This window comes from Quercus robur, chromosome 4, assembly GCF_932294415.1.
Source record: "Quercus robur chromosome 4, dhQueRobu3.1, whole genome shotgun sequence".
Taxonomy (NCBI): Eukaryota; Viridiplantae; Streptophyta; class Magnoliopsida; order Fagales; family Fagaceae; genus Quercus; species Quercus robur.
Window position 1 is genome coordinate 71,479,806 of NC_065537.1, and position 72,089 is coordinate 71,551,894.

A 72,089-nucleotide genomic window follows, 5' to 3' on the forward strand; every position below is an offset into this window, starting at 1 on the left:
AGAATGAAATTATTACTTACCAAGAGTTAAAAGGTTAAGAGGTTTAAAGCATGTACTGTGTATCCAAGAATTATGCCTTTTTGGATATACACTACTGTAAGTTTTTTTAAAAAACATTCTCCCATTTCCTCGTGTGTCGTGTGTATGTGTTAAAAATACTTAGTATTTTCAAAAAAAAAAAAAAACATATGGCACCATAACCCCAAGATAAAACAAAAGCTCAAAAATAAATGGCATTAAAGAGGACAAAGAGCAATAAGACAAATTGATTCAATCAAACAATACCATGGACAAAGCAAACGTTAAAATTAATTCTCACAAGAAAAACATTGAGCAGAGTGAAATTAAAAAAATGAGGAGTCAGTATCATAGCCTTTAGTTCATCATGAGAATTGTTTACTAATTCTTCTGTTTCCTTCTTTCTGAGAGGGGGGAAGGGTGCGATAAAGCAGGATAATGCACAATGTATATAAACAGAAGAAAAGCAATAAAGCCACCGAGAATTGATTGGATCTGAAATTTCTCATGCCCAATGACTTTAATGGGACAAGGCAACAAGAGTACGTCAAAACTGGAGTACAACACCCAGGTACAACCATTCCATCCCTTGTTTTATAGACCAATTTAAACTGATTGCTTTTGATATGCCAGCTTATGGTACTCCGAGCTGTTCCTAAAAAGATAACATCAGACTTTGGATGAATTGCATAGGGTTGAAACAAGAAAACTTCATCTTGTAATCGAAATTGATCCACCACCAGACACTCCCACAAGTCATCGTAGCTAATGCTGTATTTCAAAATCCACCCATCAGCTTGGTTGTGGTCTTCAAGCAACAAATTGTGAAATCTGAGTATTCACACTGAGCAAAACAAAGATGTCCCATCGATACCCCAATACCTGATGATAAACTTGCTCTTTTGATCTTTGGTAGATCAATGGCATGGGCGCTAAATAGATTGAGGTCGATGCAAAAAAGCTTTTTTGAGAATAACACCGAGTATAACATGCCATCCAAGTAAACAGACTCCTTAATTATGTTGGACCCATCAACATGAACGGGATCAAAATGTAGAGTGTGTCGAACCCACTTTTCAGTTTCCGAAGAAAACATGTCCAATCAATCAAGATGAAAATAAGGAATGCAAATAACTTTGAAATGAATGGATTTGCAAGGGTCAAAAGCCAATGCAACATTGCAGCAATTTTTATCACAGGAGTAGGGAATTGTCAGAGACTCTTTAGTGGTAGGATTGAAGACATCGTACTGGCGTGTGGAGGGCTTCCTAAATAAAAGAAGGCCATTGCAGCTATTAAGGAGGTTCTTAGCATGCTTATCAATCTCGACTTCACCAATTTCATCCCCGCCGGATTCTAAGGAGACATATTCTAAAACTTGTCTATCACCAGATTTTGACAATTCAGCATAAAAACGAAGGTTTGCATTGGAATTTGAGTAACTCCGAACCCGAGACATGTCATCAGAAAGAGTTGGTATGGAAATAAATTCCACAAAGAGAAGTATTTACAGAGACAGTTGGAACACAAGTCTCCGAAATAAGAAAGTACCAATCTTTGGATACACATTTTTATCGAATTAGATCTTTCTCAGGCAATCTACATAGTATCTGAACTAACACATCTGGGCATAACTTAGGAACAAAGCACACATCTTTCTGAATTGAATTCGAACCCATAATTATTTATAAGAAATACTCCACAACTCTTACTAAGAGAAATATATAATAAGACACAATACTTATATATATATATATATATATATTATAAGAAATACTCCACAACTATTACTAAGAGAAATATAGAATAAGACACGATACTTATATATATATATATATATATATTTAGATAAAGGTTATAACTTATATATAAATATGATGAAGAAAACTAAGGATACCCGGAAAAATTAGAAGCCGAGAACACTTCTTGTTCTTCGGCAATATGCAGATGGCAATCTTGGCGTACCCTCTAGACTCTTTGTGCTGAATTTGTCTTTTTTCCAGGGACTATCAATAGCTGTGAAACCCTAAATCAATTTCTCATATCTATATTATTATTTAAAGAGCTTCTCTTGTTTGGACCGGATTTTTTTTTTGTTCAAAATACCTTTATTTTCCTAAGTTTAAATACACAACAAAGTAAAAATATATTTTTAACTCCCACTAAAACATTGTTTACAAAATATAATTATTCTCCCACTAATTTACTTATTCAAAAACGAACTTCAAGTATAAACTTTTCTCTTTCTTTATTTTTTTAATTGGCCGAAATTTTTTTTTTTTAAACCACATTAAAAAGTTATTTTTATTTTTATTTTTATTTTTATTTTTTATTTTAGAAACCCATGTTAAAAAATTACTATTTCTTTGGATAAAATTTAATAATTTGCATCAGTTATAATTTGGGATTACTATATTTTATAATCACAAAAAAAGCCTAGGGTGCGATAAGTGTTATGCGTTTGTACCAAATATTAAAATTATAATTGATGCAAATTATTAAATTTTACCCCATAAATAGAAGAGTCTCTGAACATGTGTGTGAACGTGTGATTAGAAGCTAGTGTAGGGGTAAAGTATTTACGGGTCTTATTTCTCAGTTGGGCCCCCATAGATGATAATTGGGGTGGAGCTGGGCCTTCAAGAGCCCACATTCAAATGAATAAAAGGTTAAAAAAATGCTTATATTTTGTAATTTGATAGGTTCGGTGGGTGCAGGAGAATTTGAATTTGAGAGTGCGGGAATATTGATTGGTAGATTTTTTTTTTTTTTTGGGTGCAAGTGGATTTGTATTTTTCTATTTTTGGTGTGAATGGTAGGTTTTGTTTTCTTCATACAAATGAATTGGACTTATTTATTTATTTTTTCTTTTTTGGTTTTTATGTAATTATACTTCATTTCTTTGAAATTTGGAATTTGAGAGAATGATACTTTATTTCAAATTTGAAATAAATTTTTTTTTTTAAATATTTTAGTTGACATCTAATTTGACTAACTATGTTATATATTAGTTGCAAAGTGTAATAAAGAGTATAGTTTAGGATAATAAAGTGTAATTTTTTTAAGGAATTGAGAAGAGGGGGTAATTGCGTCTTTTTACAAGATGTTTTACTTTTTTATCCAAGTTAACCTCAAACTTAACGTTAAGATGCTAAGTGTGTCAAATGTCATAGTTTGTCATAGTTTAGGATGCAAAATATGTATTCGAAAAGTTTATGGTGAAAAGTATAATTTAGGGTGATAGAATGTAATTTTCCATATAAATTTTAGAAAAAAAAAAAAAAAAAAAGATCTCTCTTAATGGCATTGAACACATACATAAGTTCCAAAGCATTGTATTTACCATTTAGTCAGTTGGTATACTTCTATAGTTAAACTCTCTCACTAGACTCTTTGACTTGATTGTGATCACAACAATGATAATGTTGCAACTGCCAACGGAGATGTGAGGCTATAGAACTTTCTATAAATATAATTTGAAGGAGACTCTAGCATACCTGGTTATTGCTTGTGTAAGAGCACTAGCATCTGGCGAGGCCAAAAAAACCTAATTTATATTTTCAAACACTATTTTATCTATTTTACCAACCTATTTTACAATTCACCCTATATCCTAGTCTTTATTTTTACATACAACCCAATAAAATAATATAAACTACCTAATAGAATAATAAAACGTATTATTCTCTCTTTTTCCCCCACTCAACCTTTCTCTTCACACACAATCACATATTAAAATAATATTTTTTTTGCAACCTATGAATAGTAAGGTTGCATATTCGCAACCTTACTATTCATAGGTTGCAAATTTACTATTCATATGTTACAATTTTTTTTTAAGTTTACAAACCCGAATGGAGGGGGTTTGGGTGGCTTAGGTTGTAAAATAGCAACTGGGGGGGGTGTTTACACCCCCCAATGCTAGTGCTCTAATCATCTAGTTCATTCTAAACACAAGTTACAGAGCATGGTTATTAAATTAGGCCATTGATTCGGTCTATTAGCCGGGTTATTAAATCACTGATCGAATCGCATGGTCAAATTAAAAAAAAAAATATATATATATATATATATAGAGAGAGAGAGAGAGAGAGAGAGAGAGAGAGCACTATGTGGGGCCAAAAATAGTCATAAAGGCACAAGAGTTGAGGCCTGGGCTTTGGAAGCAAGCCCACTACAACTAATTGTTTTAAGATAGGTATAGCGAACCAACCCGTGGGTTCCTTAACCTACGGGTTAAAGTTGGAAAAGAAGATCTAGACAACATATAAAGTGAACCAAGGTGAGAAGAAAATCTTGAAATATGCATTAATGTTTCCTCAGTTTACCGAGGAGGCTTGATACACCTTAAAACAGTAAAAGTTTGAGTAATTTCTCCTTAATTCTTAGTCCTGATCCCTATTCAATGGGTTTTCCCCTCCTTTTATAGTAACTTTTCTTTCATCCTAACCTTCCACCTAGAGAGTGGAGGATTTTCCCTAGATACTTGTCACATCCCTAATTTGAGGGAAGTGTAGGGTGAGCTATAGGCTGTCCGAGCACTGTTCAAGTATCATTTTCATCATAAATGCGACTGTCCTAGTTAGTATAATGCATTCAATGTGAAAGTGATGGGTGCTTCCTCAACATGCTTCTCGTCCTCTTTCCTCCAGTACCTACCATGGTTGCCCACCTCAAACGCCTCAAATAGGGACAGGGTTCCTCTCTCCTACCTCGGGGCATGAGAGGCTCTCATTTGACCCCCTTCTTTCGGTTAGGCCAAGATTTTCTTCGTTTGCCCACTTGGCCCATACTATCCTTGGGCGTGGCCCAGTAGTGTTGTTGTCCTCGAACCCCCCCACAATAGCTTTAAAAACATGTTTTAATAAAATTTATGTTGATTTTGTTTTTTTTTTAGACAAATTTATGTTTTATTAAAATTTATGTTTTGATAAAATTTATGATGAATGTGAAAAGGGATTAGGTTAGGAGAAAAAAAAATGATGCACATAAACTGATAATAACATAGTAGTCTTTTGATGGGATGAACATAGCCATGCATTTTTTTTTTTTAATCCTTTAGGTTTCTCATCTTTAAATTATTATATTATCACATATTAAAAAGTAAAGAAGTCAACAAAATGAACTTGTAGATGTAATTTTACACATTTTACAAACCCAGCCAGGTGATAAAAACTCATTCGAGTTACACAGGTCACCACAAACTCGCCAAGTTTGACTGAGCCTTGTGCAAAATCAGTGTAATTAAACATTCGGACTGGTTTAAGTGTTGGATCACTAGGTTTTGGTCCAATTGGTTAGGTCGGCATGGGTTTAATAACTATATTATAGAACATTGATTGAATTGCAAATGTTATCACATATATGCTAGTTTGTATCTAATAGAGAATTGGTTTCTCTTCTTTGTTGGTGTTGTTTCTTTGAAAGTTTGACTGTAGATTGATATATTATATTGTCAACATCGTTGCTTTGATTATGCTTACAAAAGTAAAGAAAGGATATGCAACCAGCTCTGTTTGGCAATTATATCAATATTTAATTATACAATTACCACTTAGTTGTCACTTGTCACTAACCTCTTTGGAGCAATTGCCTCCAGTTAGCTTTGTATGAGGAAAAGGACCTAAGAGCATTCCCATCAAAAGTTCTAAAAAATTTAGTATTTAGCATCTCAAAAACTAAATTTATAACATTTAAAACATTACTCTACAATACAACCTATATCAAAACTCTATTTTTTTTACCACTTCATATAAATATTGTATCTTTATTATTTTTCCTCTCTCTCCTTGTCTCTCTCTCCTCTGTTTCTCTCTTTCTCAATCCAACTATTCTTAGCATCACCGGCACCACACTACCAACAGTCACCACAAAACCCACCACCCACCAAAAACCCACCACTCATACCACAACCACCACTAACAAAAAAAGAAAAAAAAAATCACAACAGAAAGAAACCTCCACATCCACATCTACCCACAACCACCACATCCACTCACCACCACAAACCACAGCACACACAAAAAAAAAAAAAAAACCCTCCGCCGTTGCCGCCACCAGAAAACCCAAAAACCCATAGGACATGGACACCACTTCCCTCCCCGTTGTCATCTTCTTCCACGACGCGGCTCGACGTCCTCCTTCACACTATAAATCAAATCAAGACCCACCCTAACCAAATCAAGACCCAAAATCCCAAAACCAAATCAAGACCCAAAGAAAAAGAAGAACCATAGCCATCAGACCCACGCAAAAAAAGATGAACCACAGCCATCGGACCCACGCAGCCATCAGACCCAAGAAAACCCATGAAGAAAAAAAAAAAAAAAAAAAAGAGAGAGAGAAAAAGAAAAAGAAATAGAAGAAACCTCCATTGCCGCCACCGGACCACAGCCATCAGACCCACGATCCATGACCACAATCACCGAACCACAACCATCGGCAGCCCACAATTGGCCGAGCAAACTCATCAGCGAACCACAGAGAGAGAGAGAAGAGAGAAGAGAGAAAAGAGAAGAAAGAAGAGAGAGAGGAAAGAGAAAGAAAAGAGAGAGAGAGTCATGGAGGTGAATAAAAAAGAATTTTTCTTTTACAATCCAGCTATAGTGCAGTCTCAAATATGAGATTGTATTGTAGCTGAATCTTAAAATTCTTAAGATTTAGCAACTTTAATGTAGAGGTGTTTTTATCATTTGAGGTGCTAAAAATGCTAAAAAATAGCATTTTTAGCATTTGAGAGCTTTAATGTGAATGCTCTTAAGGGGGGATTAGCCATGCTTCCGTTGAAGCATGTCTAATTGATATAAAGTATTCCATTATATCATTCCAACAATTTCATATTCTGCATGTACAGGCATTAGTAAGATCTAGAGGAGATCAAATTTAAAAAAGAAAAAAATCTAGAAAAGATGAATGGTAGACAACTTTATCCCCAATACTTTTCTAATAAAAAAAATACAATAGCCACAATGACAAAAAGCATTTACCGTATTGCTAATGATAATTGAAAGGAAGCCTAAAGACTTTCACAAAATGAAAATTCTTAGGATTGATCACAAAAGAATACAAAATTCAACACAAAATGATATTAAGAAGAGTTGAATTACACGGGAATCATTATTAAAACCATTGAAAGCACAAAAAGATGATAAGACTAATAAATACCAATTCAAATAATTATATTACACTCCAAATATGTAACAACAAAAATCAAGCCTTGGTTCCAAAAAATTTTGGGATTAGCTATGGACCCTTAATATACAAGGTCAGCTACATGTATTCTTTTTCGTCCATCCCCTTGAATTTGAGACACGTGTATTCTTCTTTGTCCTAAAATTGCTATACCTGATCTTCAAACAGCATTTCCAGGCTCAAAAACCCTTATGACCCCAGAATTCATTGCACCATTCAATTTAAAACGGAAAAAGAAACAGAGGTCAAAGATGAAAGCTAAGATATTTAATCTAGGTTTATTGAATAATCGAGTCTAAACTTAAACTTGAGTTTAGCTCATTACTAATAAGTAATAACAAACTTAAACTTACTGAACATTAACTATTTATTATCAGATTGATTCATTTACAGCCCTACACCTAGTAGGTCTAAAACCAAAAACCCTATTTACCCTCCACTATTTTTAAGGGAGGAAATTCTATTCCATCTAATCGTCTTAAAAATCCTCTATTGTTTCAACAGATCTCACAACAGGATTAAAGCTTTGGATGAATGTGATTCCCTGAGTACGCATTCTTGTTGTATGTAACATTACTACTACTAGAACGAAAAATATAAAAACAAAAACATTCTTATAAAACTCAAAATATAAAACGAAGATGATTGACTAAACAGAGGGTTTTAACATTCTTATAAATTATTTTGATAGTAACGTAAGATTAATCTATCCAAAAAAAAAAAAAAAAAAAAAAAAAAAAAAAAGAGGAATAGAATACATATGGCTTCCCCTAACATATGCCCTAGAGTTTTTTTAGATCATAATAGGATTGGATGATTGCTTTAGCCTTTAGGTAGCATACAGGGCTCCCCCATTGATCTCCATAATTTCAAAAATTAACTTTGGAGATCCCATTGTACCACATTTCTGTTTAAATGAAATTCTTACTTAAACATAAATTGCCAACATAGCTAGAGAGAGAGAGAGAGAAAAAAAAAAAAAAAAAAATATATATATATATATATACACACACACAAAAAGCAAATGAACGAAGGGCATCAAAAAGCAACAAGGAAAAGTTATTAAAGAAAGCAATACAATGGGCAAAACATATATCATTAAAAAAACAGTTCAAATTAATTCTCAAGAAAAACATTTAGCAGAATAAAAATAAGAAATCAAGGAAATGAGGTTTCAGTATCATAGTTTTAAATCATGAAACTTTTTTTCCATTTTTTATTATGCATATATGTGTGTGTGTGTGTGTGTGTGTGTGTGTGTTAACGGAAGGGGATAGCTGATGAAGACATAAAGTATAATGTATATAAGAAAGAAGAAAAATATAGCCACTTACAAGTGATTTGATCTGAAATTTCTCATGCCCAATGACTTTAATGGGACAAGGCAACGAGAGTACGTCAAAACTGGAGTAAAACACCCAGGTACAACCATTCCTTCCCTTGTTTTAGAGACCAATTTAAAATTATTGCTTTTGAAATGCCAGCTTATGATGCTCCGAGCTGTTCCTGGAAAGATAACATCAGACTTTGGATGAATTGCATAGGGTTGAAACCAGAAAATTTCATCAAGTAATCGAAATTGAGCCACCATCAGACTATCCAACAAGTAATCCAAGCGGATGCTGTATTTTAAAATCCATCCATCAGCTTGGTTGTTGTCCTCAAGCAACCAAATTGAGATATTTGAGCGTTCGCATTGAGCAAAACAAAGATGTCCCATTGATACCCCAATACTTGATGATAAACTTGATCTTTCAATCTTCGGTAGGTCAATGGCATGGGCGCTAACTAGATTGAGGTCGATGCAAAAAAGGTTTTTTGAAGCTAACACCCAGTATAACATGCCATCCAAGTAAACAAACTCCTTAATTATATTGGAACCATCAATATGAACGAAATCAAGATGTAGATTGTGTCGAACCCACTTTTCAATTTCTGAAGAAAACATGTCCAACCAATTTGGTGCATCAAGATGAAAATAAGGAATGCAAATAACTTTGAAATGAATGGATTTGCAAGGGTCAAAAGCTAGTGCAGCATCTCAATATGAATCACAGGAGTAGGGAATCGTCACAGACTCTTTAGTGGTAGGATTGCAGACATCGTACTGGCGTGTGGAGGGCTTCCTAAATAAAAGAAGGCCATTGCAGCTATCAAGGAGGTTCTTAGCATGTTTGTCAATCTCGACTTCACCAATTTCATCGCCGCCAGATTCTAAGGAGACATATTCTAAAACTTGTCTATCACCAGATTTTGACAATTCAGCATAAAAACGATTTTTGGCATCGTAATTTGAGTAACTCCAAACCTGAGACATGTCGTCGGAAAGAGCCAAAGTATGGAAATAAAGTCCACAAAGAGAAGCATTTGCAGAGACAATTGGAACCAAAGTCTCCGAAATAAGAAAGTACCTATCTTTGGATACACATTTGTATTGAATTAGATCTTTCTCCGGCAGTCTACATAGTATCTGAACTAACACATCTGGGCATAACTTAGGAACAAAGCACACATCTTTCTGAATTGAATTCGAACCCATAATTATTTATAAGACAAATACTCCACAACTCTTACTAGGAGAAATATATAATATGATATGACACAATACTTGTATATATAGATAAAGGTTATATAAAAATATGATGAAGAAAACTAAGGATAGCCGGAAAAATTAGAAGCCAAAACACCTGCTGTTCTTCAGCAATATGCAGATCGGGAGTTGCGATCTTGGCGCACCCTGTAGACTCTTTGTGCTGAATTTGTGTTTTTCCAGGGACTATCGGTAGCTGTGAAACACTGAAACCCTAAATCAGTTTCCCATATATAGGGGTAAAGGAATTACGGGTCTTATTTCTCAGTTGGGCCGGCATGGACAATTATTGGGGTGGAGCTGGGCCTTCAAGAGCCCACATTCTATTTGATCTGTGGATGCGGGAGATTTTGAATTTGAGAGTGCCGGGAAATTTGAATGGTATATATATATATATATATATATATATATATATATTTTTGGTGGGGTGAATGGTAGGTATGGTTTTCTTGATACGAATGGATTGGAGTTTTTGACTTTTGCTTCTTTTTTTTTTTTTTGGTTTTCATGTAATTATACTCAATTTTCTTGAAATTTGGAATTTGGGTGAATGACACTTTTATCTCAAGTTTGAAAGATTTTTTTTTAATAATTTTTTTAGTTGACATCTAATTTGACCAAACTAGGTTAAATTGATATTAAAAATATTGTGTATTGACTTGTTTGCTTTTTGGTTAATGATATATTTCTATGATTACTCTTCCCATTAGAGTTACAATTTCTAACATATATATATATATATATATATAATAATAATAGGTGAAACTGAGAAAAACTCAAATTAGAATTCTAATTTTGCGTCATGTGTCCTAAATTATTTATTCTTAAACAGTTTTATTTCTTAATTTTAGAATCAAATGTAGGATCATATCATAAATATTCATTAAGTGAGTTATTAAATACAAAAACCAAAAAGTCTAAAACAAATGAATTGTAAAAAAAAAAAAAAGTGGTTCACAATAATTAAAAAAAAGGGACAATTTTCATTTTTTAAAGAGTTAACAAAATATAAAAATAACTATTAATAGTATTTAAATTATGTATATATATGAATTATAGTATGCATTTTATTGTATATTTTTAAGTGTATCCATGCATATGCATAAGGTTACAAGCTAGAATTAATATAATGCAAAGCATTATTAAATTAGTATCTTGTAATAGAATGAAGTGAAAGATAATAGGGGTGTTTATTTTTGTCTTCATATACTCGCTATGGTATGAGAATAGTGTCAAAATGTACCATTAATGAATTTTCAATAGTTGATAGATTTGAATCCTTACCTTGTTGAAATGGCTACCATTATTACTATTAAACCAGTAATGACTCATACAATATTTACAAAATTAGATATGTGGTATGATAATGGAGAATATATTATCTTTTTTGTTTCAAAAAAAACAAAATGATCTTGTAGATTGTATAATACTTTCTCATAAACTAAATTGTTTTGTTTATTATCCCCATCAGTTAAAATTGAAGGTTATCTAAAAGAACTAATCAAAGAATTTCATTATATTCCCTCTGATTTTGTTTTCTATTTCATCTAGTAGGCCCCACTCTATCTACACTAGAATTGTTCCTGGAAGTACCCTAAATTAAGGGGAAAAAAAAAACCATTTCCAACATATTTGCCCTTTAGTGAGGTTCAACTAAAAAATCAAGACTCATCATTGTTTTTTTCCTTTTTAATTGTAGTTCATGTATGTGTTTTGGAGAGAGAGGATTGTTAAAATATATATAGTTTGAATTTGGTAAGGATGTGATGTAAAACCCTTATTTTATTATACACCCAATCTTAGTGTGCCAGATTAGCATTGTACATATTAACGAATAAAAGGTGCTACACAATCAATCACCGTCAAACACTAGCTCTTCCATCGCAGTTTGCTATCTCTCCCTCTCAGATCTAATCGGCACAATGCATCACCATCATTGGTTGTCGTCGTTGTCCCTAGCAATGGCAGCCATACTCACCTCCTTTCTTTCTCTCTCTAATTTTTCACTCCTGAACCCTTTGATCTAAACCTCCTTGGCTGACCATGAAAGCTGCCACTCACTACCACCATCGTGGGGGTCCCTAGGTTTAAACCATTAACGTTTTGGGAAGCATTTTCCCAAAGTGGTCATGTCTTTTGCATTTGGGTCAAAACCAAGTTTCAACATTTTGGCTCAAAACTATGTATAGCACCCCCATTATATTCTCTCATGGTTTGAGCTTGGGGACCAACGGGATGGTGACAGTGGACAATAGCTTTTGTGGTCAGCCATAAAGGTTTAGATTAGAGGCTTGGGGGGGGGGGGGGGGGGAGAGAGAGAGAGAGAGAGCAAATCTATGGTGGATGAAACTTGATGGCTTGATGAGGTTTAGTTAGATGTGTCACACTCTATTTATTAATGTGTACTTTTGACATGGCATGCTGGGATTGTTGATGTGGTATGTTGAGATCGAAGGGAGTAAAACAAGAATTTTACGCTACATCCATATTGAATTTATACTCATTTATATGTATATTTGTATGTATATGCATATATGAAAAAAATAATGTTTTACTTAATATGGTTAATAAGCAACAAAAGCTTAGTATATTGAGATAGTAAGCACTTATGCTTTACAATTCAAATTTGATTAATATTAGTTGACTATATAACTCAATCTTCAATTTAAGTTGATACCCTTCCTAAAGTTTCAAGAAATGGCAGTTCTTTTGGAAGATTGTATAAATATAGTAAACAAGATCATGCCCCCTCACACTATGAGTCTGACTTTTCTAACAGATATTTCATTTTGACAAAAATCATTACCCAAACTATGTTAGAAATGATACTCTCCCCTAAGGTTTTGGGGTGCATTACAAGTTTATCGGACCCAGACTGGATCGAGTTAACCGGGAATCGAACTGAAATATGATTTTATAAACATAGAGAACTAGATTTATTGTTAATTTCGTGAACCGTGTGATCCAACCCTAGGTCAAGCATGCCTATTAATTAAGGAAAAAAAACATCAGAAATGTGCACTTACCAGGTTTAGAACCTAGGCATGGTTAGAGTTGGTGCTAGAGCCCAAGCACATAGCTAAGCTTTCAAGTTGATGCTCAATGTTGAGGGGGAAATTTTCTGATGTTCCCAAATAGAATATGAGGTAGCCAAGCCGAAACTCGACGATGAGTCCTTGAAATAAAGCCCAAAAGCTATCGGTATGGTGTAAGTCCGCCCAAGCAAGAGAATGAGACTACACCTTAACAAGAAGACAATAATAAAGCATAATAAACACGTTAGTGTTGTTAATTTGTTATATTATTAGTCTTTTTACGGTGTCATAGTTCAAATCAGTCCTTTAGCGGTACGGTATTATCTCCAGTGGTATGGGTGAAATTATACTTAGAGTCTAGCAGTCAATGATCAAATGAATTTAGGAAAGTGTTCACTCCTAGGGATCCTTGTGTGTCTTGTTCAAGGGAAATTATAGTACTTTCAACCATCATTACATCAATGTGAGGGAAAAATTACATTGTTACAAATACATTATATCATTTATCATAATAATAATAAACAACGATTAAAGGCTCCATAGTTACAAATAAAAGAGGAAAAATAGGATGGAATGAAGGGAAAGAAAGATCCCCAGCTCAGTGCAACAGGCATCAGACTAAGATTTTAGTGAGTGTGTGTTCATAAGACATGAATGAGACAATATGGGCTATTTTGAGTGAGTGGGATGACGTTAACTCTGAGGTTAAGGCTTTTTGTGAGTAGTGGTATGTTTGTGACTAGTTGAGAGACATTTATGAGCTGTGATTGTGTGAAAGGGGGAGAGAACATCTGAGATTAGATGAGTGTGGGCTAAGGATGATGCGTGATGAGCTTGAGGGAGGCTAAATCACGAGCAAGATAGCAAACAAACCCAAAATTTCAGAGAGGGTCGCTGTCCTTTGGTCAGTTATGGGACTTTTATGGAGTAGGAAGGAGTAAGCAAGGTGGTGAATGTTGGTGTTATGGTGACTATAGGCTGAGAAAGGTTGTAAGTGAGCTCTAGAGCTTGGGGAAGCTTAAGGGAAGCTTAATAGGGGCTGAATTTCTGCAAAATGTAGTCAGTGACAGAAATCTTTAAAGAGGCCTCCCTCCTCCTATGGGCTGAGGTGTGCATGTTTTTATAATAGGGTTTTAGAGAAGCATTGATTGACAAGAATCCAAAAATGCATGACTCATCAAGGGTGACGAAATCAAGGTTTAAATTTCCTGAGATTTTGATCAAAAGTAGGAAAGTCCACTTTGAGGGGTTGTCTTGCTTCTTTGGGTAATGATGGGATTTTAGAGTTTTTTGCATTAAGTGCCAAGATTTTCGGGGCTGAGATTAATTATTGTATATCAAGAATGAATCCTAATGCTGCAAACAGAGATTTGGTCCCCCAATAAGTAAGATTTCAACACCCCAAGCCAGGTGCCAAGTTCTAGTCTTCTTCAGGGGGTTCCACTGGAGATCCCTTTATGCCCTTCAAACCACATGTTTCCAAATTTTCCCCTCTAGGATTCATGGGCTTGGTACATGAATCATGTCTTGATCATTTTTAACATTTATAGTATCAATTTATTGAAGTTTGGACAATTTGGTTTCAGCTCTCCTTCCGCTGGAGGTGTAGTCTTGAGGAAGATCATGGAGCTTCTTCATCCTTTTGACTTCAGTTGATATGACAGCTCTTGGGCACTGTTCACGTCAGGTAGAGGGTGGCAGAAAATTGATGAGACAGTCCTTAGTCCATTCTCAAAGGCTTGGTTCTCTTGTATGAGTCTTTAGTTGCCTTTTGGTTAGTTGCTTGTGTTTTTTTGCTTGGGCTTGCACACATGGGCTGGGTTGTGTGCACATGTTGCAATGGGCTTTCATTCCTCATGGATTTTATTAGTAAATATTTTTGGGTTTTTCATAAATACTTGCAATGGGCCTTTGAGCAATTAGTTGTGATGTTTGAAATAATAGGACAAGTTTCAAAATACTTTTGTAAATACTATCTAGTTTGATGAATTCCATATTGCAATAATGTTCATGGTTTCTAATAATCGCATCATAACTTAAATGATGAGCTTGTGGGTTTGAATGTTTACCGTGAGTGTCGAAGGCATATATTATGGATGTTGCGATGCAAATGATGTCCAGGTATTTCATGGATTTATAACAATAAATATATGTCATGGATCTAACAATCATAACTTTTCATGGGCTTTTACAAGATGATTGCCATGGGTTTTGAGAATAGATAATTCATAAATTCCATGAGCTTGTAACATTGTAATAATATGTTTAAGAATAATCATGATATAGTATTTTGCCGAGTATTTGATAACCTTGGGCTTTTGATAGAATAGTGCCAAGTAGTTAGCTTGGGCTTTTAATAGTGCCAACGCAAGTTGGGCTTTTGATATTGCCAATGAAAATTAGGTTTTGATATTGCCAATGAGAATTGGGTTTTAAATAGTGCCAACATAAGTTGGGCTTTTGATGTTGCCAATGAGAATTGGGATTTGATATTACCAATGAAAATTAGGCTTTAAATAGTGCCAACGTAAGTTGGGCTTTTAATATTGCCAATAAGAATTGGGCTTTTGATATTGCCAATGAGAATTGGGTTTTGGATAAATAAATTGCCATGTGTTTAAATCGTGGGCTTTGATCACGGATTTGAATTCTATAGATAAAATTGTTTTGCCATGGACTTGAATCATGGGCTTCTTAAATATTGCCAAGCATAAGTATTCTTGGACTTTAAATAGAATATGATAATAAAATTGGATAAATTATGAGTTTTGGGGTTTTTCGTGATAATTTATATCATAACCCAATTTAGATAATGAGATATGAGACATTTGTGATTAACATAATAATAGAGCAAAAAAAATATTTGGGAAAACTCCAATAACTTATTAGTGGTGTTTGAAAATAAATAAGTGGTACCTAAATAAAATTAGGTGTAAAAAAAAAAAGTACTCTAACACTCAACAATTACCAAAAATAAAAAATAAATAATAATAATACTTGAAGTAAACTTAACGCAATTTTTTTCTTTTTTTTTAAAATGAAGGCAACTTAACACAATTCTATTTTACTTAATTAAATTATCCATCTCTTATGAGGAATATAAAAAAAATTATAATTAAAATCCTTCAAAGATATTCAACTTTACTTCAAAAATTAATTATAAATTTTAATGTTTTCATGGTTATTATTTTATTTTATTAACTTTCTTATTTAATTATTAAATATATGCTAAAAAATCATTAAATTTCCCTCACATATGTAGATATATTAGTCAATTTTGCTAGTTTTATAAATTTAATATCTATATTTAGGCTTTAATTAATTATTAAAGTAATTATGACGTTATCGTGGTTCGACCATTGGTTCGACTTTAAAAACCTTGAACCTCTCCCATTACCGATTCTTTAAATGGTCTGGGTTTGAAAACCATGGTGCATTACACAATGACAGAAAGCATTTACAATATGCTAAAGATAGTCCCAGAGAAGCTTGAAAACTTTCCCAAAATTAAAATTCTTATGATTGATTACAAAAGGAGACAAAATTCAGCACATAATGATACTAAGAAGAGTTGAATAATAAGGGGATCATTAAAAACCACTGAAAGCACGAAAAGATGATAAGATTAAATAAATGTCAATTCAAACAATTATATTACACTTCAATAATACCCAAAAAAAAAGAAATCCTTACTCCCAAAATTTTTTGGGACTAGTTATGAATCCTTAATATACAAGGTCAACCACATATATTATTTTTTGTCCATCCCCTTGAATTTGAGACATTCATCGTTGATTAGATCGCCATTGACTATATTAAAACCTAAAATTGCTTTATCAGTTCTTCAAACAGCATTTCTCGACCCAGACTTTTGTGCCCCTGGAATTCATGTATTGTTCGATTTAAAAAGAAAACAAAGGTCAAAGATGAAAGCTAAGAGCAGAAGTTAAGAGAACAATACACCTAAAGAGGATTCAACATGTTCAAGTACGACAAAAGAACTTGTTCCCGAGATTCAAACTGGTGCAGGACCATTTCATAGCTAGAATAAGTATAATAATTTTCTTTTCTTTGATAATTATACAAGTCAATTATTAAATATTTTGGATTGTTTATTTGATAAGCTCATGTTCATCAATAAACTAAATTACATTTTCAAGCTTTCTTCATTTTCTTATCAAACAAGCTCAAGCTTTTTCACAAGTTATAGAAGAAAATGGGGTCCCAACTCCAACATTTTGGCAAAACCATTGCATATTTACCCATGAGACACCTCAGAAACCCTATGTACAGTTAGTATGGTGGAAGAAACTTGGGATCTCCAAGTTTACAGCGTGACCTTCAAGTCCATTTAGCCCACTAACTAGATGTCCCTAAAGGGATAATAACTATAATAAAGGCCCAAGAGAGAGAGAGAGCTATATGGGGCCAAAAATAGTCATAAAGGCCCAAGAGTTGAGGCTTGGGATTTGGAAGCAAGTCCACTATAATTAATTGTTTTAAGGTGAGAAAAAAATTTGAAATATGCATTAATGTTTCCTCAGTTTACCGAGGAGGCTTGATACACCTTAAACAATACAAGTTTGAGTAATTTCTCCTTAACTCTTAGTCCTGATCCTTATTCAGTGGGTTTTCCCCTCCTTTTATGGTAACTTTCCTTTCATCCTGACCCCTCCACCTGGAGAGTGGAAGATTTCCCCTAGATATTTGTCACATGCCCCATTTGAGGGAAGTGTAGGGTGAGCTATAGGCTGTTCGGGCATTGTTCAAATATCATTTCCGTCATAAATGTGGCTGTCTTAGTTGGTATAATGCATTCAATATAGAGGTGATGGGTTCTTCCTCAACATGCTTTTCGTCCTCTTTCCTCTAGTACCTACCATGGCTACTAGCCTCGTCCAAACCCCCTAAAAAGCGATGGGGTTCCTCCCTCCTACCTCGGGGATTGAGAGGCTCTTGTCTGACCCCCTTCTTTCAGTTAGGTCAAGATTTTCTTTGTTTGCCCACTAGGCCCGTACTATCCTTGGGCATGGCCCAGTAGTGTTGCTGTCCTCGGACCCCTCATAATAGCTTTTAAAATATGTTTTAATAAAATTTATGATGATTTTTTTTTTTTTGAGAAGAATTTATGTTTTATTAAAATTTATGATGAATTAAAGATATAATTAAACCAATTATGAATTTTTAATAAGATTAATTAAAACAAATACACGAAATAATATAGTATACACCATAAAAAAATTCGTGTAGGTTGCAATAAGTAACGATTACAATTATTAATTTTATTCATAGAAAGGCTAAAATAACACCAGAATGCATATAGTTTTATTTTATACATAGAAAGCACAAAGCAGCAAAGGTAAATAAGATCAGCTTAAGGAACAAACAAATAAAACAACAAAATTTCAAACGAAGAAAGAAGAGAAACAAGGGTCACACTTACACTACATGACAAAGATATTAAACAAGACAAAAGTAAAGGCCCAGGCCTTAAACCTTAAATATGTACCAATTGCAACAGGGCCAGGGTACGGCTGAATGTGAAAAGGGATCAGGTCAGGAGAAAAAATAAAATGATGCACATAAACTGATAATAACATAGTAGTCTCTTGTTTAGCCAAAAAAAAAAAAAAAACCATAGTAGTCTCTTGATGGGATGAACAGAGCAATGCTTTTTTTTTTTTTTTTTTTTTTTTTTTTTTTTTTTTTTTTTATAAATTCTTTAGGTTTCTCATCTTTAAATTATTATATTATCACATATTAAAAAGTAAAGAAGTCAACAAAATGAACTTATAAATGTAATTTTACAAATTTTACAAACCCAGCCAAGTGATAAAAACTCATCCAAGTTACACGGGTCACCACAAACATGCCAAGTTTGACTGAGCCTTGTGCAAAAACAGTGTAATTAAACATCCGGACTGGTTTATGTGCTGGATCACTAGGTTTTCGGTCTAATTGGTTAGGTCGGCATGGGTTTAATAACTATATTACAGAAAATTGATTGAATTGAAAATGTTATCACATATATGCTAGTTTGCATCTAAAAGAGTATTGGTTTCTCTTCTTTGTTGGTGCTGTTTCTTTGAAAGTTTGACTATAGATTGAGATATTATATTGTCAACATTGTTGCTTTGATTATGCTAACAAAAGTAAAGAAAGGATATGCAACCAGCTCCGTTTGGCAAGTATATCAATATTTAATTGTACAATTACCACTTAGTTGTCACTTGTCACTGACCTCTTGGGAGCCATTGCCTCCAGTCAGCTTTTTATGAGGAAAAGGACCTAAGGGGGGATTAGCCATGCTTCCGTTGAAGCATGTCTAATTGAAATAAAGTATCCCACTATATCATTCCAACAATTTCATATTCTGCGTGTACAGGCATTAGTAAGATCAAGAGGAGATCATATTTAAAAAAGAAAAAATCTAGAAAAGATGAATGGTAGACAACTTTATATCCAATATTTTTGTAATAAAAAAAATACAATAGCCACAATGACAAAAAGCATTTACCGTATTGCTAATGATAATTGAAAGGAAGCCTAAAGACTTTCACAAAATGAAAATTCTTAGGATTGATCACAAAAGAAGACAAAATTCAACACAAAATGATATTAAGAAGAGTTGAATTACACGGGAATCATTATTAAAACCATTGAAAGCACAAAAAGATGATAAGACTAATAAATGCCAATTCAAACAATTATAATACACTCCAAATATATGACAACAAAAATCAAGCCTCAGTTCCAAAAAATTTTGGGACTAGCTATGGATCCTTAATATACAAGGTCAGCCACATGTATTCTTCTTTGTCCATCCCCTTGAATTTGAGACACGTGTATTCTTCTTTGTCCTAAAATTGCTATACCTGATCTTCAAACAGCATTTCCAGGCTCAAAAACTTTTGTGTCCCCAGAATTCATTGCACTGTTCAATTTAAAACAGAAAAAGAAACAGAGGTCAAAGATGAAAGCTAAGATATTTAATCTAGGTTTATTGAATAATCGAGTCTAAACTTGAACTTGAGTTTAGCTCATTACTAATAAGTAATAACAAACTTAAACTTACCGAACATGAACTATTTATTATCAAATTTATTCATTTACAGCCCTACACCTAGTAGGTCTAAAACCCAAAACCCTATTTACCCTCCACTATTTTTAAGGGAGGAAATTCTATTCCATCTAATCGTCTTAAAAATCCTCTATTGTTTCAAAAGATCTCACAACAGGATTAAAGCTTTGGACGAATGTGATACCTGAGTACGCATTATTGTTGTATGTAACATTACTACTATAACTAGAACGAAAAATATAAAAACAAAAACATTCTTATAAAACTCAAAATATAAAACAAAGATGATTGACTAAACAGAGGGTTTTAACATTCTTATAAATTATTTTGATAGTAATGTAAGATATTATCTATCAAAAATAAAAATACAAAAGAGGAACAGAATACATATGGCTTCCCCTAACATATTCCCTAAAGTTTTTTTAGATCATAATAGGATTGGATGATTGCTTTAGCCTTTAGGTAGCATACAGGGCTCCCCTATTGATCTCCATAATTTCAAAAATTAACTTTGGAGATCCCATTGTACCATATTTCTGTTTTAATGAAATTCTTACTTAAACATAAATTGCCAACATAGCTAGAGAAAGAAAAAAAAAATTGATAAGTAAGAGAAAGATCAAATATTTGAATGTAGCCGAGGGTTCAGAATGGTCCAAAACAAAAGCCTTTTGGGCATTCTACAATTCGGCATATAACTGTGCAAAGGAAAAATATATATACAAAAAGCAAATGAACGAAGGGCATCAATGGGCAAAACATATCTCATTAAAAAAACAGTTCAAATTAATTCTCAAGAAAAACATTTAGCAGAATAAAAATAAGAAATCAAGGAAATGAGGTTTCAGTATCATAGTGTTAAATCATGAAACTTTTTTTCCATTCTTTATTATGCATATATGTGTGTGTGTGTGTGTGTGTGTTAACGGAAGGGGACAGCTGATGAAGACATAAAGTATAATGTATATAAAAAAGAAGAAAAATATAGCCACTTACAATTGATTTGATCTGAAATTTCTCATGCCCAATGACTTTAATGGGACAAGGCAACGAGAGTACGTAAAAACTGGAGTAAAACACCCAGGTACAACCATTCCTTCCCTTGTTTTAGAGACCAATTTAAACTTATTGCTTTTGATATGCCAGCTTATGATGCTCCGAGCTGTTCCTAGAAAGATAACATCAGACTTTGGATGAATTGCATAGGGTTGAAACCAGAAAATTTCATCAAGTAATCGAAATTGAGCCACCATCAGACTATCCAACAAGTAATCCAAGCGGATGCTGTGTTTTAAAATCCATCCATCAGCTTGTTTGTTGTCCTCAAGCAACCAAATTGAGACATTTGAGCGTTCACATTGAGCAAAACAAAGATGTCCCACTGATACCCCAATACTTGATGATAAACTTGATCTTTCAATCTTCGGTAGGTCAATGGCATGGGCGCTAACTAGATTGAGGTCAATGCAAAAAAGGTTTTCTGAAGCTAACACCCAGTACAACATGCCATCCAAGTAAACAAACTCCTTAATTATATGGGATCCATCAATGTAAACGGGATCGAAATGCAGAGTGTGTCGAACCCACTTTTCAGTTTCTGAAGAAAACATGTCCAACCATTTTGGTGCATCAAGGTGAAAATAAGGAATGCAAATAACTTTGAAATGAATGGATTTGCAAGGGTCAAAAGCAAGTGCAGCATCACAATATGAATCACAGGAGTAGGGAATTTGCACAGACTCTTTAGTGGTAGGATTGGAGACATCGTACTGGCGTGTGGAGGGCTTCCTTAATAAAAGAAGGCCATTGCAGCTATCAAGGAGGTTCTTAGCATGCTTATCAATCTCGACTTCACCAATTTCATCCCCGCCGGATTCTAAGGAGACATATTCTAAAACTTGTCTATCACCAGATTTTGACAATTCAGCAAAATAGCGATTTTTCGCATCGTATGATGAGTTACGATGAAGACGAGACATGTCGTCGGAAAGAGCCAAAGTATGGAAATAAAGTCCACAAAGAGAAGTCTTTGCAGAGACAATTGGAACACAAGTCTCTGAAATAAGAAAGTACCAATCTTTGGATACACATTTGTATTGAATTAGATCTTTCTCAGGCAGTCTACATAGTATCTGAACTAACACATCTGGGCATAACTTAGGAACAAAGCACACATCTTTCTGAATTGAAATCGGACCCATAATTATTTAAGAACAGATACTCCACAACTCTTACTAAGAGAAATATATAAAAAGATACAACACTTATATATATATATATATATATATAGATAAAGGTTATAACTTATATAAAAATATGAAGAAGAAAACTAAGGATAGCCCGAAAACTAAGGAAGCCGAAAACACCTGTCGTTCTTCAGCAATATGCAGATGGGGACTTAAAGTTGCGATCTTGGCGTACCCTGTAGACTCTTTGTGCTGAATTTGTGTTTTTCCAGGGACTATCGATAGCTGTGAAACACTGAAACCCTAAATCAATTTCCCATGTATAGGGTAAAGGAATTACGGGTCTTATTTCTGAGTTGGGCCGGCATGGACAATTTTGGGTTGAAGCTGGGCCTTCAAGAGCCCATATTCTATTTGATCGGTGGGTGCGGGAGAATTTGAATTTGAGAGTGCGGGAAAATTTGAACGGTAGTTTTTTTTTTTTTTTTGGGTGTGAATGGTTGGTATGGTTTTCTTGATGCGAATGGATTGGAGTTTTTGATTTTTGGTTTTTTTGGTTTTCATGTAATTATACTCAATTTTCTTGAAATTTGTAATTTGGGTGAATGACACTTTCATCTCAAGTTTGAAAGATTTTCCTTTCTTTTAATAATTTTTTTAGTTGACATCTAATTTGACCAAACTAGGTTAAATTGATATTAAAAATATTGTGTACTGACTTGTTTGCTTTTTGGTTAAGGATAGATTTTTGTAATTACTCTTCCCATTGGAGTTACCATTTCTTACATATATATATATATATATATAAAATAATAGGTAAAACTGAGAGAAATTCAAATTAGAATTCTAAATTAGAGTCCCAATTTTGCGTCATGTATCATAAATTATTTATTCTTAAAGAGTTTTTTTTTTTTTAGAGAGTTTCAACTTATGGCGTCCGCTCTTGATGATTGCTCTTTATCATCAGACGAAGACATCAATCAGTTTTTGATGTAGGCAGGGATTGAACCCTAGATCTCTTATACAACCATTAGACACTTCACCAATTGAGCTAACTGGAACCCACATTCTTAAAGAGTTTTATTTCTTAATTTTAGAATCAAATGTAGGACCACATCATAAATATTCATTAAGTGAGTTATTAAGTACAAAAACCAAAAAGTTTAAAACAAATGAATTGTAAAAAAAAAAAAAAAAAGTGCTTCACAATAATTTTTTTAAAAAAAAGACAATTTTCATTTTATACCTAATAATATCCATATAAATTTTTTTAAAGAGTTAACAAAATATAAAAATAACTATTAATAGTATTTAAATTATATATATATGAATTATATTATGCATTTTATTGTATATTTTTAAGTGTATTCATGCATATGCATGAGGTTACAAGCTAGTATTAATATAATACAAAGCATCATTAAATTAGTATCTTGTAATAGAATGAAGTGAAAAATAATAGGGGTGTTTATTTTTGTCTTCATATACTCGCTATGGTATGAGAATAGTGTCAAAATGTACCATTAATGAATTTTCAATAGTTGATAGATTTGAATCCTTACCTTGTTGAAATGGCTACCATTATTACTATTAAACCAGTAATGACTCATACAATATTTACAAAATTAGATATGTGGTATGATAATGGAGAATATATTATCTTTTTTGTTTCCAAAAAAAAAAAAAAAAAAGATCTTGTAGATTGTATAATACTTTCTCATAAACTAAATTGTTTTGTTTATTATCCCCATCAATTAAAATTGAAGGTTATCTAAAAGAACTAATCAAAGAATTTCATTATATTCCCTCTGAATTTGTTTTCTATTTCATCTAGTAGGCCCCACTCTATCTACACTAGAATTGTTCCTAGAAGTGCCCTAAATTAAGGGGGGAAAAAAAAAACCATTTCCAACATATTTGCCCTTTATTGAGGTTCAACTAAAAAATCAAGACTCATCATTGTTTTTTTTCCTTTTAAATTGTAATTCATGTATGTGTTTTGGAGAGGGAGGATTGTTAAAATATATATAGTTTGAATTTGGTAAGGATGTGATGTAAAACCCTTATTTTATTATACACCTAATCTCAGTGTGCCAGATTAGCATTGTATACATTAATGAATAAAAGGTGCTACACAATCAATCACCGTCAAACACTAGCTCTTCCATCATAGTTTGCTATCTCTCCCTCTTAGATCTAATCGGCACAATGCATCGCCATCATTGGTTGTCGTCGTTGTCTCTAGCAATGGCAGCCATACTCATCTCCTCTCTTTCTCTCTCTCATTTTTCACTCCAGAACCCTTTGATCTAAACCTCCATGGCTGACCATGAAAGCTGCCACTCACTACCACCATCATGGGGGTCCCTATGTTTAAACCATTAACGTTTTGAGAAGCATTTTCCCAAAGTGGTCATGTCTTTTGCATTTTGGCTCAAAACCAAGTTTCAACATTTTGGCTCAAAACAAACCCAAGGGGTTGGCCGAGTTGGTTGGGCTCTCGGTCTCAAGATGCTCGTACTGGGCTCGATTAGGTGTGCTTCCCAGTTTAAGTCCTGCTACCTGCACTTTGAAAAGAATTTCTTGGGCCAGTGCTTTACCCCTTCGTGGACCCACCCTGCGTGAACAGTGATTAGTCTCTGGTTGAAAGCCTTAAGAAAACACTGTGCGAGAGCAAAAAAAAAAAAAAAACATTTTGGCTCAAAACTATGTATAGCACCCCCATTATATTCTCTCATGGTTTGGGCTTTGGGATCAACGAGATGGTGGCAGTGGACAGTAGCTCTTGTGGTCAGCCATGAAGGTTTAGATTAGAGGCTTTGGAGAGAGAGAGAGAGAGAGAGAGAGAGAGAGAGAGAGAGAGAGAGAGAGAGAGAGAGAGAGAGAGAGAGAGAGAGAGAGAGAGAGAGAGAGAGAGAGAGCTTGATGGCTTGATGAGTTTTAATTAGATGTGTCACACTCTATTTATTAGTGTGTAATTTTGACATGGCATGCTGGGATTATTGATGTGGTATGTTGAGATCGAAGGGAGTAAAACAAGAATTTTACACTACATCCATATTGAATTTAAACTCATTTATATGTATATATGTATGTATATGCATATATGAAAAAAATAATGTTTTACTTAGAATGGTTAATAAGCAACAAAAGCTTAGTATATTGAGATAGTAAGCACTTATGCTTTACCATTCAAATTTGATTAATATTAGTTGACTATATAACTCAATCTTCCATTTAAGTTGATACCCTTCCTAAAGTTTCAAGAAATGGCAGTTCTTTTGAAAGATTGTATAAATACAATAAACAAGATCATGCCCCCTCACACTATGAGTCTGACTTTTCTAATAGATATTTCATTTTGACAAAAATCATTACCCAAACTATGTTAGAAATGATACTCTCCCCTAAGGTTTTGGGGTGCATTACACAATGACAGAAAGTATTTGCAATATGCTAAAGATAGTCCTAGAGAAGCCTGAAAACTTTCCCAAAATTAAAATTCTTATGATTGATTACAAAATGAGACAAAATTCAGCACATAATGATACTAAGAAGAGTTGGATAATAAGGGCATCATTAAAAACCATTGAAAGCACAAAAAGATGATAAGATTAAATAAATGTCAATTCAAACAATTATATTACACTTCAATAACACAACAACAACAACAAAAAAATCCCTAGTCCCGAAATTTTTTGGGAATAGCTACGGATCCTTAATATAAAAGGTCAACCACATGTATTTGTCCATCCCCTTGAATTTGAGACATTCACTGTTGATCTAGTCGCCATTGACTATATTAAAACCTAAAATTGCTTTATCAGTTCTTCAAACAACATTTCTAGACTCGAACTTTTGTGCCCCTGGAATTCATTATACTATTTGATTTAAAAAGAAAACAAAGGTCAAAGATGAAATCTGAGAGCAGAAGTTAAGAGAACAATACACTTAAAGAGGGTTCAACATGTTCAAGTACAACAAAAGAACTTGTTCCTGAGATTCAAACTAGTGTAGAACCATCTCATAGCTAGAATAAGTACAATAATTTTCTTTTCATTGACAATTATACAATTCAAGTATTAAATATTTTGGATTATTTATTTGATTTTATTTCAAACATGATTGAAGCTCAAGTTCATCAATATGCTAAATTACATTTTCAAGCTTTCTTAATTTTCTTATCAAACAAGTTCAAGCTTTTTCACAAGTTATAGAAGGAAATGGTGTCCCAACTCCAACATTTTGGCAAAACCATTGCATCTTTACCCATGAGACACCTCAAAAACCCTATGTACAGTTAGTATGGTGGAAGAAACTTGGGATCTCCCTGTTTACAATGTTCCTTCAAGTCCATTTAGCCCACCAACGAGGTGCCCCTAAAGGGATAATATCTATAATAATTAAAACTATATTACTATTATTTTTTTGAGAAACAAAACTATATTATTTGAGTTAATTGCATATAATGATTTTTATTTATGAATTTCTCAAAACTAAAATCACCAATCTTGTATCATTAAATTTATTTAAGAATCTTGTATGGTTAAAATTTATATATAATTTTTGTTGTATAAAATAAAATGAAATTTATTATAATTTTTACAACACAATTGACTATTTATATTATCTAAAAATTACAAATAATATTTTGATGCCTTATAATAATTTATAAATTTACATAATCCAATATCAAGTTTATATAAAAATATAGAAATTTAAATTGAGTTCAACTTGATTCATTTATAGCCCTACATCTAGTAGGTCTAAAACCCAAAAGTTATTTACCCTCCACTATTTTAAAGGGAGGAAGTACAATTCCATCTAAAGTTAGTTGTCTTAAAAATCCTCTGCTATTTCAACAGATCTTATAAAAGGGTTAAAGCTTTGAACAAATGTGATTACTTGAGGATGCATTATTGGCGTATGTCACATTACTACTATAAATAGAACAATAAATAAAATAAACTAAGAAGTTCTTATAAACTCAAAATATAAAACAAAGAAGATTGACTAAAAAGAGTCTTAAAAAACCGACTAATTACAAAAACCGTAAACTTCTCCTACTTAAAAAATACAACAAAGAAAACCTTAACTCAATTTTGAGAATTGGCTATGGATCCTCAACGGATTAGTTAGTGTCAACTATATGTATTCTTTTCCTTCATTCTATTTTATCTATAATCATATTCCTTGCGACTCCCTCAATTGACTTGTAATTTTAATTACTTCTACTAATGTGATTTAAATCTTGATCTATTATAAGAGGCATACTATTGCTAAGATCTTTTAAACTTTAAAGCATTTCAGCTTCTATAACTTTGGAAAGAAATGCTGAATTATGTAGTGTATGCATTTTTGCCAAGAAGCATACAAAAAAAACTATTACTATTATATTGAGAAAACAGAATGATCATACGTATTGAGCTTCCTCTTACTTTCCTAAAGTCCTATAAAAAAACATGAAATTATTACTTACCAAAATATGCCACCATATCCCCAAAGAAAAAACAAAACGATCAAAAAGAAATGGCATTAAAGAGGACAAAGAACAATAACACTAATTAACACAAATTTTTTCAATCAAGCAATACTATGGGCAAAGGGAAACATTTCCCATGAAACACAAACGTTAAAATTAGTTCTCTCAATAAACAAATTTAGCAGAATGAGAAAAAAAAAAAAAATGGTGTCAGTATCATAGCCTTTTGTGAGAGGGAAGGGTGCGATAAAGCAGTACAACGCACAACGTCTATAAACGAAAGAAAAGCAATAAAGCCACTTACAATTGATTTGATCTGAAATTTCACATGCCCAACGACTTTAATGGGACAAGGCAACGAGAGTACGTCTTCCTAAATAAAAGAAGGCCATTGCAGCTATTAAGGAGATTCTTAGCACTTAGGTGGGTTGGATTTTACCTATAATAATTAAAATCTAGCAGAGCTATTGAAATCAGCCAATTCATATTCTTGATTTAGTTTGGTCCAATTTATATTCTTCTATTTTTTTTAGGTAAATGTTAATAATTTGCATCTATTATAATTTTAAAATATATATTTTTTATTTTTCAAACAAATAAAAAAGATAAACTATAAAGATAAACTGTAATTTCTTTTTTGAATGTGAAGGGAAAAAAATCCTAAATTTTAGAAATTTTCATTTTGAATTCAAAATAAAATTTGTAATTTGACATTTATGACCTTCTTTCTAAATAAAGTTACATTTCATGGGTATTTTTGAACAACACAAAAGTTCAGTTGAAATAGGAAAATCCTCTTATATATATACTAGTATATAGCATAGATATTGAAATTTTAATTTTTAATCCTTGGTGTAAATAATTTTTGTACCTATTTCTCACAAACCCTAGCCTATCTCATTAAGACTGGACACGCACACGGAAATAAGGCCCATGACATAGCCCATTCCCGATCCAAATTCTTTTTTCCTTTCTTTTTGAACAACCTCTTTTAATTTAATTTTTTTTTCCTACTATTTATAATTCCTACACATTCCCGCTCAAAGCCAAATCATTTTTCACTCTTCCATTTCTCGGAGTTTCTCTCTTCTCTCTTTTGCTCGTTCTCTCTCTCACCCTATATTGCTATCTCATTGACATCGTTTGCTCCTCTCCGATCGCACGTTTGTTCATCTCCGATCGCACCGATCAGGTGAGTTCTCTCTGCTCTCTCTCTTTTGCGCTCTCTCTCTCGCTACTCTTTCTCACTCTATTTTGCTCTCTCAGTGTCTTCTCCGATCGCACGTTTGTTCGTTCATCTCCGATCGCACCGATCAGGTGAGTTCTCCCTGCTCTCTCTCTTTTGCGCTATCTCTCTCGCTACTCTTTCTCACTCTATTTTGCTCTCTCAGTGTCTTCTCCGGTCGTACTGACTTCTCCGATGGCACAAATCAGATCCGGTGAGTTTTCTCCGCTCTCTGTTTTGCTCTCTCTACTCTCTCTTACTCTGTTTTCTCCCGCATTGATTGTAATTTGTGTAAATTCCTTTTTAGACATTATTGATTAAAACTTGTTTTATATATATATTTTTTCTTTTTATGGAAGATCATGGCAATTTTTTCTCTGCGGCTACTGAGTATGAGATATTGAGAGGGATAGGTAATGCAAATTTTATAGTGTTTTATATATAGATGCTATTAATAGTTTATTTTGTAACATTGTATTAAATGTTTGCAGCTGAAGGTAGTTCTGGCCAAGTCTTTTTATGCAAGAATATGTTAGATCAACATGAATATGCATTAAAGAAGATTTTTATTGAAGAGGATGATGATGATGAAAAAATCCTTGAGTAAGTTTATTAGGACATAAGTTTGTAGCACATAAACTCTATTGTTTGATGTTTTGTTTGTTTTAATTTTTAATGAATTTTTAGTGATGAATTTGTATTCTACAATGTGTTTGTCAGGGAGGCTAGGATTATGGCTAGCTTGGATCACCCACACGTCGTTCGCTACTATCAGGTATTGAAAAATATAACCATGTGATAACATAGATTCTGCATAAGATACTACAAAAGAGATATAAATCTATTAGTTTATTAGTTTCTTACAAGCAAATGGAGAAATTGGAATCTCCTTCCATGATCTTTATTGTATTACTCATTTATTTTAAAGTTCTGATTTAGCTTTACAATCAAAACAATGGCTAATGTGTCTAACTGATTTTTGAAGACTTTCCTAGAGTGGATGAAAGCTTCGGGGATTTTTTTCATTTCAAACTTCTCTGAGCTTATTGATCTTTGTAATTTTAGAACTGTAATTTAACTTTCAGCTAGTATACTCCCAGTGTAATTGATGAATTTGCTAATAAGATTTTATTACTAATCAAAAAATAAAAATAAATTTGCCTAACTGATTTTGGTGTTTTTAATGCCCTAAATTGTGTAATTAGTTTTCTCATGGTGTTTCTGTCTGAAGAGTGTTATGTGTGGCAAATATCTTTATTGGGGGATTTGTCTTGTTAATTTGTTTTGGCTATGTTAGGGGTTTATAATATTTGCTTGATGTGTTTTGAGGCTTGGTAAATGTTTGAGATGAGTACTGGCTGTGGCTTAAATTTAAAGAGAAAATAGCTTTTTTGAACTACTTTCAGGTTAGAGGAATTAGTTTGGTAAACTTCTTCCTTTGTTTGGAATCTAGCTCTTTTTTGCCAATTGTGGAGCCTATGGAGGGAATGGAATCATTGTACATTTGACAGTGTGGAAGTCTCTGTTGATTAGCTGAAATCAGTTTTTATAATGTAATTGTTTGAATGGTCTCATTTTCTAGGCTCTGTTTGAGATACATGGGATAGTTCTTCTACTTTAATAGAGATTTAGTACTTACAAAAAAATTACTAACACATGCTTTGCTTGTACAGGTTTGGCGAGGTGATAACAGTTACAATTTTGAGAAATTTGCTGGGGAATTTGATAGTTTGAGTGATGACTCAAGTGGGAAGAGAGATCCTTCCAGGTCTTGCATTTATATTTTGATGGAATACTGTCCGAAGACGCTGGAAACAGTATTCAGAGAGGGAATTAGCAAGGAGCTTGCTGTGAGATATTTTCGACAAATTGTCGAAGGCTTAGACTATATTCATAGTCAAGGCTTGATCCATCGAGACATATGCTCTCAGAATCTATTTTTAGATTCTGAGAAGCAAATGAAAATTGGAGATTTCGGACTAGGTATGAATTTTTATTTTAATTTATTTTTTATGAATAAATCTTAGTTCACCAATTTTTTTATTTCATGTTTCTAACTTGTTTGTATTATGCAGCAAAATTTATGGAAGTCAAAGATGGGGAGTTTGGGGTGCAAAGTTCAGATGATTACGGACACCACTTCTACAGAAGTCCAGAAGCGATGAAGAATTCCTGGATTACGCAGAAGTCTGATATCTACAGCCTTGGAGTCTTGCTATTTGGACTCCTGTATCCCAGTAAAACAGAAGTGATGAGGATTAAAAAGTTGAACGAGTTGCAAAAAACTCTTGACTTTCCTGACGATTGGAAGTATCCCGATCTTATCCCATTGATCTGGGTCTTGATGTCAAAAGATCCTTCTGTACGTCCATCTACAGCAGACATACTGGCTCGAGAACAACTGTGGGGTAAGTTAAATTCCGTTTTATTGGACTAGTGTTGACTTTAGTTTTGTTCACTTAGAGATTATTCTTTCATATCTAAAATGAATGCTTGTTTTTCTATGTTTGTATACTCACAGCAATAGTAGATGATGTTCAAGTTCAACAGCTTAAGGAAGAAAATTTACAACTCAAAGAACAATTGCAGCAGGTAGAGGCATTAAACTTGATAATTTTAAGGGAAGAAAAGAAAAATAATAAAAATAATTCATTGTTCATCTTCTTCCAGGTTGACATGGGTATGGATATGACAAGAACACACTTAAACAAAAGGCCCCACACTTTTTGAATGGTAAAATCGTACTCTTTTTTTTTTTTTTTTTTTTTTTTTTAATTTAATTTTATTTGTCATGCTCATGCTGTTCTGTTGCTTTTGGTATTTGCTTTTTAATTTTTCATGCTTCCTTTGTGGCAGTTTTATAGAGTTTTTTGGGTTGTAGGACTCTTGCTTTTCATAGTTTTCTTGAGAGGAAACAGCATTAACGACATCTAAGGTTCAATTGTAACTCACTTTTCTTTGGTTGTGTTAGCAAGCTTATATGGTTGTCTTAGTGAACCCTTAGAAGTTGGTTCTGTAGTTATGTTTGCTGGATGCTTTGTCTGAGATACTGGTAGTGCAGCTTCATGCTGCTAGCTTAGGTTGGTTGTTAGTTGCTGGTTGAGTCTCTGATGCTGGTTCAGCAATTTTTTTTTTCATTTGTGCTAAATGTAGATTTGTTTTATCAAATTTGTGTGGCTTGTTCTATTGGTGATTTGCTTTACCTATTATTTCTGTATGGAACATGTGTTGCATACTGTTGTTTGATTATTGCTCTGTATTTGGGATAAGCATCTCTGGTAGTATCAGTTGTTTTTTGCTAGTAGAATTTCTGAATCATCAAAAAATTGAGTTGGTCTTTGAGGAAGTTGCTACGTTTATGCTTTGCATCACGAATTATGATCTTTACTTGCCGGCCAGGACTGAAAAGTTTATTTGTTAGCCTGATAAATCATACAAGGTAAAGGTTCAATGATGGTGCTGCTCTCAAGTTCATATCTGGTGTAATCAACATTATCAAGTCAGAGCTTTGAAGAATTATGCCCTAGAGTTGTTTCTTGTGCTGATATTCTGGATTTGGCAGCCAAAGATATTGTTTTTGATAGGTCATAATACTTGTTCAGCCAATGACGGTTGAATGCACTATATTTTCATAGGCTACAATTGTACTCTCTAATGTCTGGATTGGTTTGAAACATTTGGATATTACTTTTTAGCATCAGAATCTTTCATTCCTATACACATGATTTGACAGCCAGAGAGAGTGATACTATGTGTAGTCATTGTACTTGGTTAGCCAATGACTGTTGTATGCGCTATATGGATTCTCTTTTCATCTGCTACAGGTGTACTCTCCAAAGTCCGGAGTGGTTTGAAATGTTTGGATATTACATTTTTAGCAGTAGATTTTTTCATTTTTATACACTAATGATGCTCATATGTATGAGATAACTTAAGCTCAGGAAAATAGCCATTAGATGAGACTTGAGAAACGTCTTAAATTTTTCAATGTTGCAACGTTAAAATCCTCCCATCAACCTCATACACAGATACACTTATGGAAAAATGAAATTTGTATGTTTTGAATAGATCTGGCAGGTGATTCCACCACTTTGCAAAACCAAGAGCATAAATAAACATGTCTACAGGATATAATACATGGTTATAGAATGCTTATGAGTAGGACTACTTGTTACAGGTTAGGTGCACTTGCAGCTTCAAAATTAGCATTTCACCATGCAACCTGCACAAGCACAAAAAAAGGGGGTGAATATCACCACTTTACATAACCAAGAGCATAAGTAAACATGCATAAAAATATAAAACATGGTAATACATGCTTATTTCAAGTGTAGACTTACTTGACTTGGGTTAGGTGCACTATCAGACGTGTATATCATTTACATTGCATAACCGAAAGCATAATAGTAATATTTCTATTTCTCCTCCTCCCTTGCCTTTGACTTTCCCTCTAAAGGATTGGTTCTGTTATAATGACTAGTCCTTCTACACTTAATATCCAGTATTAACAACCTCATTCCTATCAGGTATTTCATCAAACACCAAATCCTACACCTCATCCCCATCACTAGAATCATGCCCATTCATTCTCATCATCACTGTTAGCCCTCATTAGTATTTCTCTCAGTTGCCTCATGCATCAATGGTCCTAGTGGAGATGGTATAACTCCGACAATATAAATTGAAATATAAGTCTTCCCGTAATGACGCCTAATCATCTCCATAACATCAGCATCGCTACTTATTAAGCATATTATCTTGACTTACTCCCGGTTTAGCATTGGAGAAAAAATCACTTTTTTCATGCATACTCTTCTAATATACACTATTTCATAAGATGATAGACAATCGCCATCTACAGAAATAGGATAATGCAAAGCAGTTCGATTGCCAATAACTTATATGAGCCACATGCATGAAACAAGAACAAGGTATATAAACTTAAAAATCAAATGATGATAATAATAATCCATACAATAAAAAAGTACAAATAACGATAATAATAATCTATATAATAATATCTAAAAACTGAAGTACATATTTATTGTGTTGCACTCTTATTGAGCCTCATTAGTGTGTATCATTTTGGTCAATTTTTGATCTTCTTCGGTCCATTCAATCCATTTGGTCCATTCTGTCCATTAAAAGATCCACAAATGGGCAATAACACAAAGCATATAGTTAGAGAGGCTGAAGTATCTTAAAAAAGAGAGAGAGAAAGAGACTGAAGTAGATTTAGTATTCTTGTGGGAGAGAGAGAGAGAGAGAGATTACCAAAGCAACACTATCTGAGAGAGAGAGAGAGAGAGAGAGAGAGAGAGATTACCAAAGCAATACTATCTTGAAAATTAAAATTGTCTTAGTTTAATTGAGTCTAGTTTTTTCTAGAAATATATCTTAAGTTTTATTTTCTTTAATTTGAATCCAATAATCCAAGTTAGTTCAAAACGACCAAATTTAGAATTACCTCACGTTTTTTTTATTTATTTAATTTTTTAATTTATATATTATAATATTTCAATTTAACGGATAGTTCTAACAATGAATGGTGTAACTATGTTAGACTGATTTCGACTCCAAAGATTAATTTGTTAACTTTCAAGAGTTAAGGTAGCAATTGTCCTTGTGAAGATCAAGACTTCAGGAAGCAATGGTCCTTGTGAAGATAGTCTAACTCCGACAATATAGTTTCTCAAAAAAAAAAAAAAAAACTCCTACAATATAAATTGAAATATAAGTCTTCGCTTAATGACGCTTAATCATCTTCACTACATCAACATCGCTACTTATTGAGTGTAGGTCATTATCATGACTAACTCCTAATTTAGCATTGGAGAGAAAATCACCTTTTTCATAAACACTCTCTAATATACACTATTTCATAAGATGACAAACAATTGCCATCTACAAAGATAGGATGATGCAAAGCAATTCGATTGCCAATAACTGATATGAGCCACATATGCATGAAACAAGAACAAGGTAGATAAACTCAAAGTGCAAATTATGATAATAATAATAATGATTTATATAATATCTAAAAACTGAAGTGCAATATTTATTGTTACTATGTTCATGTTAAGCCACATAAGCATAGCATTTTAGTCCATTTGGTTCACTTTGATGCATTTAATCCATTTTGGTTTATTTGGTCCTCTCGATTCACTTGGTTCATTTGGTCCACTTCAGTATATTTTGGTGAGTTTACTTAAGAATGAAAAAAAAAAAAGGATTAAGTTGAAAGTAACTATTTTAAATATGAATTTATTAAAAATATAGATCTCAGTTGAGTGCCACTTGTGTGGAAAGTCTCTAGAATCTTTGGAGCATTTTTTTTTTTGCATTGTGACTGGGCAGCTCAAGTTTGGCTCCTAAGCCCATGGCCGTTGAGGCTAAATACTTTGGATTCTATATCCATAGTAGATTGGGTGAAGTTGATTATTAACCCAAAATCTTTTCTGGCTCTAGATGATGAAGCTTCTAAAGAGTTCCAATTATTTGCAGCAATTATGTGTGATCATTTTTGGATGTGCAGGAATAAAGGTCGGGTGGAGGGAATCAAAATGGCCCCTATTGAGCTTGCAAGGCAGGTGTGTGATTCCTCTGAGGATCATAAGCAAGCTTGGAAGTTGGAGTGTAAAAATTCCTCTAAGGATTATACTTGGTCATCGCCTCCACTGAGTTGGATAAAATTGAATTTTGATGCTGCAATTAGAGAAGGAAAAACCTCAGTGGCAGTAGTGGGTAGAGATTAGGAAGGTTTCTGTGTTGCTGCATGGGCAAAGCAAAGGATTCCTGGCAATCCGTTATTTGGTGAGGCTAGTGTAGCCTTGTTGGCTATTCAAAAAGTAGCTGATGCAGGTTTTTAGAATGTTGTGATAGAAGGTGATGCTTGGAATGTTATTGAGTCTCTGAGAAATCAAGTGACAGCGCCTCATTGGAGCATTAAGATTGTGGTGGAGGATATTTTGTATTTAGCTAAAGGCTTTGATAATGTAAAATTTTCTTTTGTTTGTAGGGAAGGTAATGAAGCAGCTCATCTGTTAGCTGGATGGGCTGCCCTTTTGAATTGGAATGGGCCAGTACCCATCTCTAATCTGTTGCCTTTGATTAGTCAAGCTATGGATCGAGATGGTCACAGGCCCAATCTGAATTGTATCTCTTTGTTTTGCAAGAAATAAAGTATTTATTCAGCAAAAATAATAATAATAATAATAATAATAATAATAATATAAACACAAAGAACAAAGTACAATGCAAGCATAAAGCAAACAACAAGTTTGTGCATTCAAATACTACAATAATTAGGCCATTTTGGATATATACTACTGTTAGTTTCTCTAAATTCTTCTCCTTTCACCCTTTGTGTGTGTGTTAAAAAAATTATTATTAAAAAAAAAAAAAAAAAAAAAAAAAAAAAGACTACAATAGCTAGGCTTGATAAAGAGTAGCTTAGTATACAAATAACTTCGAGTTGAAGTATACTGTAAAATGGATCCACTAATGGACAATACTGTAAAATGGGTCTACTGATGGACAACAACACAAAGCATATAGCCAGAGAGATTAAAGTAGATTTAGTGTATATATGAGAGAGAGAGAGGGCTCTAAATTGAAGAAAAAGCTATGTAGTTTTAAAGGTCTAGCAATGAGTTTTTTCAAAGTTTAAAATAGTTTTTTATTTGAAAATTAAGGTTATTTTAATAGTTTAACTAAGTCTAGATTCTTCTAAAAAAGTAACTTAAGTTTTCTTTACATTGATTTGAATCCAAGTTAGTTGGAAAGGACCATATTTAGAATTGCCTCACTTTTTTTAAATAATCAAGTCGCATTTTAATAGAGTGATTTTGCAAAAAATAATGGGCTAACATTTAAAATAAACAAAAGATTTTATCCAAGATTAAAGTTGCTAGCAGTCCCGAGCCATTTTTATAACTTACATTAACCCAGCCAAACGCTACTAAATAATAAATAATAACTCCTACAATAAACACTAGGTACCGAATCGTTAACAACACCACTGGCTGTAAAGTTCTCTCTAACAATGCATGTTGTCTTTAAATCTACACATAAATTGTTTTCTCTCTTAATACTCGCTGTCTTTGAATTCATACATAGACTGTTCACCTCCTTCCAAAACAATAGTTTGCAGTCTCAATTTAGTGATCGATTGAAGTGATAAAGGAAAAAAATTAAGAGATTACGGTGCTCCTTGATTTCTGAAATGGAAGAGTTTCCCCCAATAAATGATAACTTTGCATGTTGTATAATTTTATATATATATATGGGGGGGCTTGGGCCCGGATAGTCAATACCGGCCCACTTAACTTAGGACCAAGATCAGCTTGGGTAGCCAAGGCCAACCTAGAAGATTGAAGTGGGTCCAAACCTTGTTGGGGTAAGCCTAACCCAACGATACGTATGTTAGGACTTAAAAATTATCGTTTGGGGGAATCCCATGGTGTTCGACCCACTACCGACTAATGAGATGGTGGGAAATCGACGATAAAATGATTAAATTCAGGTCGGTTCTTGAGAATTGTTAGTGCCTTTGGGGGATTTATTGTCGAACGCCATTTGGCGTTTGGAACAAGTTTCAAGAGAATTCTGAGAAGACATGATTGTTTCTTGAGATTCTGGGTAAAAGTGGGATTGCATGGAAACTAATGAAAAGTAATGATTTGAACCCCACTAAGGAAAGACTATATAAGGGGAGACAATTGAGGTGATTGGAAAAACTGGGGGAAAGAAGGTGAAAATGAGAAAACAGAGAGTTAGAGTGAGAAAGGGAGAAGTACAATCAGAGGGGAAGGGGGTGTTCATCCAAAAACTCACTGTGATAATAGAAATTGGAATGTCCAAGTTGTATTTGAAGCCATCACCCGTAAGATTGTAAGGAAACCCACTAATAAATAAATTAGGAACCCAAATTGCTTGTCCAGGAAAGCAACACTCATAGGTTCAGGTACCACAATATATATATATATATATATATATGTATGTATGTATGTATATATATATCCATTTCCTTTGGCCTATGAAATTCTTCCATAATTTTTTTCGCAATCTCTTGGTTTCCTTTTATGAAAGGAATGTTAATTTCTGTCATAAATTCGATTATAACCAAAAAAAAAAAATTTTGGTTTCTTAGACAGTTAAGGAAATAATTTTTATGTTCAATATTGTTTCATTCCCTACTTTCCTTGGCTAATTGAAACAACTTAGAATTACTAACAAATTTGAAACGTATTGGAGATTACTAGGCCTCAGTTTTGTTTGTAGAAAAAAAAAACTAAGCAAAAGATGAGCACTAATGTGTTGGATTCAAATTTGTTCAATGCATCTGTGTTATTTATGAATGTTTTTTCTCTTTTTTTTTATTTATTTATTGTGCAAAGTTTAGTTTTCTATAAGAATTATGTCAGTACGAACAAATAACTATATCTACTAAGTGTTCGACAAATGGCTTCCAATAAGTACTTTAATTTCTAATTCTCATTTGATTTTTCTTCTTTTGTTTCTATATAGATAAATAACGTGTGGTGGAGCTTAATGATCTTAAACACTGAAAGAGATCACAAGCAAGCATATGTAGTATGTACTTTCCTAATTCCAATTCATTCTTTCTTCTGTTTTTGCTCAATGGCAGTTAGTGCTAACCCTATTCAACTTCTAAGAAAAGGTTTTGCTTTCTTTTAAAGGAGCCAACGATAAAATGTTTTGTCAATGGAATATTGTAGTAATGCAGCATGTACTTGATTAGTGAATCTCACTAAAATATTAAGGGCCCATTTGGTAGCAGAACTTAAAGACTGACTTGTGTAATTTAAATGCTTAAACTAGGGGCCCCACTTTTAAGTTTTGTGTTTAGTAAGGACTAAGGAAGCTCTTGTTAGGATATTTAAATAATACTCCTTACTTTAAGTGATTTAAAGAATGTATTTACAGAACTCTTCAAAGCAGTTTTTAGAACTCAGGTTGTAGTATTCAGTGGCAATGTGGTATATATTGTGAAAAACATGGGTCCCACCAAAATTGACTTGACATGACAAGTTGACTGCACCCCTCTCTCTCTCTCTTCAATAAAATAAATTATTTTACATGATATGACAAATTGAAAAGTTTCTCTCTCTTCAATAAAATAAATTATTTTACACTATTCAAATGAGAGTAATACACACTTTTTCTAAAAAAATAAATACCCATACCAAACATCCAATTTTGTGTTTTCGGTTTAAAAGAATGTTACAAAAATAAGCTACCAAACACATTTTTTTGAATTATAAACATTCAAAAGATGTATTTTAGTACACTTTTTAAATCACAGTTTTCATATTGTATTGAAAACCAAAACTACAATACTCTTACCAAAAGGGCCCTAAGCAATTTTAATTGAAGATTTAGTTGCAATTCATTTCTTGAACTTGGAAAAAGGTGAATGACTTTAGTTATAATCATAATGGTCAATCCCTAACTTGCAATACTGCCCTAAGCACAACCATTTGCAATCTCATATAATGCAGTCTTTTGGCATCATACGGTGACTTGAGGCAACTCTTGAATTCCATTTATATTGTATCACATAGTCTTGAATGAGTTCCCAATTAATTTGTTTCCTTTTTTGTATTCACTTGTTACCTATGTACTTTGAGGTTCCACAATGATATCGAAGTGCTTTCAAACTCTTATCACTGATTCATTAATGGGATTTACATGTCTACTTTTTTATACCTATCCTATTTTGCTATGATGTGCTAGGGATATGGTGTCACTCGCATTTTGGTTTCCACATTGTCTCTATGAAATTATATAGCATGTTCTTCAAGTTTCTCTTGAAGTACCATTTGCAGAATTTGATCCAGTCCTACTTGAAGAATAGTAGCTTTTTATAAAAGCCATTTGACATTTGGAAGAACATAAGTTCATTATAAAACTCTTTTAACATTTGGAAGAAAGGTAGCTCTTTAAATTATTTGCATCTTTATCTATCATATAAACGTTTGAACATTCCTCTTGGATAGTTGGATGGATTATGACCTGAAGACTATCCCCAAATTAAAATTCTTAGGATGGATTATGACCTGAAGACTATCCCAAAATTAAAATTCTTAGGATGGATTATGACCCGAAGACAAAATTCAATATATAATGATACTAACTACCAAGAAGAGTTAGATTACAGAGTTAGAATACACGACAATCATTCATAACTTTTGAAAGCACAAAAGCTGATAAGATTGAATAAATGTCAACTGTTTTTTTTTTTTTTTTTGCTGAAAAAAAAAATGTCAATTCAAACAATTATATTACACACCAAATATACAACAAAAATCAAGCCTTAGTCCAAAAATTTGTTGGGACTAGCTATAGATCCTTAATATACAAGGTCAGCTGCATGTATTCTTTTTGTCAATCTCCTTGAATTTAAGACAGCCATCATTTATCAGGTAACCATTGACTATTAAAACCTAAAATTGCTTTATGAAATCTTCGAACAACATTTCCAAACTCTGAAACTTTTGTGTCCCTAAAATTCATTGCTCTGTTCAATTCAAAAAGGAAAAAGAAAACAGAGGTCAAAGATGAAAGCTGAGAACGGAAGTTAAAACATAACAGAACACCACACTGAAGAGAGTTCTACTTGTTGTCAGTTGGGCCGACATGGGCAATTATTGGGGTGGAGCTAGGCCTTCAAGAGCCTACATTCTATTTGATCGATGGGTGCGGGAGATTTTGAATTTGAGAGTGCTGGGAAATTTGAATGGTATATATATATATATATATATATATATTTTGGTGGTGTGAATAGTAGGTATGGTTTTTTTTTTTTTTTTTTTTTTTTTTTGAGAAACCACCCCAAGAAGAGGGGGGAAGCAATTCATTCAGGAAAGTCAGAAAGGTACACAGAGGCTAAGTTCGGAGGAACAACCTCCATCCAGACTTGAAAAGTAGAAAAATTACAAGCCATTCGAGCCAAACCATGAGCGACTCTATTCCCTTGCCGGCGAGTGTGGTAAAAGGACACTTTGTGAAAGGCCATAGATAGGAGTTTAATGTCCTTGAGAATGTGTCCAAAGCTTGAAGACGAAAAGCCCCCACTGTTTTTGGCTTTGATGATAACCTCCCACGTCACCTTCGAAGATCACCTGGTCAAAGTTCAGTTCTCTTGCCAAACTGACTGCACTTCGTGCTGCCAACACTGCCATTGTCTCTACAGAAGTAGCCAGTGGAATCGAATGTGAATAGGCAGCCATAACAAGACCCTTGTTGTTACTAATAATACACGCAAACCGGCTAGGCTTTTGGAGGAGAAGGTTGCGCCATCAAAATTGACCTTCAGCCAACCCAGAGGGGGAGGAGACCATTTGGATCGCCTGGCTGTGGGTGGAGCTCGTTGGGGAGGGGAGGAAGCAAGCTGGAATTCTTGGAGATTGTCAAAAGCCTTTGAGTTAATTTTTTCAACTGGAAGTGCAGCTTCACCAACTCGGATCTGATTCCGACGAGCCCAAATTAGTGATGCTGTCATAGCAAATAAATCCAAGAGGTTACTCTGTTCCTGGCTGAGTTGTATGATATCCAGCAAGGATGTGCAATTCACAGCTTTTTTGATTAACCAACTAAAATGAACCTTCCAAACAGGAAACAAACTTGGGCAAGACCACAGGGCATGGAATTTGGTTTCTTTGTCAAGATTGCAGTGAGTATAGGAGTCATCAGTCAATATTCTTTTCTTCCTGAGGTTCACTCCAGTGGGTAGGGCCTCTGAACTAGCTCTTCACATAAGAGTTTTCACTCTATTTGGAATTCGAAGACTCTAAATACCTTTCCAAACTTTTTTGGTCAAGGAAAAATCAAAGGTAGATGGATAGTCAATCATCTCACACTCCATGATCAGCTTGTAGCCGAATTTGATGGAATAAACCCCATTAGAGTTCCTGGACCAACATAGCTTGTCCTCACAGTTTTCAAGGCTAAGTGGGATAGCTTTGATCAAAGCAGCTTCATGAGGCAAGAAGGTGTTTTCTACCACATTTTCAAGCCAAAATCTTTTATTATGATCAATCAAAACAGAGACTTGGGCATCATTATCAAGAAAGTTCGGAGGAGAAATTACCTTTTGCAGACGGGGAGTTGGGAGCCAGTCATCATGGTAAATACGTATTGAGGCACCATTGCCCACTCTCCACTACAGTCCTTTCTTAATCACAGCCTACTTTTCAAGATACTTTTCCATGCAAACGATCCGTTACCTTCTTTGGCATCAAGAATGGACCCGTTTGGGAAGAACTTCGATTTGAAGAACCTGTGAAATAGTGTGTCCTTATTTTCTAATAGCCGCCACACCTGCATAGCAAGCATGGCTTCATTAAATTTTTGAAGCTCTTTGAATCCCATACCTCCTAGGTCTTTTGGCTTACACAGTTTGCTCCACTTAGTCCAGTGAATTTTCCTTTGGTTCCCTCTCTGGCCCCACTAGAATTTTCTGATCAAGGACTTAATTTGTTCGCAAAGAGTGATTGGGATTTTGAAGCAACTAATTGCATAGGTTGGAATTGCTTGGATGACTGCCTTAAGGAGAATTTCTCGCCCCGCTTGAGAAAGCAACTGTTCCTTCTAGCCTTGGAGCTTGGCTAAGACCTCTTTAATGAACATCGAGCTTGCTTTTTTGTGTTTTCCCACTAAGGATGGAAGGCTGAGGTATTTCTCATGTTGTTTGATCTCCTAAACTCCCAAGAAATCCTTAATTTGGTTAAGATTATTTGAGGGGGTGGACCTGCTGAAAAATAGACCCGTTTTGTTCCGGTTGAGCTGTTGACCAAAGATTTCTCATAGACATTTAGTAAGGTTTGGATTTTTTGGCATTCAACTAGAGTGGCTCTGCAAAAAACCAGGTTATCGTCCGCAAAAAATAGGTGAGTTAGTCTAGGGTCCTCCTTGCAAATGGATACCCCACGAATATGACCCGCCTCTGCTTCTTTTTTTAATAATCCGTGGAGACCTTCTGAGTAGATAAGAAAAAGGTAGGGAGACAGTGGGTTTCCCTACCTCAGTCCTCTAGATGGATGGATAATGTTTGATCACCATTGATTAGGATGGAATAGTTGACTATAGTGATGCATTCCATGATAAGGGCAATCCACCTTGCATCAAAGCCCATTTGCTTTATCATGCCTTCTAGAAATACCCATTCCACGCAATCATAAGCCTTGCTCATATCCAACTTCAGCGCCATAAAGCCTGAACTTCCATGTTGGTGGTGTTTCATGTAATGAAGGGTTTCGAAGGCCATGAGGATGTTGTCTGTTATGAGCCTCCCTGCTTGAAAAGCAATCTAGTTTTCTGATACCACCGCCAGAAGGGCTACTTTTAATTTGTTGGCAAGGACATTTGAAACAAGTTTATAGACCACATTACATAAACTAATTGGTCTAAATTCAGTGATAAATTTAGGTGATTTTACTTTCGGGATTAGGGTAATGTTGGTATGATTTATCTCTTTTGGAATTTTACAATTATTTAGGCAGTCAAGCACAGTTGAAGAAACATCATTATCAAAAAGATTTCAAAAAGAGTGATAGAAGATAGGCGGCATACCGTCAGGGCTTGGGGTCGTGATGGATTCCATCTAGTTAAGAGCTATTGCAACTTCCTCTTTCGTAAAAGGCTTAAGGAGTTGCTCATTCATTTTTGGAGTAACAGAGGGCTTGACTACCTCAAAGATTTTAGACTGTTCTAAGGGATGAGATGTTGAAAACAAGGAGTGAAAGTAGTCCATGGCTATGTCCTTGATTTGCATATCCTCCGTGCACCAAGCATTGGCTGAATTTCTTAAGCCCGTGATATTGTTTCTTCGAAACCTATGAGAGGCTTTGCTATGAAAATAGCTAGTGTTCCAATCACCACACTTCAAAAAAAGGGCTCATGCTCGTTGCTCCCACATTAGGCTTTCTTTATCCAAAAGAACATTCAGCTCGACTTTCAAACCTTTAACCACTTCATAATCCGCCTCGCCCTTAGCCATTGACACCTCAGCTTTTGGCAACATTTTCCCTTTAGATTCAATTTGCTTCTTGATACACCCAAAAGACTGCTGACTCCATTCAAAAAGCTTTTCCCCACACTTCTTTATTTTTCCTGCAACCAAAGGCATGGTTCTGTTCCCTGAGTTTGAACCCCAAGCAGAAACCACTGTTTTGCTACATCCATTGTCTTTGAGCCACATTTGCTCAAATTTGAACGGTCGGTTTGGGCGAGGAACTATTCCCTCTAATTTAATTACAATGGCCTTGTGATCAAAATAGTGAGTATTTAGATGCCTAAACTTTGTTCTCGTGTTAAGAGAGAACCAATCGTTTGTTGCAATAGCCCTGTCCAAACGCTCAAGAACCAAACCTCCAGCTCTTTTGCCTTTCCATGTGAATTTGTCCCCAATGAAACCAAGGTCCATGAATCCGCGTTCGTCTAGGACATCCCGGAACACAATCATTAGCACCTCCCGCCTAGGACTGAGACCAATTTTTTCATGAGACCAAAGGATCTCATTGAAATCCCCTACGCATAACCAGGGGAGGGTAAATCACCGATGGAGATCGCGGAGCAAGGACCATGTCTCATGCTTTCTAGTCGAGTCGGCAAAACCATACACACCTGTAAACCTCCATTATTCGTGACCGGCGTCTCCCACAATGGCATCGATGTGGTTTGGAGAGGATGAAACCACATCAATGCGAACAAATTTCTTCCAAAACAGAGCTAAGCATCCTGACTTACCCGCACTTGGACCGATCCAACAGTGGTCAAATTTCAGATTATTACACAACTTTCGCAACCTAGCTTCAGCTGACCACGTCTCGGCTAGGAACATGGCAGCAAGGTCTTGTGCCCGAGTGACTACCTCGAGCTCTCGGACTGTGCGTCGGTTCCCAAGCCCACGCATGTTCCAGCAAATCTAATTCATTGAACTCGGCGGGGCTGAAGATCAACCTTCGTCATTAGGAAGGAGTTTTTGTCTTTCCTTGCGCCATCTAGAGCTCTGCGTTTAGATGAGAGAGAGATGATGTGTGAAACATAAGAGTTTCGTTTGCCCAGGGAAGAGTCTAGAGGTTGATTATCACCGAAGTAAGCTGGCCTCAATACACGGACCCATTTTCCACTTGATTGGGCTTGTTTCTGGGATAGATCAAGATCCATATTAGATAAATCATTTAAAGGGGTGGGCTTATTAAGCTGAGTAACTAACCTTTCGAGTATTGGGCCTGAATGGTGGTCTGGAGGAGAGGTAATGTCTAGAGTGGGGGCGGGATGAGAGCCATTTGAATTTTGAAGGGCAGTTGCCTCACTATCAAATTGATTGATATCTCTATCAATATCATGGATCAAATCCTCGAAATCCGTTTGGTTTGGGGGATTTGGTGGGAGACCCGCCGTTGACCTTTCCGGTACCTCTCAGGTGGTTGTTTCGGGATTTTCGGTGAGCTCATTGGTTGGCCTGGATGAGTTGGCTGCATGGAACATTGGGGTCTGGATGATCGTCGACTGCGGTTGTGAATGGGGGATGGAAGGAGGTTGTCTGGTTTTGCTATTGGGCTTCTTCGCAAAGAAACCGGGAACCATTGCTAGAAACTAGGAAGGGTAGGGCATGAAGCCATGGACCGAATTGTTGATCCTCAGGTTTAAGAGTGCCTTCACATAGTCTTCGATATGTTTTACCTTGAATCCGGATTTTGTTCTCTAGAGGGGGGGTGAAAGTGTTGGCAATGGCGTCGATGTTGAGGGGACGTTTGGTGAGGAATCTGACTGCTATAGCGTGTTCTGAACTAGCTTGTTCTTTCTTCAAACATAGGCCAGAACCTTCCCTATTTGAGAGGGATAAGGATTTCCAGTGCTTGGTTAGAGCTTCCATTTTGGGGAAGAGGCTACTCAAGCACATTCTCAGTGTTTCCCAAAATCCCTAAAGAAATTACCCACTAGCCTTGCACTATTCTTGTTAGAGCAAGGGACTAAAGACTCCTTCCAAGGAAGGGACGTCAATGCTACGACCTGGTAGAAGTTTCCAGAGAAAACTTTGCTAGAGAGGAGCAACACAGTATGTATGGTTTTCTTGATACGAATGGATTGAAGTTTTTGATTTTTGCTTTTTTTTTGGTTTTGATGTAATTATACTCAATTTTCTTGAAATTTGGAATTTGGGTGAATGACACTTTCATCTCAAGTTTGAAAGATTTTTTAATTTTTAATTTTTTTTAGTTGACATCTAATTTGACCAAACTAGGTTAAATTGATATTAAAAATATTGTGTATTGACTTTTTTTGCTTTTTGGTTAATGATATATTTCTATAATTACTCTTCCCATTAGAGTTACAAATTCTAATCTATATAATAATAATAATAATAATAATAATAATAGGTGAAACTGAGAGAAGCTCAAATTAGAATTCCAAATTAGAGTTCCAATTTTGTGCCATGTGTCCTAAATTATTTATTCCTAAAGAGTTTTATTTCTTAATTTTAGAATCAAGTGTAGGATCACATCATAAATATTCATTAAGTGAGTTATTAAGTACAAAAACCAAAAAGTCTAAAACAAATGAATTGTTTTTTTTTTTTTTTTTTTTTTTTATAAAAAAAGTGCTTCACAATAATTTAAAAAAATGGACAATTTTCATCTTATACCTAATAATATCCATAAATTTTTTTTAAAGAGTTAACAAAATATAAAAATAACTATTAATAGTTTTTAAATTTTATATGTATATATATGAATTATATTATGCATCTTATCGTATATTTTTAAGTGTATCTATGCATATGCATAAGGTTATAAGCTAGTATTAATATAATGCAAAGCATCAATAAATTAGTATCTTGTAATAGAATGAAGTGAAAGATAATAGGGGTGTTTATTTTTGTCTTCATATACTTGCTATGGTATGAAAATAGTGTCAAAATGTACCATTAATGAATTTTCAATAGTTGATAGATTTGAATCCTTACCTTGTTGAAATGGCTACCATTATTACTATTAAACCAGTAATGACTCATAGAATATTTACAAAATTAGATATGTGGTATGATAATGGAGAATATATTATCTTTTTTGTTTCCAAAAAAAAAATGATCTTGTAGATTGTATAATACTTTCTCATAAACTAAATTGTTTTGTTTATTATCCCCATCAGTTAAAATTGAAGGTTATCTAAAAGAACTAATCAAAGAATTTCATTATATTCCCTCTGAATTTGTTTTCTATTTCGTCTAGTAGGCCCCACTCTATCTATACTAGAATTGTTCCTGGAAGTACCCTAAATTAAGAAGAAGAAGAAGAAGAAGAACAACAACAACAACAACAATATCTCCAACATATTTGCCCTTTAGTGAGGTTCAACTAAAAAATCAGGACTCATCATTGTTTTTTTCCTTTTAAATTGTAATTCATGTATGTGTTTTGGAGAGGGAGGATTGTTAAAATATATATAGTTTGAATTTGATAAGGATGTGGTGTAAAACCCTTATTTTATTATACACCCAATCTCAGCGTGCGAGATTAGCATTGTACATATTAATGAATAAAAGGTGCTACACAATCAATCACCGTCAAACACTAGCTCTTCCATCGCAGTTTGCTATCTCTCCCTCTCAGATCTAATCGGCACAATGCATCACCATCATTGGTTGTCGTCGTTGTCCCTAGCAATGGCAGCCATATTCACCTCCTTTCTTTCTCTTTCTAATTTTTCACTCCTGAACACTTTGATCTAAACCTCCTTGGTTGACCATGAAAGCTGCCACTCACTACCACCATCATGGGGGTCCCTAGGTTTAAAACATTAACGTTTTCGGAAGCGTTTTCCCAAAGTGGTCATGTCTTTTGCATTTGGCTCAAAACCAAGGTTCAACATTTTGGCTCAAAACTATGTATAGCACCCCCATTATATTCTCTCATGGTTTGAGCTTAGGGACCAACAGGATGGTGGCAATGGATAGTAGCTCTTGTGGTCAGCCATGAAGGTTTAGATTAGAGGCTTGAGAGAGAGAGAGAGAGAGAGAGAGAGAGAGAGAGAGAGAGAGAGAGAGAGAGAGAGAGAGAGAGAGAGAGAGAGAGAGAGAGAGAGAGAGAGAGAGAGAGAGAGAGAGAGAGCAAATCTGTGATGGATGAAACTTGATGGCTTGATGAGGTTTAATTAGATGTGTCACACTCTATTTATTAGTGTGTAATTTTGACATGGCATGTTGGGATTGTTGATGTGGTATGTTGAGATCGAAGGGAGTAAAACAAGAATTTTACGCTACATCCATATTGAATTTAAACTCATTTATATGTATATATATATATATATATATGTATGTATGTATGTATGTATGTATATGCATATATAAAAAAAAAAATAATAATGTTTTACTTAGTATGGTTAATAAGCAACAAAAGCTTAGTATATTGAGATAGTAAGCACTTATGCTTTTCAATTCAAATTTGATTAATATTAGTTGACTATATAACTCAATCTTCAATTTAAGTTGATACCCTTCCTAAAGTTTCAAGAAAGGGCAGTTCTTTTGGAAGATTGTATAAATACAATAAACAAGATCATGCCCTCTCAAACTATGAGCCTAACTTTTCTAATAGATATTTCATTTTGACAAAAATCATTACCCAAACTATGTTAGAAATGATACTCTCCCCTAAGGTTTCGGTGTGCATTACAAGTTTATCAGACTCGGACTGGACCGAGTTAACCAGGAATTGGACTGAAATCTGATTTTTTAAGCATAGAGAACTAGATTTATTGTTAATTCTGTGAACTGTGTGGTCCAACCCTAGGTCAAGCATGCCTGTTAATTAAGGAAAAAAAAAAAATCAGAAATATGCACTTACCAGGTTTAGAACCTAGACACGGTTAGAGTTGGAGCTAGAGCCCAAGCACTTAGCTAAGCTTGCAAGTTGATGCTCAACAATTGCCCCCCCCACCCCCCCCAAAAAAAAAAAAAAAAAAAAAAAAAAAACTTGAAGTAAACTTAATGCAATTTTTTTTTTTTTTTAATGAAAACAACTTAATACAATTCTACTTTACTTAATTAAATTATCCATCTCTTACAAGGAATAAAAAAAATTATAATTAAAATCCTTCAAAGATATTCAACTTTACTTCAAAAATTAATCATAAATTTTTATGTTTTCATGGTTATTATTTTATTTTATTAACTTTCTTATTTAATTATTAAATATATGCTTGAAAATCATTAAATTTCCCTCACATATGTAGATATATTAGTCAATTTTGCTAGTTTTATAAATTTAATATCTATATTTAGGCTTTAATTAATTATTAAAGTAATTATGACGTTATCGCGGTTCGACCATTGGTCCGACTTTAAAAACCTTGAACCTCTCCCATTACCAATTCTTTAAATAGTCCGGGTTTGAAAACCATGGTGCATTACACAATGACAGAAAGCATTTACAATATGCTAAAGATAGTCCCAGAGAAGCCTGAAAACTTTCCCAAAATTAAAATTCTTATGATTGATTACAAAAGGAGACAAAATTCAGCACATAATGATACTAAGAAAAGTTGGATAATAAGGGGATCATTAAAAACCACTGAAAGCACGAAAAGATGATAAGATTAAACAAATGTCAATTCAAACAATTATATTACACTTCAATAATACCCCCCAAAAAAAAAAAATCCTTACACCCAAAATTTTTTGGGACTAGTTATGGATCCTTAATATACAAGGTCAGCCACATATATTCTTTTTTGTCCATCCCCTTGAATTCGAGACATTCATCGTTGATTTGATCACCATTGACTATATTAAAACCTAAAATTGCTTTATTAGTTCTTCAAACAGCATTTCTAGACTCAAAGTTTTGTGCCCCTGAAATTCATGTACTGTTCGATTTAAAAAGAAACAAAGGTCAAAGATGAAAGCTGAGAGCAGAAGTTAAGAGAAAAATACACTTAAAGAGGATTCAACATGTTCAAGTACGACAAAAGAACTTGTTCCCGAGATTTAAACTGGCGCAGGACCATCTCATAGCTAGAATAAATATAATAATTTTCTTTTCTTTGATAATTATACAAGCCAATTATTAAATATTTTGGATTGTTTATTTGATAATCTCAAGTTCATCAATAAACTAAATTACATTTTCAAGCTTTCTTAATTTTCTTATCAAACAAGCTCAAGCTTTTTCACAAGTTATAGAAGAAAATGGGGTCCCAACTCCAACATTTTGGCAAAACCGTTGCATCTTTACCCATGAGACACCTCAGAAACCCTATGTATAGTTAGTATGGTGGAAGAAACTTGGGATCTCCAAGTTTACAGCATGACCTTCAAGTCCATTTAGCCCACTAACTAGATGTCCCTAAAGGGATAATAACTATAATAATTAAAACTATATATATATATATTTTTTTTTTTTAGAAACAAAACTATATTATTTGAGTTAATTGCATATAATGATTTTTATTTATGAATTTCTCAAAACTAAAATCACCAACCTCGTATCATTAATTTTTTTTTTTAAAGAATCTTGTATGGTTAAAATTTATTTATAATTTTTGTTATAAAAAATAAAATGAAATTTATTATAATTTTTACAACATAATTGACTATTTATATTATCAAAAAATTACAAATAATATTTTGATGCCTTATAATAATTTATAAATTTACATAATCCAATATCAAGTTTATATAAAAATATAATACTATAGATATTTAAATTGAGTTCAACTTCATTCATTTACAGCCCTACCTCTAGTAGGTCAACCCAAAACTCATTTACCCTCAACTGTTTTAAAGGGAGGAAGTACAATTCCATCTAAAGTTAGTTGTCTTAAAAATCCTCTGCTATTTCAACAGATCTTATAAAAGGGTTAAAGCTTTGAACAAATGTGATTACTTGAGGATGCATAATTGGCCTATGTCATTACTAATATAAATAGAACAATAAATAAAATAAAATAAAAAGTTCTTATACAACTCAAAATATAAAACAAAGAAGATTGACTAAAAAGAGAGTCTTAAAAAATCAACTAATTACAAAAACCGTAAACTTCTCCTACTTAAAAAATACAACAAACAAAGCCTTAGCTCCAAAATTTTGATGATATATTGGCTATGGATCCTCAACAGATTAGTTAGTGTCAACTATATGTATTTTTTCCTTCATTCTATTCTATCTAAAATCATATTCCTTGTGACTCCCTTAATTGACTTGTCAATTTTTCATAACTTCTACTAATGTGATTTAAATCTTGATCAATTATAAGAGACATACTATTGCTAAGATCTTTTAAACTTTAAAGCATTTCAGCTTCTATAAGTTTGGAAAGAAGTGCTGAATTATGAAGTGTATGCATTTTTGTCAAGAAACATACAAAAAACTATTACAATTATATTGAGAAAACAGAATGATCATATGTATTGAGCTTCCTCTTACTTTCCTAAAGTCCTATAAAAAAAAAAAAAAACATGAAATTATTACTTACCAAAATATGCCACCATATCCCCAAAGATAAAACAAAACGACCAAAAAGAAATGGCATTAAAGAGGACAAAGAGCAATAACACAAATTTATTCAATCAAGCAATACTCTGGGCAAAGGGAAACATTTCCCATGAAACAAAAACGTTAAAATTAGTTCTCTCAAGAAACAAATTTAGAAGAATGAAAAAAAAAAAAAAAAAAAAAAAAAAAGAGTCAGTATCATAGCCTTTTGTGAGAGGGAAGGGTGCGATAAAGCAGTATAACGCACAACGTCTATAAACAGAAGAAAAGCAATAAAGCCGCTTACAATTGATTTGATCTGAAATTTCTCACGCCTAATGACTTCAATGGGACAAGGCAACGAGAGTACGTCGAAACTGGAGTATAACACCCAGGTACAACCATTCCATACCTTGTTTGATAGACCAATTTAAACTGATTGCTTTTGATATGCCAGCTATTGATACTCCTAGAAAGATATCATCAGACTTTGGATGAATTGCGTAGTGTTGAAGGCAGAAAGGGTCATCCTGTACATAGGGTTGTTTTGTTCATGGTAACATATTCTCTTTTTTGGCAGTTTAATGTTTTCATGGTTATTATTTTATTTTATTAACTTTCTTATTTAATTATTAAATATATGCTTGAAAATCATTAAATTTTTCTCATATATGTAGATATATTAGTCAATTTTGCTAGTTTTATAAATTTAATATCTATATTTAGACTTTAATTAATTATTAAAGTAATTATGACATCATCGTGGTTCGACCATTTGTCCGACTTTAAAAACCTTGAACCTCTCCCATTACCAATTCTTTAAACGGTTCGGGTTTGAAAACCATGGTGCATTACACAATGACAGAAAGCATTTACAATATGCTAAAGATGGTCCCAGAGAAGCCTGAAAACTTTCCCAAAATTAAAATTCTTATGATTGATACAAAGTATTGATTACAAAGCCTCGCCCCATCCTGTAAAACTCTATTTTTTGTTAATTTATCCTACAACTAATACAATTTTTTTAATGAAACCTATTTCATTAATAAAAATATACTTTAAATTACAACTAAATTTATCCCATCAAATCAAATCAATTTTTAGAAGAAAAATTGAATAATATATCCAAGCGCTTAACAAGATAATCACCAAAAAAAAAAAAAAAATCTCATACTATAACATTGAAAAAAATAAAAGCAGAGAACCACATTGGGTATAATAAAATAAGCTAATATTGATATGTTTGTTTAAATAGTAGGATTTTAGGGTATGAAAAATTTACAATTATAACCATTAGCAACGTGGGACGGGGAGGGGCAGGGCGAGGTAGGTCTAAAAAGTCTAAACCCATCCCGACCCTATCCCGTTGTGCCGGGCTAAAATCTTACCCCATCCCCGTCCCATCACCTTTGTAGGGCGGGAAAAACTCGCATGGGGTGAAGCGGGGAGGGGTGGGTTAAGCGGGGTGGGGCAAAATTGTCATCCCTATGCATGAAGTTATAAGCTAGTATTAATATAATGCAAAGCGTCATTAAATTAGTATCTTGTAATAGAATGAAGTGATAGATAATAGGGGTGTTTATTTCTGTCTTCATATACTCGCTATGGTAGGAGAATCGTGTCAAAATGTACCATTAATGAATTTTCAATAGTTGATAGATTTGAATCCTTACCTTGTTGAAATGGCTACCATTATTACTATTAAACCAGTAAAGACTCATACAATATTTACAAAATTAGGTATGTGGTATGATAATGGAGAATCTATTATCTTTTCCTTTTTTTTCAAAAAAAGAAAAAAGAAAAGAGAGAGAGAGAGAGAGATCTTGTAGATTGTATAATACTTTCTCATAAACTAAATTGTTTTGTTTATTATCCCCATCAGTTAAAATTGAAGGTTATCCGAAAAGAACTAATCAAAGAATTTCATTATATTCCCTCTAAATTTGTTTTCTATTTCGTCTAGTAGGCCCCACTCTATCTACACTAGAATTGTTCCTAGAAGCACCCTAAATTAAGAAGAAGAAAAGAAAAAAAAAAAAACATTTCCAACATATTTGCCCTTTAGTGAGTTTCAACTAAAAAATCAAGACACATCATTTTTTTTTTTTTCCTTTTAAATTGTAATTCTCATGTGTTTTGGAGAGAGAGGATCGTTAAAATATATACAGTTTGAATTTAGTAAAGATGTGATGTAAAACCCTTATTTTATTATACACCCAATCTCAGTGTGCCAGATTAGCATTGTACACATTAATGAATAAAAAGTGCTACACAATCAAATTAATTCTCACAAGAAAAACATCAGCAGAATGAAAATAAAAAATAATGAGTCAGTATCATAGCCTTTAGTTCATCATGAGAATTGTTTACTACTTCTGTTTGCATCTTTCTGAGAGGGGGGAAGGGTGCGATAAAGCAGTATGACACACAACGTCTATAAACAGAAGAAAAGAAATAAAGCCACTTACAATTGATTTGATCTGAAATTTTTCATGCCCAATGACTTAAATGGGACAAGGCAACGAGAGTACGTCAAAACTGGAGTATAACACCCAGGTACAACCATTCCATACCTTGTTTGATAGACCAATTTAAACTGATTGCTTTTGATATGCCAGCTTATGATACTCCGAGCTGTTCTAGAAAGATAACATCATACTTTGGATGAATTGCGTAGGGTTGAAGGCAGAAAGGGTCATCATGTAATTGAAACTGATCCACTACCAGACACTCCCACAAGTAATCGTAGCTGATGCTGTATTTCAAAATCCACCCATCAGCTTGGTTGTGGTCTTCAAGCAACTAAATTGAGAAATCTGAGTATTCACACTGAGCAAAACAAAGATGTCCCATTGATACCCCAATACTTGATGATAAACTTTCTCTTTGGATCTTCGGTAGATCAATGGCATGGGCATGGGCGCGAAATAGATTGAGGTCGATGCAAAAAAGGTTTTTTTCAAGCTAACACCCAGTACAGCAAGCCATCCAAATAAACAAACTCCTTAATTAAACTGGACCCATCAATATAAACGGGATCGAACTGCGCAAACCAGTTTCTGAAGAAAATATGTCCGACCAATTTGGTGCATCAAGATGAAAATTAGGAAAGCTAAATGAATGGATTTGCAAGGGTCAAAAGCCAGTGCAGCATCGCAATATGAATCACAAGAGTAGGGAATTGTCAGACTCTTTAGTGGTAGGATTGCAGACATCATACTTGCATGTGGAGGGCTTTCTATATAGAAGGCCATTGCAGCTATCAAGGAGATTCTTAGCATGTTTATCAATCTCGACTTCACCAATATCATCGCCACCGGCCGGATTCTAAGGAGACATATTCTAAAACCTGTCTATCACCAGATTTTGACAATTCAGTAAAATAACGTTCTATCCCATTGTAAGATGAGTTACTCCGAACACGAGACATGTCATCAGAAAGAACCAAAGTATGGAAATAAAGTCCACAAAGAGAAGTCTTTGCAGAGACAATTGGAACACAAGTCTCCGAAATAAGAGAGTACCAATCTTTGGATACACATTGGTATTGAATTAGATCTTTTTCAGGCAGTCTACATAGTATCTGAACTAACACATCTGGGCATAACTTAGGAACAAAGCACACCTCTTTTTGAATTGAAATCGAACCCATAATTATTTAAGACAAATACTCCACAACTCTTACCAAGAGAAATATATAATAAGACACAATACTTATATATATATATATAGATAAAGGTTATAACTTATATATAAATATGATGAAGAAAACTAAGGATACCCGGAAAAATTAGAAGCCGAGAACACTTGTTGTTCTTCAGCAATATGCAGATGGCGATCTTGGCGTACCCTCTAGACTCTTTGTGCTGAATTTGTGTTTTTCCAGGGACTAGCAGTAGCTGTGAAACCCTAAATCAATTTCCCATATCTATATTCTATATTATTATTTAAAGGGCTTCTCCTGTTTATTATGAAATTTTTTTTTGTTCAAAATACCCTTATTTTCCTAAGTTTAAATACACAACAAAGTAAAAATATATCTTTAACTCCCACTAAAACATTGCTTACAAAATAAGATTATTCTCCGACTAACTCACTTATTCAAAAACAAACTTCTCTTATAAACTTTTCTCTTTCTTTATTTTTTTAATTGGCCGAATTTTTTTTTTGAAACCCACATTAAAAAGTTTTTATTTTTTATTTTTTATTTTAGAAACCCACGTTAAAAAATTACTATTTCTTTGGGTAAAATTTAATAATTTGCATAAGTTATAATTTGGGATTACTATATTTTCTAATCACAAAAAAAATCTAGGGTGCGATGAGTGTTATGCGTTTGTACCAAATATTAAAATTATAATTGATGCAAATTATTAAATTTTACCCCAAAAATAGAAGAGCCTCTGAACACGCGTGCGAGCACGTGCTTAGATACTAGTATAGGAGTAATGTATTTACGGGTCTTATTTCTCAATTGGGCCCTTATAGATGATAATTGGGGTGGAGCTGGGCCTTCAAGAGCCCACATTCAAATGAATAAAAGGTTAAAAAATGCTTATATTTTGTAATTTCATCGGTGGGTGCGGGAGAATTTGAATTTGAGAGTGCGGGAATTGTGAATGGTAGATTTTATTTATTTATTTATTTTTTGGGTGCAAGTGGATTTGTATTTTTCTATTTTTGGTGTGAATGGTAGGTTTTGTTTTCTTGATACAAATGGATTGGAGTTTTTTTATTTATTTTTTCTTTTTTGGTTTTTATGTAATTATACTTCATTTCTTTGAAATTTGGAATTTGAGAGAATGATAATTTATTTCAAATTTGAAATAATCTTTTTTTATAAATATTTTAGTTGACATCTATTTTGACTAAACTATGTTATATATTAGTTGCAGAGTGTAATAAAGAGTATAGTTTAGGATAATAAAGTGTAATTTTTTTAAGGAGTTGAGAAGAGGGGGTAATTGTGTCTTTTTACAAGATGTGTTACTTTTTTATCTAAGTTAACCGCAAACTTAACGTTAGGATGCTAAGTGTGTCAAATGTCATAGTTTGTCATAGTTTAGGATGCAAAATATACATTCGAAAAGCTTATGGTGAAAAGTATAATTATGGGTATAATTTAGGGTGATAGAATGTAATTTTCCATATAAATTTTAGAAAGAAAAAAAAAAACATATCTCTCTTAATGGCATTGAACGCATACATAAGTTCCAAAGCATTGTATTTACCATTTAGTTAGTTGGTATACTTCTATAGTTAAACTCTCTCACTAGACTCTTTGACTTGATTGTGATCACAACAATGATAATGTTGCAACGGCCAATGGAGATGTGAGGCTATAGAACTTCCTATAAATATATTTTGAAGGGATACTCTAGCATACCTGGGTATTGCTTGTGTAAGAGCACTAGCATCCGGTGATGCAAAAAAAAAAAAAAAAAAAACTATTTGACATTTTCAAATACTACTTTATCTATTTTATCAATCCATTTTACAACTCACCCTATATCTTAATTTTTATTTTTACATACAACCCAATAAAATAATATAAACTACCTAATAGAATAATAAAAAGTATTATTCTCTCTCTTTTTCCCCCACTCACCTTTTCTCTTCATACACAACCACATATTAAAATAATATTTTTTTTACAACCTATGAATAGTAAGGTTGCATATACACAACCTTACTATTCATAGGTTGCAAATGTACTATTTATAAGTTACAAATTTTTTAAGTTTACAAACCCGGATGGAGTGGGTTTGGGTGGCTTAGGTTGTAAAATAGCAACTAGGGGGTGTTTACACCACCCAATGCTAGTGCTTTAATCATCTAGTTCATTCTAAACACAAGTTACAGAGCATGGTTATTAAATTAGGCCAATGATTCGGTCTATTAGCCGGGTTATTAAATCATTGATCGAACTGCATTGTCAAATTAAATAAATATATATATGCATATATATATATATATATATATAGAGAGAGAGAGAGAGAGAGAGAGAGAGAGAAGATGAACCACAACCCATAGGACAAGGACACCACTTCCCTCCCCGTTGTCATCTTCTTCCACGACGCAGCTTGATGTCCTCCTTCACACTGTAAATCAAATCAAGACCCACCCCAACCAAATCAAGACCCAAAATCCCAAAACCAAATCAAGACCCAAAGCCATCGGACCCACATAGAAAAAGATGAACCACAGCCATTGGACCCACGTAGCCATCAGACCCAAGAAAACCCACGCAGAAAAAAAAAAAAAAAAAAAAAAAAAAAAAAAAAAAAAAAAAAAAAAAAAAAAACCTCCATTGCCGCCATCGGACCATAGCCATCGGACCCACGATCCATGACCACAATCACTGGACCACAACCATCGGCAGCCCACAATTGCCGGAGCACAATCATCGGTGGAGCAAACTCATCGGCGAACCACATCAGCAAACCATAGAGAGAGAAGAGAGAAGAGGGAAGAAAGAAGAAAGAAGTGAGAGAGGAAAGAGAAAGATAGAAGAGAGAGAGTCATGGAGGTGAATAAAAAAGAATTTTTCTTTTACAATCTAGCTATAGTGCGGTTACAAATATGAGATTGTATTGTAGCTAAATCTTAAATTTTTTAGGATTTAGCAACTTTAATGTAGAGGTGTTTTTATCATTTGAGGTGCTAAAAATGTTAAAAAAATAGCATTTTTAGCATTTGAGAGCTTTAAAAGTATTCGTAGCAGATGTTGCAAAAATTATGCCATTTTACCATACCAAAAGCTTATTTTATTATTTTATCACATCATTTTACAATATCTTATTTATCAGATGTTTTATCATTCAATTCTATACATTAAAATAATATTTACTATACATTAAAATAATATATTATCTCATTCCTATTATCATCAACAACAGCCACAACATCAACGGCACAAACACTAGCCACCAATATCCACTGCCGAAATGACACCTCTAATGCAAACCAACCACCACAATTACTCACCAATATCAGATCAACCCAAATTGCAGCCAAAAAAAAAAAAAAAAACCCGCAACTAGAGAAAGGCAGAGTGAAAAACAAACAGAGAGGAAATGGAAGAGGGTGAGATCACCTGCCAAACCCAAACCTATCACCGGCTAAACCCACTTCCAACCTCACATCGCCAAGCACCACCTTCAACCACCAAATCCACCAACCACTGGCTGCTATTAAAACCCATCTCCACCGAGCCTAACGCCGTAGCGACGTTCTTGAAGGCGATGGTTGGTGATGGTTAGCGATGGTCTCCACGGTGGTTGGCGATGGTCAGCGATGGTCTCAACAGAGTGTGGTTCTACGGTGGTTTATGGTTTTGGTTTATGTTTGTGGTCTCAAGTAATGGATCTGTGGGCTGAGTTTGATTTGCAGTGGGGGTTGTTGTGGGTTCCAATGGAGTGGTGGGTTTACTACAAGTTTTTTGGATTTAAGTTTTGTTGAAGGATTTGGGTTTTGTTGCTGTGGATTTGGCTGAGTTTCATGGCCAATGGTAGTTGTGGGTTAAGATATGGTGGTGCCGTGGTGGGTTTGTTGGGTTTTTTTTGGATTTGGGTTTTGTTGCTGAGGTAATGGTTGTGGTTGGCTGAGGTGGTGGTTATGGAGGATGACGATGATTGGTCGCCACCATTGCTGCCTTCTTCTTACTCGCGTCCGATTGTGAGACGAGGAAGAACACGGGTTGGGAACTTGGGAGAGAGAGAGAGAGATTCTGAGAAGGGAGAGAGAAAATCAAATAAAAAAATGAGAGGAGAAAGAAAAGTCAAATAAAATAGTATTTTTCAGTTTACCATTTGTGTTTGTATCGTTGCAAATAGGGGTGTCCATGGATCGGGCGGGTCGGGTTTGTGCCCAACCCACAACCGACCCGTAAGAGATCGGGTGGGCAGATTCTCAACCCGCAATTGACCCGTTAAGAGGGTCAGGTTTCGCGGGCCGATTTGCCAGCGAATGACATCGGTTTCGGGTGAGGCCGAAACCCAACAGAAAACAAAAAAAAAACGGCCAAAATCAACGAGATCTCGCCCGATCCAACCAAGATCCAGTGAGGATTTCGTCAAATCCGATGATTTTCCCCCAAATCGTGCTGAGAATCGCCGAATCTAGTGTATCTATACCGGATTTGATTGTTTTGGTCGCCGAAATCTGCCAAATCAAGTTAAAACTCGTCGGAATCGCTAGAGAATTCGCCAGAATTTGATGTCCCCGAGTAGGTTAGGTTTCATGGGTTTTGAACGAGGGGACTCGAAACCGACCCGCAGGCGTCGGGTTTTGGAGCTCGGGACCCACGGCTGACCGCCGAAGCAGTCGGATCGAGTGAACGCCGATCAGGTACGGGCGGGTTGGGCAGGTGGCCGGGTGGGTTGGACAGCCCTAGTTGTAAATTTGCAATGGTACGGACACAAATGGTAAAAATTTGGCACATATAGAACATCTGATGGGAGGTGTTTTTTGTGTTTGGTGTGGCAAATGTGCCAAATATTTGGCATTTGCCACATCTACTGTGGGTGCTTTAATGTGAATGCTCTTAAGGGGGGATTAGCCATGCTTCCGTTGAAGCATGTCTAATTGATATAAAGTATTCCATTATATCATTCCAACAATTTCATATTCTGCATGTACAAGCATTAGTAAGAACTAGAGGAGATCAAATTTAAAAAAGAAAAAATCTAGAAAAGATGAATGGTAGACAACTTTGTACCCAATACTTTTCTAATAAAAAAAATACAATAGCCATAATGACAAAAAGCATTTACCGTATTGCTAATGATAATTGAAAGGAAGCCTAAAGACTTTCACAAAATGAAAATTCTTAGGATTGATCACAAAACAAGACAAAATTCAACACAAAATGATATTAAGAAGTTGAATTACACGGGGATCATTATTAAAACCATTGAAAGCACAAAATGATGATAAGACTAATAAATACCAATTCAAAGAATTATATTACTCTCCAAATATATAACAACAAAAATCAAGCCTTGGTTCCAAAAAATTTTGGGACTAGCTATGTACCCTTAATATACAAGTCAGCCACATGTATTCTTCTTCGTCCATCCCCTTGAATTTGAGACGTGTATTCTTCTTTGTCCTAAAATTGCTATACCTGATCTTCAAACAGCATTTCCAGGCTCAAAAACTTGTCCCCAGAATTCATTGCACTGTTCAATTTAAAACAGAAAAAGAAACAGAGGTCAAAGATAAAAGCTAAGAAATTTAATCTAGGTTTATTGAATAATCGAGTCTAAACTTGAACTTGAGTTTAGCTCATTACTAGTAAGTAATAACAAACTTAAACTTACTGAACATGAACTATTTATTATCAAATTTATTCATTTACAGCCCTACACCTAGTAGGTCTAAAACCCAAAACCCTATTTACCCTCCACTATTTTTAAGGGAGGAAATTCTATTCCATCTGATCGTCTTAAAAATCCTCTATTGTTTCAACAGGTCTCACAACAGGATTAAAGCTTTGGACGAATGTGATACATGAGTACGCGTTATTGTTGTATGTAACATTACTACTATAACTAGAATGAAAAATATAAAAACAAAAACATTCTTATAAAACTCAAAATATAAACCAAAGATGATTGACTAAACAGAGGGTTTTAACATTCTTATAAATTATTTTGATAGTAACGTAAGATATTATCTATCAAAAAAAAAAAAAAAAAAGGGGAACAGAATACATATGGCTTCCCCTAACATATTCCCTAAAGTTTTTTTAGATCATAATAGGATTGGATGATTGCTTTAGCCTTTAGGTAGCATACAGGGCTCCCCTATTGATATCCGTAATTTCAAAAATTAACTTTGGAGATCCCATTGTACCGTATTTCTGTTTTAATGAAATTCTTACTTAAACATAAATTGCCAACATAGCTAGAGAAAGAAAAATAAAAAAATTTTTTTGATAAGTAAGAGAAAGAAAAAATATTTGAATGTAGCTGAGGGTTCAGAATGGTCCAAAACAAAAGCTTTTTGGGCATTCTACAATTCGGCATATAACTGTGCAAAGGAAAAATATATATATACAAAAAGCAAATGAACGAAGGGCATCAAAAAGCAACAAGGAAAAGTTATTAAAGAACGCTATACAATGGGCAAAACATATCTCATTAAAAAAACAGTTCAAATTAATTCTCAAGAAAAACATTTAGTAGAATAAAAATAAGAAATCAAGGAAATGAGGTTTCAGTATCATAGTGTTAAATCATGAAACTTTTTTTCCATTCTTTATTATGCATATATATGTGTGTGTGTTAACGGAAGGGGACAGCTGATGAAGACATAAAGTATAGTGTATATAAAAAAGAAGAAAAATATAGCCACTTACAATTGATTTGACCTGAAATTTCTCATGCCCAATGACTTTAATGGGACAAGGCAACGAGAGTACGTCAAAACTGGAGTAAAACACCCAGGTACAACCATTCCTTCCCTTGTTTTAGAGACCAATTTAAACTTATTGCTTTTGATATGCCAGCTTATGATGCTCCGAGCTGTTCCTAGAAAGATAACATCAGACTTTGGATGAATTGCATAGGGTTGAAACCAGAAAATTTCATCAAGTAATCGAAATTGAGCCACCATCAGACTATGCAACAAGTAATCCAAGCGGATGCTGTGTTTTAAAATCCATCCATCAGCTTGTTTGTTGTCCTCAAGCAACCAAATTGAGACATTTGAGCGTTCACATTGAGCAAAACAAAGATGTCCCACTGATACCCCAATACTTGATGATAAACTTGATCTTTCAATCTTCGGTAGGTCAATGGCATGGGCGCTAACTAGATTGAGGTCGATGCAAAAAAGGTTTTCTGAAGCTAACACCCAGTACAACATGCCATCCAAGTAAACAAACTCCTTAATTGTATAGGACCCATCAATATAAACGGGATCAAAATGCAGTGTGTGTCGAACCCACTTTTCAGTTTCTGAAGAAAACATGTCCAACCATTTTGGTGCATCAAGATGAAAATAAGGAATGCAAATAACTTTGAAATGAATGGATTTGCAAGGGTCAAAAGCCAGTGCAGCATCACAATATGAATCACAGGAGTAGGGAATTGTCACAGACTCTTTAGTGGTAGGATTGAAGACATCGTACTGGCGTGTGGAGGGCTTCCTTAATAAAAGAAGGCCATTGCAGCTATCAAGGAGGTTCTTAGCATGCTTATCAATCTCGACTTCACCAATTTCATCACCGCCGGCTTCTAAGGAGACATATTCTAAAACTTGTCTATCACCAGATTTTGACAATTCAGCAAAATAGCGATTTTTCGCATCGTATGATGAGTTACGATGAAGACGAGACATGTCGTCGGAAAGAGCCAAAGTATGGAAATAAAGTCCACAAAGAGAAGTCTTTGCAGAGACAATTGGAACACAAGTCTCTGAAATAAGAAAGTACCAATCTTTGGATACACATTTGTATTGAATTAGATCTTTCTCAGGCAGTCTACATAGTATCTGAACTAACACATCTGGGCATAACTTAGGAACAAAGCACACATCTTTCTGAATTGAAATCGGACCCATAATTATTTAAGAACAAATACTCCACAACTCTTACTAAGAGAAATATATAAAAAGACACAACACTTATATATATATATAGATAAAGGTTATATAAAAATATGATGAAGAAAATTAAGGATAGCCGGAAAACTAAGGAAGCCGAAAACACCTGTCGTTCTTCAGCAATATGCAGATGGGGACTTAAAGTTGCGATCTTGGCGTACCCTGTAGACTCTTTGTGCTGAATTTGTGTTTTTCCAGGGACTATCGGTAGCTGTGAAACACTGAAACCCTAAATTAGTTTCCCATATATAGGGGTAAAGGAATTACAGGTCTTATTTCTCAGTTGGGCCGGCATGGACAATTATTGGGTGGAGCTGGGCGTTCAAGAGCCCACATTCTATTTGACCGGTGGGTGCGGGAGAATTTTAATTTGAGAGTGCGGGAAAATTTGAATGATATATATATATATATATATATATATATTGGTGCAAGTGGATTTGTTTTTGTTTTGTTTTTTTGTTTTTTGTTTTTTGTTTTTCTATTTTTGGTGTGAATGGTGTATGGTTTTCTTTTTTTTTTCTTTTTTTATTGGAAACATATCACTAGATTTCATTAATACGAACAATAGTCCAAAGAGATTATATCATTCAGAATTTGATGTTCAATTAAGGGAAGGGTATCCTCGACCCATATTACACTATCTTTTACATTCATTGCATTCCTAGCTAACAAGTGCGCTGCTTCGTTGGTGTTTCTTCTATTATGCACAGCCTTCCAAGAGTTGAACTGCAGCAGAAAACGCTTCAGGCCTTCCTTGATCTTTAGAATGGACAGGGCAGGAGGGTTGGAGCCATTTAGAGCCTGTATAACTTGTTAGGAGTCCCTTTCCACCACAATATCTTTCAGCCCGAGGTCCCAAGCTAAGAAAATTCCTACTTCAATGGCTTTTGCTTCTGCCTCAAGAGCCCCTAACGAGAATTCTACTTTCTTGCACATTGCTCCCATCATCTGCCCATGGTCATTTCTAATTACCACCCCAAAACCACAACAGCCCAAATTGTTGAACACAGCAGCATCTGTGTTGACCTTGTATTTTCCTAGAGGAGGAAGAATCCAATGCTTGAGTCTAGGAGCATATGGAGCTCCATTGCAACTGATTGGTATGGAAGAACACACTTCAAGCTCGTATTTTTGAGCTTCCCCCGCAATGGTTTTACCCCGTTTACAAACTCCCCCATGCCGAACTGTGTTTCTGTTGTTCCACAAACACCCAGCCGTGATAGTAAAGCCATCCTAGTTCAATTCCCCCGGTGACTCAAAGAGCAGCCAAACCACGTCTAGAAAGTCCTTTGGGGGTTGGATAAGCTTGTCAAGCTTGAATTTTGTTTCAGCCCAGTTTTCCTTAACAATCAAACATCCCCACAAGGCATGGCCAGATGACTCACTTTCTCTGCAAAAGTTACACTTGTCCTCTATTACCACCTTTCGATGTAGCAGGCACTGCTTCGTGGGGAGCACATTCCTACAAGCTCTCCACATGAAATGCTTTATTTTATTTGGGCACTTTAAGCTCCAAATAACCTTCCAAATCGCTGTCATTTTGGAGTTGTCTGAGCAACCTGGGCTTTCCTTCCTACCCTTAAGGTCAGTAAGGTATTTAGCAGTAACTCTGTGTGCACTCTTAACAATGAAGATGTTGTTTAGGGACTTAGCCCAAACCTGGGAGTCCGATGGGTTCATGGGACTAATAGGGATACTAAGGATAGCCTCAACTTCGTAGGGGAGAAAGGTGTGTCTTATCAAGGCGACATCCTACTCCGCTTGTTCCTGCACAATTAGGCTTGCCACTTTCGCCTCACTATCCATTGAGGTTCTTGGAGTTATTATTCTGCCTGATTCCATGGAGGGGATCCATTTCTCACCCCATATCTTAATGCTTCTCCCATCACCAACAACCCACTTGGTCCCTTCCTTAATCACTGGTATGGCAGCCACCATGCTTCTCCATATGTAGGAAGGATTTTTCCCCACTTGAGCATCCATTAAAGAGGAGTTTGCAAAATACATTGCTTTAAGAACTTTGTGGGACAAAGGGTTTGGGCTTTGCTATATCCTCTAGCCTTGCTTGGCTAGGAGGGTAAGGTTAAAGGCTCTTAAGTTCCTAAACCCCAACCCCCCCTCTGCCTTTGGTTTGCACAGCTTTTGCCACGACACCCAAGCAATCTTTCTTGCTTTGTCTTTCTTTCCCCACCAGAAACTACTCACCATTGAAACTATTTCAAAGCAAAGAGTATCTGGAAGCTTGAAATAGTTCATGGTATATGTTGGAGTGGCTTGCACAACCGCCTTTATAAAGAATTCCCTACCAGCGTTGGACAACAACCTCCCTTTCCAACCCGCTATCTTCCTTCCCACTTGGTCTTTAATACGATTAAAAGCCTTTTTCTTGCCTCTTCCAACCATTGGGGGTAATCCCAAGTACTTTTCGTGTTGTTTGACAATATGGGCTTTGAAAGTATCCTTCCCAAAATTCTGAATATCTTCCTCAGTGTTCTTGTTGAAAAATAGCAAGGTTTTTTCCTTATTCAGCTTTTGGCCCGGCTTCTTTTCATAGACTTCCAATACTGAGGCCACTTGTCTGCACTCCTCCATAGTTGCTCTACAAAAAATAATGCAATCATTCGCAAAAAATAGGTGCGAAATCAAAGGGGCAAGTCTGCTCACAGCCACCCCTCTTATCAACCCCACGGCTTCCTTTTTCCTAAGAAGTGCTGTCAACCCCTCGACGCACAATAAGAACAAATATAGGGAAATAGGGGTGGCGCAGCCCCCTAGATGGTGTAATTGTGCCTCTTGGTTCCCCATTAATAAGTACCGAAAAAATGCCGTGGTCACGCACATCAAAATTAGCGAGATCTATTTTTCTTCGAAGCCCATTTTCCGCATCATTGACCCAAGGTAGGCCTATTCCACTAGGTCATAGGCTTTAGACATATCCAACTTGATGGCCATGGACCCAACCTTCCCCTTTTTCCTTTTAGCAATAAAGTGCATGGTTTCGAACGCCACAACTACATTGTTTGTTATAAGCCTTCCTGGGACGAAGGCACTCTGTGCTTCATTGATCACATTGTGCAAAATTTTCTTCAGTTTATTCGCTAGGACCTTTGATATTAACTTGTAAATCACATTGCAGAGGCTAATGGAGTGGTAATCAGTTATCTTTTGGGGGGTTTTTGGTCTTAGGAATCAGGCAGATATAAGTATCATTGATACCCCTTAGCATTATACCTGTGTTAAAGGCCTGTAATAGGCAATTTGAAACACTAGGACCAACAATATCCCAATATTTTTGGTAAAAGATAGGAGACATACCGTCAGGGTCCGGTGATTTTGTTGGGTGCATTTGGGATTTGGGTGAATGACACTTTCATCCCAAGTTTAAAAGATTTTTGTTTAAAAATTTTTTTAGTTGACATATAATTTGACCAAAATAAGTTAAACTGATATTAAAAATATTGTGCACTAACTTATTTGCTTTATGGTTAAGGATAGATTTTTGAAATTACTCTTCCAATTAGAGTTACAATTTCTAATATTAATATAATGCAAAGAGTCATTAAATTAGTATCTTGTAATAGAATGAAGTGAAAGATAATAGGGGTGTTTATTTCTGTCTTCATATACTCGCTATGGCATGAGGATCGTGTCCAATGTACCATTAATGAATTTTAAATAGTTGACAGATTTGAATCCTTACCTTGTTGAAATGGCTACTTATTTGTGAGGTAGACTAAAATAATTTTATAAAATCTTAAATTAATTAAGAAACTACACCATTGCATGATTTTCTCTTGTATGACTTTAATTTGTGTTACGATTTGATGAAAAAGCCATTGTTTGAATGGGCAATGGTTTACAAAAAATTTGTCAGACAATTTCAAATTCTGCAAAAAAAAAAAAAAAAAAAAAAAAACTCAAAAATTCAGATATTAAAACTTCATAAAAACCAAAAAATATTAAAGAATCAAATAATTCACTGCTTATAAATTATTAAAACAAAACAAAATATATATGACTAAACAAAAGGAAAATATAAAAGAAAAATAAGTTACATTCAAAAGAATAATTTCAATTATTGCAAGCTTTTTTATCTTGTAAAAAATGGCTAAGAGAGTTTGGTGATTCATGTAGGAAAATTATTTTTTTAAAAATACATGAAAAAACCATAAAATAAATTTTTTTTTTAAAATTATAGGAGAAGAAAATAATATAAGAAGAGCTCATACTTCTACTCGGCTTTAAAAAAATATTGGGGTTTACATTGCTTTTATAATATTCATAATTAACCTCGCAAATTTTGAGATAAATTATCAATATTTGAGTTTGAGTTTAAGTCAGACTTGTTAGAGAGATAGAGTTTCGCTTCTTGTTAAATTTGGATTAAACAAAAATAATTTTGTTTAAAGAAAATGATGAGTTGGAATTTAAGTTAGACTTGTTAGAGAGATAGAGTTTCATTACTTGTTAAGTTTGGATTAAACAAAAATAATTTTATTTAAATAAAATGATAATTTTATATAAATATTGTGTTGGCATGGAAAACTGAGAGAGTTTCAGAGATTTCAGTTTTAAATCAATTTTGAAGAATTTCATCTGGTATAAAATTTCAAATTATAAAGTAGTTAGATTTCTAATCAATATGAATTATAAGAGAAGGAGAATTATTGATAATGGTGGAATGAAAAGTTTGATAAGAAGAATAAATAAACTAAAAAAAAAAAAAAAATTGTGATAGTTCAACATAAAAAAAAAAAAAAAAAAACGAAACCGTGTATTAGGGAGAAAATTGTGACACTTTCTACCTAATAGCTATAGATTTTAGCATAGAAAAAGACGATGTGAAGGAAAAAATAATTGATTAACTTTTGTTGTATATATGTCTAAAAATTTGCTAAAGTAATAAAAGAAAAGTTGATAAAAAATTAAAAATGGTATTTCTATGTAAAAATAAAATATAAAAAAATTGTGACACTTCAACAATATTAAAACAAAAATAAAAAGGGGAAAAATTATGACATGCATTTCAACGTTACTGATTTTAGGATTGGAACAATAATTAAGTTTTCAAATTTATCTCAAAATTGGAGTTTAAGTTGGGCTTGTTAGAGAGATAGAGTTTCACTCCTTGTTAAGTGTGGAAAATTGTGAGAGTTTCAAAAGTTTCAGTTTTAAATCAATTTTGAAGAATTTCATTTAGTATAAAATTTCAAATTGTAAAGTAGTTAGATTCCTAATCAATGTGTATTATCAAAAAGGAGAATTATTGATAATGGTGGAAAAAAAAGTTTGATGAGAAGAATAAATAAACTAAAAAAAAATTTGTGACAGTTCAACATAAATAAAAAATGAAACCGTGTATTAGGGAAAACATTGTACACTTTCTAACTAATAACTATTGATTTTAGCATATAAAAAGATGACGTGAAGGGAAAAAAAAATTGATTACCTTCTGTTGTATATATATCTAAAAATTTGCTAAAGTAATAGAAGAAAAGTTGATAAAAAAATTAAAGATGGTATTTCTATGTAAAAATAAAATTTAAAAAAATTGTGACACTTCAACATTAAAACAAAAATGAAAAAGGGAAAAATTATGACATGCACTTCAACGTTACTAATTTTAGGATTGGAACAATAATTAAGTTTTCACATTTATCTCAAAATTGGAGTTTAAGTTGGACTTGTTAGAGATAGAGTTTTACTTCTTATTAAGTTTGGATTAAACAAAAATAATTTTGTTTAAAAAAAATAATGAGTTTGAGTTTAAGTTAGACTTATTAGAGAGATAAAGTTTCATTCCTTGTTAAGTTTGAACTAAACAAAAATAATTTTATTTAAATAAAATGATAATATTATTTAAATATTGTGCTAACATAGAAAATTTTGAGAGTTTCAGAGGTTTCAGTTTTATATATATATATATATATATATATATATATAGACTAGTAATGACCCATACAATATTTACAAAATTAGGTATGCGGTATGATAATGGAAAATCTATTATCTTTACTTTTTTATTCAAAAAAATAAAAAAGATCTTGTAGGTTGTATAATACTTTCTCATAAACTAAATTGTTTTGTTTATTTTCCCCATTATTTAAAATTGAAGGTTCTTCGAAAAGAACCAATCAAAGAATTTCATTGTATTCCTTCTAAATTTGTTTTCTATTTTGTCTGGTAGGCCCCACTCTATCTACACTAGAACGGTTCTTGGAAGTACCCTAAATTAAGAAGAAGAAGAAGAAAAAGAAAAAGAAAACATTTCCAACATATTTGCCTTTTAGTGAGGTTCAACTAAAAAAATCAAGACTCATCATTATTTTTTTCCTTTTAACTGTAATTAATATATTTGTTTTGAAGAGAGAGTGAGAGAGAGGCTCACCACTATTCTTTGAAAAGAGAAATATGTCAAACACTAGTCTGTTGAGCTTGATTTACAGTGAAATCTTAACGAAAAAAAGAAAGAAAGAAAGAAAATAGAGAGAGTGAGAGAAAGAAAGAGAAATATGTCAAACACTAGTCTGTTGAGCTTGATTTACAGTGAAATCTTAACGAAAAAAAGAAAGAAAGAAAGAAAATAGAGAGAGTGAGAGAAAGAAAGAGCGAGAGACAGAGAAAGACTCACCACTATTGTGAACATTTTGTAATGAGAAAAAATGAAAGGTTGGATTGGAAAGGGGGAGGGATAAGGTATTTATAGTGCTCAAATAGCTGTTAATTAATATTGTAGGGATGATAGGCCCAGGAATGCATATTTATATATATATTGGGCCCGGGCCTCAATCTAAAGACATTAAATAGTCCGAGGATGGGCAAAGAATCCATGTTGGCAAGTAAAGGGGTGAAGATTGATCATGACCATTTGAGAAGGCTATCCAAGGAGGAATACTTCCTAGACTGAGCAAGGCCGATGTCAGAAGGTGTGGTCTGACATCAAGAGCAACGTTCCATATGATTCCACTGATGAGGATAAGTATCTAAAAGGAGTAAGACAAAGGGACGCCATGAAACATCTAAAGGGAAAGCTGCAACTACCGCATTAAATGCTCTGCAACTAACTCTCTGGCCACATTAATAAAGAAGTGATACCTGAATGGTATCTTTCAGCCTTACAACTACTCCTAAAAGACTTCAAGAGGGTGTTGATGTGACAAGGATCAACACCAGCAATCTAGTCTACACGTGGAGGGTAAAGATGAAGGAAAAAGATAATATAAAAGAGAAAGGAGACCCTGAGGGGGGGAGGATCGAGAAATTAAGAGAAAAACACTATAGCAACCAAGGATTGAACTTGTAATCTAACTTGAGATAAATATACAAGAACTGATTTCCTTGAACTGTGCCAAGGATGATTTTTCTTTAGATTAAATCAGTCTATCTTCATTTTCTTGTCATCTGAATCCACTTTGTTTGTTGTCTAATTCATTAAGCCCAGTTTTCCAACCCACCTTCTACAAATTCATTGTATTGGGCTTTTTAGGCCTAAGTTCATTTATCCTTTGGGCTAGGGACTCAAATATAGTCCTTACAATTGGTGTTGTCTGTGGGAAATACCCATGTCCCTTCAAGTGGTGGAGGTTGTAAATCCAATTGACATCGTGGTGGGTCAACCCTAAGCCCATATTTTCATTAAGAGTGTCTACATTTCCTAATATTCTGAACATGTTTGGGGCACATTGGGTGTAAGTTAACCTATGAGGACTAAAGTAGTCCCTGGTAACGGTGTCCATAGGATTCCTCATCCCACCCTCTATAAAGGCAATCATTTGGGATCAGTACTTCCCCTTTTTGCCTTTTTTCGTGCCATTCTCCCTCCTTATAGTACCTAATAAATACTCCTAGCGGGATCCTATATAGAACTTTAAAGCTCTCTATACCCTCCTCAGAGTCTACCAAATTGGTGAACCTACCCATTCCTAAGAGGGATTTAGAGGTGCTAAGAAGATAAAGAGAGGAAAGAAGAGTCGAGGAGAAAAAGACAGACAAAAGAGAAGCAAATGGAAAAATAAGTGAAAAGGTTTATGGAGACTTACATGAATAAGACAACTCTCCTCGAACTGGCTCTTAGTAGGTGTGAAGGCACGAGTGAGTTAGGTAGATTTGCAGGTTCAGTGTATGAGCTCTAAAGTGAAATGAATGCTAAAGTGAGATGAGTGATTGATTTGGGCAGTATTTATATCAAAAGAGAGTTACGAGAGGGAAAATTCTCATCCTGGTTCCAACAAATTCCTCAACTATTGGATCTGCATTGTGCCGTAGAACGTGAGGAACATGAAGCTATAAAAATTTATTGAGCGTGCATCTTGTATGCCGAAGCGTCAAGAGCGAACCTTGGGCAGTTAAAAAGGCGTCTTCACAGTTAGAAGTGGAATACGATGAGCACAAAGTACCTATAGTGACATCGAAATCCTCCTTTCTTTATAAGGAGCTAGAAAGAAGAATTTCGAGGGGCTATAATAGAGGTGATAGGCCCAGGAATGCATATCTATATAAATATTGGGCCAGGGGCCTAATCCGAGGACATTAAATAGTCCGAGGATGGGTGAACACCTTCCTAAGAACCGTGTTGGCAAGTAAAGAGGTGAGGTTTGATCATGACCATTTGAGAAGGCTATCCGAGGAGGAATACTTCCTCGATTAAGCAAGGCTGAGGTCAGAAGGTGTGGTCTGACACCAGGAGCAACATTTTGGACAATTCCACTAATGATGATAAGTATCCAGAAGGAGCAAGACGAAGGAAGGCCATGAAATATCTAAAGGGAAAGCTGCTACCATCACATTAAATACTCTGCAACTAACTCTCTGGTCGCATTAATGAAGAAGTGATATCTGAACAATATCTTTCAGCCTTATAACTACTCCTCAAAGACTTCAAAAAGGTGCTAATGGGACAAGGATCAACACCAGCAATCTAGTCTACATGTGGAGGGTAAAGATGAAGGAAAAAGATAGTATAAAAGAGAAATGAGACCCTAAGGTGGGGGGATCGAGAAATTAAGAGAAAACACTATAGCAATCAAGGATTGAACTTGTAATCTAACTTGAGGTAAATATACAAGAACTGATCTCTTCGGATTATGCTGATGACGATTTTTATTTAGATTAAACCAGTCTATCTTCATTTTTTTGTCATCTGAATCCACTTTGTTTGTTGTCTAAT

The 72,089-nt window shown here is 34.2% G+C and overlaps 3 protein-coding genes across 5 annotated transcripts; 1 reads left to right on the plus strand and 2 right to left on the minus strand.

Annotated features, from left to right (window-relative positions):
• Positions 1-7,041: 7,041 nt before the first annotated feature.
• Positions 7,042-22,420, minus strand: LOC126723573 (F-box protein At5g07610-like). 3 transcript variants are annotated; one of them, XM_050427137.1, is made up of 3 exons: positions 21,391-22,420; positions 8,544-9,022; positions 7,042-7,362 (listed from the first exon to the last, which is right to left on the minus strand). In XM_050427137.1, the coding sequence occupies exons 1-3, from the start codon at positions 22,114-22,116 to the stop codon at positions 7,284-7,286; spliced, it is 1,284 nt and encodes a 427-aa protein (XP_050283094.1). In that variant the 5' UTR covers positions 22,117-22,420; the 3' UTR covers positions 7,042-7,283. The 3 variants fall into 3 exon arrangements, with proteins under 3 accessions (XP_050283094.1, XP_050283093.1, XP_050283095.1); XM_050427136.1 differs by having other exon boundaries at positions 8,544-8,631; positions 21,000-22,417; XM_050427138.1 differs by lacking the exons at positions 7,042-7,362; positions 8,544-9,022 and adding an exon at positions 19,427-19,768 and having other exon boundaries at positions 20,912-22,412.
• Positions 22,421-28,838: 6,418 nt separating this feature from the next.
• On the plus strand, positions 28,839-32,664 carry LOC126723576 (uncharacterized). Its single transcript, XM_050427140.1, has 10 exons — positions 28,839-28,900; positions 28,975-29,022; positions 29,168-29,221; positions 29,300-29,411; positions 29,529-29,583; positions 30,482-30,791; positions 30,884-31,216; positions 31,330-31,400; positions 31,479-31,541; positions 32,230-32,664. Exons 2-9 carry the CDS (start codon positions 29,004-29,006, stop codon positions 31,536-31,538), a joined length of 1,014 nt encoding a protein of 337 aa, XP_050283097.1. The 5' UTR covers positions 28,839-28,900; positions 28,975-29,003; the 3' UTR covers positions 31,539-31,541; positions 32,230-32,664.
• Positions 32,665-60,124: 27,460 nt separating this feature from the next.
• LOC126723575 (F-box protein At5g07610-like) lies at positions 60,125-63,186 on the minus strand. Its single transcript, XM_050427139.1, has 2 exons — positions 61,677-63,186; positions 60,125-60,495 (listed from the first exon to the last, which is right to left on the minus strand). Exons 1-2 carry the CDS (start codon positions 62,879-62,881, stop codon positions 60,435-60,437), a joined length of 1,266 nt encoding a protein of 421 aa, XP_050283096.1. The 5' UTR covers positions 62,882-63,186; the 3' UTR covers positions 60,125-60,434.
• Positions 63,187-72,089: the final 8,903 nt, after the last annotated feature.

Excerpts from the sequence above, each read along its gene's own strand:
- LOC126723573 (XM_050427137.1), bottom strand. The coding sequence starts at position 22,116 with ATGGGTCCGATTTCAATTCAGAAAGATGTGTGCTTTGTTCCTAAGTTA. Across the intron at positions 9,023-21,390 it reads GGGTGTTAGCTTCAGAAAAC|CTTTTTTGCATCGACCTCAA; the intron begins CTTTTTTGCATT and ends GCTTCAAAAAAC. Across the intron at positions 7,363-8,543 it reads AATTTCAGATCAAATCACTT|GTATAGCAATTTTAGGACAA; the intron begins GTAAGTGGCTAT and ends TTTGAAGATCAG.
- LOC126723575 (XM_050427139.1), bottom strand. The coding sequence starts at position 62,881 with ATGGGTCCGATTTCAATTCAGAAAGATGTGTGCTTTGTTCCTAAGTTA. Across the intron at positions 60,496-61,676 it reads AATTTCAGGTCAAATCAATT|TGCAATGAATTCTGGGGACA; the intron begins GTAAGTGGCTAT and ends TAAATTGAACAG.
- LOC126723576 (XM_050427140.1), top strand. Across the intron at positions 31,217-31,329 it reads GGCTCGAGAACAACTGTGGG|CAATAGTAGATGATGTTCAA; the intron begins GTAAGTTAAATT and ends GTATACTCACAG. Across the intron at positions 31,401-31,478 it reads TCAAAGAACAATTGCAGCAG|GTTGACATGGGTATGGATAT; the intron begins GTAGAGGCATTA and ends ATCTTCTTCCAG.